The sequence below is a fragment of the Nicotiana tabacum genome, chromosome 17 (genome assembly GCF_000715075.1).
Source record: "Nicotiana tabacum cultivar K326 chromosome 17, ASM71507v2, whole genome shotgun sequence".
Lineage (NCBI taxonomy): Eukaryota > Viridiplantae > Streptophyta > Magnoliopsida > Solanales > Solanaceae > Nicotiana > Nicotiana tabacum.
Genome location: NC_134096.1, coordinates 64,393,079 through 64,465,167, shown reverse-complemented (window position 1 = coordinate 64,465,167; position 72,089 = coordinate 64,393,079). Strand labels below are relative to the sequence as shown.

The following is a 72,089-nucleotide window of genomic DNA, read 5'->3' as shown; positions in this document are numbered from 1 at the left end:
GAGGAGAATGAAGAAGGACATAGTTGCCTATGTAGCTCGGTGCCTAAATTGCCAGCAGGTAAAGTGTGAGCATCAGAGACCTGGTGGTTTACTTCAGAGGTTAGATATTCCTGAGTGGAAGTGGGAGCGTATCACTATGGATTTTGTTGTTGGACTCCCACAGACTCAGAGGAAGTTCGATGTAGTTTGGGTTATTGTGGATAGGCTGACTAAGTCAGCGCATTTCATTCCTGTGGCAGTTGCCTATTCCTTAGAGCGGTTGGCAGAGATTTACATTCGTGAGATCGTCCGTCTCCACGATGTGCCCGTGTCTATCATTTTTGATCGAGGTATGTAGTTTACCTTGCACTTTTTGAGGGCGGTACAGCGTGAGTTAGGTATGCGGGTTGAGTTGAGCACAACATTCCATCCTCAGATGGACGGACAATCAGAGTGCACCATTCAGATTGTCACGACCCAAACTAACCCTTGTCGTGATGGAGCCTATCGTGGAACTAGGAAAGCCGACTCATTTCCAAAACTAACCGATATTTTAATTTCAAAGATAATTTCAATTCTATTTAACATAAAACTTTCATAAAGGAGTTCCAATCAAAATGAAAGTGCGGAAGGAAAAGCCCGACATCGGGATGTCACTAGTCATGAGCATCTACTACAATCTGTCTAACAATATCAAGACTAACTCAGTATGGAAAATAGCTAAATACAACTAAAGAAGATAAGAGGGAGAAGAGCAGGGCTGCGATCGCCAGGAAGCTACCTTGTTATCCCCAGGAAAATCTACAATCAGAACAATCAACAATCGCTACCGTGTGCAGCTACACCTAGATCTGCACACAAGGTGCAGGGAGTAACGTGAGTACGCCAACTCAGTAAGTAACAACAATAAATAAAGGCTGAGCAGTAGTGACGAGCAATAAAGCATATCAAATTCATATCACAAAAATTCAGTAAGTACAACATGCTTTAAAAATCAGTGTTTGAATCAAATCATCTCGTTTAAACCCGGCTCCAATAAAAATCATTTAAAGATATTTTCAACAGTTTTGTTCAAACAGAGGAAAAATGCAAAGGTGAGCAAAAATGAAGAAATCATAAACAGCCCCTCGGGTAAACCTCATAATCACTCTTGCCACTCGGGCATACCTCACAATCACTCTTGCCACTCAGGCATACCTCGCAATCACTCATGCCTCCCAGTCACTCAGCAGTCGGCACTCGCACTCAGTAGGTACCTACGCTCACTGGGGGTGCGTACAGACTCCAGAGAGGCTCCTTCAGCCCAAGCGCTATAATATGCACGGACAACTCATGTGCTATAATAATAAAGTATGTTGCAGGCGCGCAGCCCCAATCCACACTCATCCTCACTATCAGGCCCTCGGCCGATATCAAACATGTTGCGGTATGCAACCCGATCCCATAAATATGCAACATACTGCGACGTGCAGCCCGATCCCATAAATATGCAACATGCTGCGGTGTGCAACCCGATCCCATAAATATCCTCACAAATCAGGCCCTTGGCCTCACTCAATCATATACTTCTCAAGCCACTCGGGCATTTCAGTAAAACAGGGCATTCGGCCCAAAACATTTATATGCATCAAAATAGAGTCATAAAACTGAGTTATGCGATAAACAAGTATAAACATGACTGAGTATAGATTTTTAATCGAAAACAGTGAGAGGATAGTAAGAAAAGGCCCCTAAGGGTCCAATCAACATTGGCACAAGGCCCAAACATGGCATTCAACCCAATTTACAGAAACCCTTTCTAAAACATATAAGTATCATATAGTTTCAACAAAGTATGCAACTTTACAGTTGCTACGGGACGGACCAAGTCACAATCCCCAACAGTGCACGCCCACAAGCTTGTCAGCTAGCATGTGCGTCACTAAAAATAGTAGAATGATACAAAATCTGGGGTTTCGTACTCTCAGGACTAGATTTACAATCGTTACTTACCTCAAACCGGTCAAATCTCTACCCCGCAATGCTTTTTCCTCTGGACTAGGACTCCAAATGCTCCAAATCTATTCACAATCAGTACAATACCATCAATATATGCTAATGGAATGAATTCCACAAGAAAAGCTACAAAATTAGACCAAAATCCGAAATTGGCTCAAACCCGCCCCCCGGGCCCACGTCTCGAAATCCGACAAAATTTATAGAACTAGAAAGCTCATTCACTCACGAGTCTAACCATACAAAATTCATCAAAGTCCGACATCGTTTGGTCCTTCAAATCCTTAAATTACTCTCCAAAAATTCCAAGCCCTAACCCCTCATTTTCACTAATTACATGATTAAACAACGGGAAATCACCATATATACGAGTATTAGGGCTCAAGCAACTTATCTCACTGATAGCCCTTGAATCATCCTTCAAAAATCACTCCAAAAGCTCCACAAAACGACTTGAAAATGGTGTAAATGAACCAAATTCGCGAAGTGTTCTATTTATGGTTTCTGCCCAGGTTTTCGCACATGCGGGCTCTTTATCCATGCCTGTGGGACCGCGCCTGCGGTCAAGGCGCTGCATCCGCGAACTCCACTTAATTCCCCAGCTTCTGCACCTACGCTCCAGGCCTCGCACATGCGGGCTCGCAGATGCAACCTCCAACTTGCACCTGCGCATCCTGCCTAGCCCAGCATTGCCCGCACTTGCGAACTCCCCACGCGCACCAGCGGTCTCGCACTTGCGACTCTTTCTTCTGCAGGTGCGAAAATAGCAGTAGCAGCAGCTTCAGTTGTATTTTCCAACTTCGATAAATTCGTTAATCACCCGGATTCACCCCGAGGCCCTCGGGACCTCAACCAAAAATACCAACAAGTCATATATCAATATACCAACTTAGTCAAGCCTTCGAATCACTCAAAACAACATCAAATCATCAAATTACCTTCGGATTCAAGCCTAAGAACTTCTAAATTTCCAAATTCGGCAATCGATGCCGAAACCAACCAAACCACATCCGAATGACCTCAAATTTTGCACACACATCACAAATGACACCACGAACCTACTCCAACTTCAGAATTCCATTCCGACTCCGGTATCAAATTTTCCACTACCGACCGAAATCGCCCAATTTTTAATTTCGCCAATTCAAGCCTAATTCTACCACGGACCTCCAAATCACATTTCGGATGCACTCCTAAGTCCAAAATCACCTAACGGAGCTAATGGAAGCATCAGAATTCAAATTCGAGATTGTTTACACATAGGTCAACATCCGGCTGACTTTTCCAACTTAAGGTTCTAAATAAGAGACTAAGTGTCTCATTTCACTCTGAAATCACTCTAGGCCCGAACCAACTAACCCGGTATATCATAATATAGCTTAAGTGCATAAAGGAAACAGAAATGGGGGAAACAGGGCTATAACTCCCGAAATGACCGGTCGGGTCGTTACATCCTCCCTCACTTAAACACACGTTCGTCCTCGAACATGCCGAGAGTTGTTCCAAAAGCCAAGAAATGGCTGTGTAAGTTTCCCATGCACATACCCGAGGGTGATCCCACGTCACCCTATCCCATATAGGCCCGATAGCACAGCATAACTGAAATTCCTCAATTCAACCTAGCCCACAAGCGTTCGAATCAAATTTTCGACATTCGAAATTTCTTATAAGATCTGAAGTTCGCATCTACATACCGTATAAGTCTGAACAAGTTGTACCAAAATCCGTAACCATAACTCAAATACTCAAATTAAAATACTGCATAGCTCGAATGCTCGAAGCAATGATTTCAAATCACAGTATCGACTCAAATCAACCCAGTCCTGGTAATAAACCTCATATCAGACAAAACCTCGTTCTAAAACCTTCGTACACTGTCGAGGATGAAAGAAACATACCGAATTCATAACCATACATTAGACCAACTGGTCATGGAGCTCTCATTCCTTCTACAAGAACTATAGCCAATTTCAAAGCCGACTTCTGATATTATCCTCCCAATTATACCACAATCAAATCTGATAGCATCCATTCTAGGCCCAATGACCTCGTCTCATCCAACACGACCACTCTAGTGACATGACACATCAATATAATCTAAAGCCACAACCTGTGTAATCCGTGCATCAAATAGAAACATTCCAAATGTACCCAATCATAACAATGACCCAAACAGGAGAACCGTTATGCAAGCTTGACGAGTACCACCCCGACGCGATGCTAAGAACCCATCACACACCGCAGAACCATAACACACAAATCTTACACAAGGGATCATATTTCCACATAACTCTGCTGCAATACACGACCCTATCCAAATACTGGTCCATATGAAACGCCTCAAGCCACCCTGCTAAAATCAATAACCATGCGCAATTCGACATCAAGTACCCAAAGTGCATTACCATAACCACAGAGAAGCAAACAACACCATGCCATATAAAACCCGAAAGAACATAACCAATACGTCATCAACCAAGCAATATCCAATACTATTCTCGCTCAAATTCCGCTATAAGGCCACAATAGAACCTCACCATATGTGCATATAACCAACGAATCACAACTCCTCGTAGCATAGAAGAGTAACTCACAGATCATTTCAGAACACGAATAAGCTTCACATCAACTGAATGGCACATCCTTCAACAATAGCAGTATAGAGCCAATCAATCCGGCTCGGTGTAGAATACACATCCTAATTGGGCCTACCAATGGGCCCCAAATCAACTATAGTCAGGCACCAATAGATAAACAACCTCTGAAAGTCCACAATGACGGAGTCATAACACCTTCTATCATCTGGCTAGCTCCGGCCAGAACTTCATAGTCCATAACCATGAAACAATCTTCTCCTGAGAACTCCCGATCTCCAATTCCATAGAACACATGAATCACCATATTTGATTCCACCTCCACCGTCTAAATGCCTAACATCTCTCTCATACACAATCATCCCACGAGAAATACTAAAAAAAAAAACTTCCGTGCCACCTGGCAAAAATTTGAATATCAACAGTCGATCAACCAGGAGAGTGCCGCAATACCAGCGAAGTACCCATAAATCAGAACACACTTCCCCTTCTTAAATGTACACTCTCATCAAGCTATACCAGATAGTAATATCATTTACCTAGTCATCAGAAACCATTCATGCTGCCTAAGAATTTATGTCTTTCCCTTCCAAACTGAACTGTGACCTTGTACATGTAAATCATATTCCCGCACAACACACCACATCTATTATGCCATCATGTGACAAGCATAAGAATTCCATGATCAACTCTGAGTCACTAGCAAATTACATACCTTATTAGTCAGAAACCTCTTTCTTGCTTCTTTCTAGGAGGAAATCATAACACACAACACATTTCGTACATCGGTAGAAAATATCCGGTTCAAACTATGGTAGAACCCATCATGGACACTTTGAAATCCATTTGCACATAACCAAGCTATCTGAACTGAATTCCTCTAACTTCACCAAGCCACACAGGTTGCCAAATTCGAGAGCATTGCTACGAAACACCTGTAGATACTAGCCACATAATAAGTACCCAAAGAACCAATCATACCCATTACTGTGCTAACCCAACCTACTACCAAGCTTTCCTATTTCTCCAAGTTCTTTCTAAATTGCCTTCAAATTGCTACTTTTTCCTTGTTAGAACACTACTATCCTTAACTAAAACTTACCCCATGAACTCTAGCATAGAATCACGCCGCCCTAAGGCTTATAAGCCGTCGAATTCCCTTTTTATGTATCCCAAAGGTTCCACAACCAAAAATGCTTACTCCGAAGAGACTTTATGTGAACCTATAACTGTTTCCTTCATCTTCTTGATACTGAAATTCATAATTCACAATGATATAAGATGCCACGAGTCTCAACACCATTCAATGCAACTCCCAGTTTTCTAGCCATATTTATAAATCTTGAATCAATTGGAACCATCCTTGAGAGTCATCCACTCTACTCAAATCTTGAATTAACCAACCAAATGGACCGAAACGACATGTGCCCCATTAGCACACCAACACCCAAGGGAATAAAGAGTAACCACACTCCTACGCAACCGAGCAAATTCCCACTCTATGTACACTACATTCTCTGTGAATAACCACTCAATTATTTTATGGTCCTCCTATAACCATGGAGTGTAATACAACTTGTGTCCAGAAATTCCTTTACATGAGTCATCCTAGATCTCGACCTCTGCAAGTCATAACTGATTCACTGGTATACCCCGATCTGAAACTAATACGACCCATAACCGTGCAATCAATTCGTCGATAGCAGACTCCCCCACTTAGCCTTAAGCTGCAATTATATAAAATTAGACCCCATAAGGATTTCTCCTTCTCAATTACCAAGGTCTCACACCGTTAACCTGCCAGACTTCTCGAAGTCTTTTATTAAGCCTTTCATGAACATTCTAAATCTCCAGCCAAAATCACACACGCGACCTCCTACCGGGTAGCAAGTAATATTCCTCGCAAAAGCTTCATCAACATCACGCCACCGCTAGCTGCACATAGGAGATAACCCACATGTGGAATTCCTTACCAACATCTTCCAATGACACTGCACTAAGTGCAACGACCACTAAATCCGTAAATTCTACTGAGTTCATGTTCGCCCATCATTTGTATAAGTCTGCACTTTCCCTATTGACATCAATTGTACGTCAACAATACCTTCCGAACTCAAGTCATATTGCACCTGACACGATAATCAGATCTTCACGCCTCTATTCATTTCAAACACACTCCTTTCTGCTATATTCAATTTTCCTTTGTACACTAACCATCACTCCAAATAGATTCTGCAGGTCGATTCACATACTACCACGATTCCAAACCATTCTACACTATCTCATGGCGCACAACTACCCTACTAGTGAATTCATATGCTAATCTGCCACTCTTACTTCGGTTAAATCATCTCCTTTAAGAAACTTCTCAACCTCTACTTCTCCTACTTGACCTGCTAGTACTTCAACCACCGCGAAACACTTCACGTCATTTCTTCCCTCATACTTTGCTACCCAACTGCTGCATCAAATCGAAATGTATCTTAGTCGCACCTGAGCCAATAAAATGTTACCGACTCTAAGTCTCTTTAAAGATCATCTTTCTCGAGCCATCAACATAAAAAATACCCATTCACAACCACAATCACTTACTCTTCTTGAGTCCAAACTCATTGACAAGACATGAGAATTTAATTTGCCCCAAAATTTAACAACGTGAAAGATCCTTCAAAACATTCACTCGAGACCGTACGTCACATCAAAATGAAAATCAAGTGCCCAATGGCCTTCCTTTACATTTCAAGAAAACACTTCTCGTCACATTCAAATCGTCTTAACACATCCCGCAGTTACATCATACTCATCACAAAACCATTCCACCGCTCATCGAGCCACGAATACCACTCGTAGGGGTATTACCGAATATATGAGTCCAAATGTACAGGTTACAACTGAAGCTACTGAGCTAAAACTACGGTTTAAACCTGGCCTCAAGTCCTCCAGACTAACCCATTACTAAAACACATAATACACATCTCAAACCTCGTTCATAGAATCACAAGCCGGCGATGCACAACTGATACCGAGCGCTCATGTGTGCATACGAATACGTGGAAGGAATTCAAAGAGTTATGTTTCAAGCTAAATAAATTTCGCACGATAGAATACAAGAAAGTGAAATTTTCCTAAGGGTTTTGCAGCCTCTCGAAGATAAATACAGACGTCTCTGTATCGATCCGCAAGACTTTACTAAACTCGCTCATGACTCATGAGACCTATGTAACCTAGGCTCTGATACCAATGTGTCATGACCCAAACTAACCCCTGTCATGATGGCAGCTATCGTGGAACTAGGCAAGCCGACTCATTTCCAAAACAAACCGATATTTTAATTTTAAAGATAATTTCAATGCAATTTAAGATAAAACCTTCATAAAGGAGTTCCAATCAAAATAAAAGTGCGGAAGGAAAAGCTCGACATCGGGTTGTCACTAGTCATGAGAATATACTACAATCTGTGTAAAAATATCAAGACTAACACAGTCTAGAAAATAGCTAAATACAACTAAAGGAAGATAAGAGGGAGAAGAGCAGGGCTGCGATCGCTAGGCATCTACCTTGCTATCCCCGAGAAAATCTACAATCAGAACAATCAACAATCGCTATCGTGTCCAGCTACACCTGGATCTTCACACAAGATGCAGGGAGTAATGTGAGTACGCCAACTCAGTAAGTAACAACAATAAATAAAGGCTGAGCAGTAGTGACGAGCAATAAAGCATATCAAATTCATATCACAAAAATTCAGTACGTACAACATGCTTTAAAAATCAGTGTTTGAATCAAATCATCTCGTTTAAACCCGGCTTCAGTAAAAATCATTTAAAGATATTTTCAATAGTTTTGTTCAAACAGAGGAAAAATGCAAAGGTTAGCAAAAATGAAGAAATCATAAATAGCCCCCGGGCGAACCTCACAATCACGCTTGCCATTCGGGCATACCTCACAATCACTCTTGCCACTCGGGCATACCTCACAATTAATCTTGACACTCGGGCATACCTCACAATCAATCTTGCCACTCGGGCATGCCTCCCAATCACTCAGCACTCGGCACTCGTCCTCAGTAGGTACCTGTGCTCACTGGGTGTGTGTATAGACTCCGGAGGGGCTCCTTCAGTCCAAGCGCTATAATCTGCACGGACAACTCATGTGTTGCACGGACAACACACGTGATATAATAATAAAGTATGTTGTAGGCACGCAGCCCTGATCCACATTCATCCTCACAATCAGGCCCTCGGCCAATATTAAACATACTGCGGCGTGTAGCCCGATCCCATAAATATGTAACATGCTGTGGCGTGCAGCCCGATCCCATAAATATGCAACATGCTGCGGCGTGCAGCTCGATCCCATAAATATGCAATATGTTGCGGCGTGCAGCCCGATCCCATAAATATCCTCACAAATCAGGCTCTCGGCCTCACTCAATCATAAACTTCTCAAGCCACTCGGGCATTTCAGTAAAACAGGGAATTCGGCCCAAAACATTTATATGCATCAAAATGGAGTCATAAAACTGCATATAAGTATCATATAGTTTCAACAAAGTATGCAACTTTACAGTTGCTACAAGACGGACCAAGTCACAATCCCCAACAGTGCACGCTCACACGCCCGTCACCTAGCATATACGTCACTAAAAATAGTAGAATGATACAAAATCCGGGGTTTCGTACCCTCATGACTAGATTTACAATCGTTACTTACCTCAAACCGATCAAATCTCTACCCTGCAATGCTCTTACCTCTGGACTCGGCCTCCAAATGCTCCAAATCTATTCACAATCAGTACAATACTATCAATATACGCTAATGGAATGAATTTCACAAGAAACGCTACACAATTAGACAAAAACCCGAAATTGGCTCAAACCTGGCCCCCGGGCCCACGATTCGAAATTCGACAAAATTTATAGAACTAGAAAGCTCATTCACTCACGAGTCTAACCATACCAAATTCATCAAAATCCGACATAGTTTAGTCCTTCAAATCCTTAAATTACTCTCCTAAACTTCCAAGCCCTAATCCCTCATTTTCACTAATTAGATGATTAAACAACGTAAAATCACCGTATATACGAGTATTAGGGATCAAGAAACTTACCTCACTGATATCCCTTGAATCACTCTTCAAATATCACTCCAAAAGCTCTACAAACCGACTTGAAAATGGTAGAAATGAACCAAATTCACGAAGTGTTCTATTTATGGTTTCTGCCCATGTTTTTGCACCTGCGGACTCTTTTTCTGCACCTGCGGTCAAGATGCCGCATCCGCGAACTCTACTTAATTCCCCAGCTTCCGCACCTGCGCTCCAGGCCTCGCACATGCAGGCTCACAGATGCGACCTCCAACTCGCACTTGTGCATCCTGCCTAGCCCAGCATTGCCCGCACCTGCGAACTCCCCACGCGCATCAGCGATCTCGCACATGTCTTCCGCAGGTGTGAAAATAGCAGTAGCAGCAGCTTCAGCTGCATTTTCCAACTTCGACAAATCCGTTAATCACCCGGAATCACCCCGAGGCCCTCGAGATCTCAAACAAAAATACCAACAACTCATATATCAACATACCAACTTAGTCGGACCTTCGAATCACTCAAAACAACATCAAATCATCAAATTACCCTCGGATTCAAGCCTAAGAACTTCTAAATTTCCAAATTCGGCAACCGATGTCGAAACCAACCAAACCACGTCCGAATGACCTCAAATTTTGCACACACATCACAAATGACATCATGAACCTACTCCAACTACCGTAATTCCATTCCGACCCCGATATAAAATTTTCCACTGCCGACCGAAATCGCCAAATTTCTAATTTCGCCAATTCAAGCCTAATTCTACCACGGACCTCCAAATCACATTACGGCTGCAATCCTAAGTCCAAAATCACCTAACGGGGCTAACAGAACCATCAGAATTCAAATTCGAGATTGTTTACATATAGGTCAATATTTGGTTGACTTTTCCAACTTAATGTTCTAAATAAAAGACTAAGTGTCTCATTCAACTCCGAAACCACTACGGGTCCGAACCAACTAACCCGGTATATCATAATATAGATTAAGAGCATAAAGGAAATAGAAATGAGGAAAATGGGGCTATAACTCCCGAAATGACCGGCCAGGTCATTACACAGATATTGGAAGATATGTTTTGCGCTTGTGTTATAGACTTTGGAGGTTCCTGGGATCAGTTCTTGCCACTTGCAGAATTTTCTTATAATAATAGCTACCAGTCAAGCATTCAGATGGTTCCATATGAGGCATTATACAGAAGGCAATGCCGTTTGCTAGTTGGCTGGTTTGAACTGGGAGGCTCGGTTATTGGGTACCGATTTGGTACAAGATGCCTTGGATAAAGTCAAGATTATTCAGGATCGACTTCGCATAGCTCAGTCTAGGAAAAAAAGTTATGCCGACCGTAAAGTTCGTGATATTGTATTCATGGTTGGTGAAAGAATATTGCTTCGAGTATCTCCCATGAAGGGTGTTATGAGGTTCGGAAAGAAGGGCAAGTTGAGCCCTAGGTATATCAGACCTTTTGAGATTCTGGAGAGAGTGGGAGAGGTGGCTTACACGCTTGCGTTGCCACCTAGTTTAGCAAATGTTCATCTGGTATTCCATGTGTCTATGCTCCGAAAATATCATGGTGATCCGTCCCATGTGTTAGATTTCAGCTCTGTCTAATTGGACAAGGATTTGACTTACGAGGAGGAGCCGGTGGCAATTCTAGACCGGCAAGTTTGCCAATTGAGATCTAAGAGTTACCCTTCAGTTCGAGTGCATTGGAGAGGTCAGCCTATTGAGGCAGCTACTTGGGTGTCTGAGTCCGATATGCAGAGTAGATATCCCCACCTTTTCACCAGCCCAAATACTTTTCTATGTCCGTTCGAGGACGAACAGTTATTTTAGAGGTGGAGAATGTGATGACCCAAAAGGTCATCTTATGTTTTAGAACTCGAATCTGCGCTCTTAAGCCTTAAAATCTCATTTTTACCCTCCTCGATTTGCATGCACAGTTCGAGCAGTTTTCCGGAAAGCTTTTATGTTGAAAACTAAAGAAAATAAGAATTTTTACCTTAAAAGTTGATTTTAGTTGATTTCGGTCAACATTTTTGGTAAACGGGACCAGATTCGTGCTTTGATGGTTCCAGTAGGTCCGTATCGAATTATGGGTCCTGGGCGTATGCCCAGAATCGAATTCTGAGGTCCCTAGCTTGAGTTATGAATTTTTGATAAAAATTAAAAGTTTGAAAATTATTTGTTTTTAAGAAATGATTGGTATTTGGCATTTGTTAGTATCGGGTCCGTATTTTAGTTTCGGAGCCCGGTACAGGTTCATTATGATATTTAAGACCTGTCTGTGAAATTTGGTGAGAAACGAAGTTGATTTGATGTGATTTGGACGTCCAGTTGAGAAAATAGAAATTTTAAAGTGTTCTTGAGAGTTTCATTTGATTTGGTACTAAATTCGTAGTTCTATGTGTTATTTTGGCGATTTGATCGCGTAAGCAAGTTCGTATGATGTTTTTAGACTAGTGTGCTTGTTAGGTTTGGAGCCCCGAGGGCTCGGGTGAGTTTCAGATAGGCTACAGAGTGAGATTTGACTTGGAAAACACTTATGGGCATTTGATATTATTGCAGGCCTATGATCTCGCATTGTCTAGATCAGGCATCGCAATTGCGACCTCTGGGAGGTTCGCATTTGTGAGCTTCTCATCGTAAATGCGAAGAGAAGCTGGGCCAATAGTTTTCGCATTTGCGAGTTTTCGTTCGCTTTTGCGAAGGGAGTCGGGGAAGGGCAGTGATCGCAAATGCGATCATTTAGTCGCATTTGCGAAGATTCAGCGGTGGCAAAAGCGACACTTTCCCCGCATTTGAGAAGGCAGTGGGACTGTGAAGGGCATCTGAATTGCGAGTGTTTCTTTGCATTTGCGAAGCTCAGGTCGCAATTGCGACACCTACAGCTGAGTAAAAGGGACTTAGACGGGATTTTTCATCCATTTTTCATACTTCCAAAACACTAAACCTTAAGAGGCGATTTTCTAAAGACCAAATCTTCCCCAAATCGTAGGTAAGTGATTCCTAACTGTTTTCTTTCAATCTTTTACATCTTATAACAAGATTTCAACCTAGAATCTAGAATTTTTATGGTGAAATTAGGATTTTTGGGTAGAACTTAGGAATTTCGAAATTTGAGGATTTAGACCTCAATTTTAGGTCAGATTCCAAAACTAATTACATATATGGGCTCGAGGGTAAATGGGTAAAATAATTTTTGTCCGAACTTCGGGTTTTGACCAAGCGGGGCTCGGGGTCAATTTTTCAACCTTTTGGAGGAAAATATGGGAAATTTAATTTATGAAATATAATTGATTCCTTTAGCAATATTTGATGTTATTGAGTCATTTTTGAATAGATACGAGTGGTTTGGAGGTGAATTCCAAAGGAAAAGTTGTGATTGAGAATTAAGTGGCCTTCGGAGCAAGGTAAGTGTCGTGTCTAACTTTAGCTTGAGGGAATAGGTATTATATGTTCATTTACTACGTGTTTGGTTATTAATTACGACGTATAGGTGAGGTGACGAGCATCTATGCGTCGTTGTCGAGTCATAGCATGCGAGTAAAATTCTATTCTTGTCTATTTTGTAGCCTTAAATTCTACTATCCATGCTTAGCGGGTTATTTGAAATGTTGGGTGACTCACATCTGGTTTCACTAAAATTTGGTAACTTTCGAATATTGATTCAAGATTGAGATTACATTGTGCTATTGATTATGAGTACAATACTGGTTTATTTGTGATACTCTTATCTATCCGTTGTTATTGATTTTGTGATTAGTGAGGAGAAGTGTAAAGCACGAAGGATGATGCCATGCATGCATTATTTATATTGTGAGGAAGAGTGTAAAGCACGAAGGGTGATGTCGTGCATGCATTATTTATATTGTGAGGAAGAGTGTAAAGCACGAAGGGTGATGCAGTGCCGTTCTATTTATTTATTTGGTGAGGTTGAGAGTAAAAGCACGAAGGGTGATGCCGTACGGTTTTCCTTGCTGTCTTAATTGCTCAATTCATTTAAGGACTTCCGATTTAATTTTGTCTTTTTATTATTCTCACTCTTTATGTTGTATTCCCCCACTGTACGTTCCCCTCCCATTATTTCTTTATTGACCGTTATTTCCACTAGCATGATTATACTGTTCAGGTTATATGTGGGTGTCTTGTCCTAGCCTCGTCACTGGTTAGGCTCGACACTTACCAGTACATGGGGTCGGTTGTACTGATGCTACACTCTATACTTTCTATGCAGAATTTGATACCGGCTCAGGTTGATCGAGATTTGCTATTGGTCCGCTGTCCGGAGACTCAAGGTAGATCTGTCGGCGTTCACAGACCTTGAAGTCCCCGTCTACCTTTTATGTCCTACTGTTTTCTTTCATTCAGACAGTTGTATTTCTTTCAGGCTATTACTTGTAGTAAATTCTAGAATGCTCATGAATTGTGACTCCAGATATGGGTGGTAGTAATTAATACAGTTTTATAATATTCCGTACTTATTATATTTCATCTTAGTTAAGTATTGTTAGTTACTGAATGGAAATAAGGAATTGGTTTAACGATTTTCTAACGTTGGCTTGCCTAGCAAGTGAAATATTAGGCGGCATCACGGTCCTGTCGGTGGAAAATTTTGGGTCGTGACAGATAGCCTACGGACCATTTGAACTTTGAGAAAAATCTGGTTTTTAACTTCTACTGTCATCTGGTGTTTTGTGCTTCACGATCGCGAAGAGGAAAGTTGGACTCGCACAATTGTGCTTCGCGTTCGTGACCGAGGGCACGCGTTCACGAAGGGTAGAAGTGCAAAGCTTCGCGTTAGCGGTCGAACCCTCACGTTCGCGAAGAGGAAATAAGGCAAAAGCTGGGGTACTCAAATTTGTTCTTCGCGTTCGCATGAAACGGTCCGCGATCGCGTAGTGCAAATGGGCAGCCTGTGCAAATTGTGCTTCGCGATCGCAAAGCTATTTCCACGATCACGAAGGGTAAAATGAACCTGGGCAAAAGTGTTCTACGCGATCGCGAATGAATTTCCGCGATTGCGATTTATAAAAATTTGAAAACCAGAACTTAAGTTTTGGAAATGAGATTTCGACCCATTTTCAACCATTTTCAATTTTTGAGCTCGGGTAAGGCGATTTTCACGGGAAAACATTAGGGTAAGTGTTCCTTATCCTATATTGATTATATTTCATGATTCCATACTCATTTACATCATGAATCCGTGAATTTAATGGAGAAAAATCAGATTTTTATAAAATCTTCCAAAAACGAAAATTTAAGATTTGAATGTCCATTTGACATCGGAATCGGATAATTTTTGTATGGTTGAACTCGTAGCGGAATGAATGGGTGTTCGAATTTTATGAGGTTTTTTTTTTAGATTTGAGACGTGGGCCCCACTGTCGATTTTTAAAATGAATTTCAAATTTTTATTCGAAAAATTAGTAAATTCATATGGAATTAATTCCTATGATCGTATTGAGTATATCGAATTATTTGTGAATAGATTCTATGCTTTTGGAGATAAATTCAAAGGGAAAAGTTGTGGTCGAGTAATTGATTGAAAATTTGCAAAGCAAGATAAGTGTCGTGGTTAACCTTGACTTGAGGGAATAGAACCCTTAAATTATTTGTTATGTGAAATGCATGTGAATGACGTATAGGCGAGGTGACGAGTGTCTATACGTCGTCAAATTAATTGTTTGCATAATTATTTGAAAATCCTAAATTTATTTTAATACACGAACTAATTATTATGATAATTGTTTCTCTCATATTCTTTGTCAAATATTAATTCTTGAATTCTTGCAATGATTGCTACATGCTAATTTGATTTATGTGCATTAATTGCTACTTGACATTTAATATATTAAGTAGTAAACTGCCTATTTTCTCCCTGATTTCCATAATAAATTGTTATTTGTTATTGTTTGTTTTATAATTAAATCATAATTATTGTATGTTTGTTGTCTTAAAATTTTATATTAATTGTTGCATTTATTGGGGCAATTTCTTCTATAAGAATTGGTAAATGGATATATTGGAAGAGTGGGTTGCACGCCGCAACAGAATTGATTGAAATGAACATATTGGGGGATCGGGTTGCACGCCGCAACATACTTATTAAAAGTACATATCGGGGATCGGGTTGCATGCCGCAACAGACTTATTAAAATCCATATTGGGGATCGGGTTGCACGCCGCAATAAACTTGTTTAAAAGTCTATATTGGGGCATCGGGTTGCTCGCCGCAACAGACTTATTTAAAAGTCTCTCTCTCTCTCTATATATCTAAACATACTTATTTAAAAGTGTATATATACTTGATTAAAATAAATCTATGGGAGGATTGAAAATGAATATGTTGTGTGAGCGGGTTGCACGCTGCAACGGAAATTGATGGAAATAATAATTGGTTATGACTGCTGAATTGGCTTCAACTGTTAAAAATGAGAGTTACCTGATTTATTTCTATTGTTGTTGTTATTACTATTGTTGCGTACAGGTTATTGTAAGTGACCTGCCTTAGCCTCGTCACTACTTCGTCGAGGTTAGGCTTGGCACTTATCAGTACATGGGGTCGGTTGTACTGATACTACACTCTGCACTTCTTGTGCAGATTTCGGAGTTGGTTCTAGCGGCGTACCATAAACTTGCTCGGATTTCAGCTACCAGAGGAGACTTGAGGTATAACTGCACGGCATCCGCAGTTCTGAAGTCCCCGTCTACTTTACTTTAGTTGTGTGTTTGTTTCCAGGCAGCTTAACTTTATTCAGACCTTTATTTGTATTATTCTAGAAGCTCGTGCACTTGTGACACCAATTTTGGGATGGTATTTAGACACCGCTATTTTATGGATTATTCACTACATTTCAGACTTTACTTCCGCATTTAATTCTTTGTTATTAATAAATTTAAAATTTGTTTTAAAATGGATAATATTATTATAACGTTGGCTTGCCTAGAAAGTAAAATGTTAGGCACCATCACGATCCGAAGGTGGGAATTTCGGGTCGTGACACATGCGTGTTGACTATATATCAGTCCCAATCCATTCTCGAATTATCTTTCCATTTGAAAACATTTGACACTTTCGGGCTATTAGCCCAAACATCTTGTATTATTACTTGAACCTTGAGCTTTATTCTCATCACTTGTATATCTTCCACAACAGGTAATTAATACGATCGAGAATCCGCACTCTCACTTCATGCACAAACGCACAATCTGGAGTATGAAGAAAGTGAAACACCCTAGATGTCATTGTAGCCTCCCCGATATAAGTGTGGCCGGCAACATACCGATAAGAGGGACTCTACTTGACACGGCTCCATAGACTTTCTAGGACTCGACTTAGAAGCTAGTGCTCTGATACTAAGTTTGTCACGACCCAAATCTGCGTGACCGCCACACGGCACACTACCCGACCCGAGTGAACCAACCCATATGTCAAGAATAAGTATAATTGCGGAAGCCAATTGAAAATCTTATACATTTTCAAATCAAGTCACAACATATTTTTCATTTCCAAAATCATACATGAAACTTTTCATAAAAATGATATAATCAAATTAAATGATTATTCCTTTATGCATGACGTCCACAATCCTATTTTTTACAATCTAACATAATTATCTATGGAGCCTCTATACCAAAAAATAGAACCAACACTTCGAGTAATTCCAACAAAAGAAAATAAGAATATACATGATAGCTACCACGAAATAAAACCGGTGCTTCATAATACCTTGGAAAGAGAGTCATCCTATCCTTTGCCGCATGCCACGTATCATACCTCATCCTGAAACATATAAAATAAGAGGGACCCTAGAGGGGAGTCCCTAAGGGGTGAGCACACCACAGCGGCACTCAATAAGTGGCATAGACTCTCTCTAACTTAAGTTCTTGAGACAAACTTTATAAAAAAAACTAATGCATCAATATTTTATATAAAACGATAAGAAGTTTTATCAATTTATGATCCTTGTCATTTTAAATAAAAGACAAGTAAAATATAAACCACAATATAAACTTTTAAAATGTTTACATCAATCCAAGATTTTGGATAAAATCATACAAAATCATTCCATTTGTTTTAGGTCATTGAAATCACTTTTGGCTCCTTAGGCCTAAACATAAGAAACCATCCTTACCTTTCACTGGGAGTACTATATCATCACCGACATAAGAAAGTCAACTAGGTTATGTACCTAGCAGCAAGTAATATATACCCTACTTGCTCAGGTCGTCACATGCTAGTGTCGTACGAATTGACTCAGCCATGCTAATAATAGCACAAAATAGTACTCTCTCGAGGGAGAGCACTATGTCGTAGTCTATACCACAAAGTGGCCATCTACACCTACACCGGCACATGTAGTTTCATGACAACGAACACAATATATCCGAAGTCAATCTCAGTGAACACAAGTAACTCCCAAAATATTTGATACTTCAATAATAGATTCATAGCATAGTAGCTTCAAATGATCTATTTTTATCAACTCATAGCATTAATAGAAAGTCTAAATCGTTTGAACAAAATTTAAATAAATAACCTTTTACATGCTAAAGCCTTTAGCAATTTAACATCAATCTTTAAAAGATACCACAAGTGCTATTCTGTTCGTCAATTTCCAAAAGAAATACTTTCCATGAAAACTTATCTTTAGCACTCAAATATGTATACTCTTGTCAATACGTAAGTTTTGATAAAAACTTATAACATTTACCTTGAGTGACATTCTGCCAATAAGGTTTAAAATAAAATTTTATAAAACGGCATGACACTACATATGCAACATAATATTCTAGTACATGGAGACATCCGTACTTGTTTGTCCCCACAAGCACGAAAGTACATTTGCAAACAACTTAAGTATTAACTTGAAACATGCTTTTAGAGAAAGTCCCTCAAAAAGAGTAAGTTTTAATCAACTTACCTCGCTTTCGCTTTATTAACATTCACAAGCTTTCAATCCTCTTCCATCATTCCAATGTTGATTAAAATGCTCAAACATCACCAACAAGTCGATATCTACAATTAGATATCCTAATTACATCAAAATATGACATACGATATTGATCAATATCCATATATGGATCATAATTTGGCTACAAGCCTCCAACAACTCAAATCGCCAAATTAAATAGATTTACAAGCTACACCATTCAAGTTCATTCTTATATTTTAATACCTATTCGAAATCATTAATGATACTATATCAATTGTCCAATGCCACCAAGTTACTATTCATCACCTTTCATAATCAACACTTGCAAAATATAGGAATTCAGGTGATTACTTAGTTGATCACTTCCAACTTTTGCTAACAAATAACTCCATAGGTTCATTGTATTCATCAATTTCATCGCTAAGATTAATACTCATCTTCTCTCTTATTTTCTCAAAAGTACTATTCATGCCATGAACTAGAGTTTTATATAATCCAATCTTTCAACCATTAAAACTTGTAAAACATGCTTCAAATACTTCTAACTACTCATAATAAATGAGTTTGAATCATTGAAATTACCTCTAGTAGCTCAATCTTGAAAAATTACAACTTTGGTGATTTTAATGTTCTTGAGGATTTGATGATGAAATCTAGCATTTGGATGCAATAATGATGTTAGAACTCATGTATATTGAGTAAGAATCAACCCAAAACATCATTAACAACTTACCTTAGTTGATTGGACTTGATTTGAGCTTAAAATCGCCCATTCACCTCAAGAACCCTAACCCCCAATACTCAAAATACTCCCCTCCCCCGACTTTGTATTTATAGGCCCATATTTCTAGGTTTCGGACACGGTCTCGGATGCTTCGCAACCCCAGTTCACTTCTTGAAGCTCGGACGCGGACCTGGATGCTATGGCAACACTTCACTGCCAACCTTTCTTTCAGACGTGGCCCCGGATGCTTCGCATCCGCACTTCACTCCTCTGCCAGCCTTTGGTAATTTGGTCATAACGTCTTGTAGGAATGTCCAAATGATAAATAGTTTGAAGTATTAGAAACTATACTCGAATATCTTTCATTTGATAAGTTTTCCATTACATAACTACTTATTTATATGTAGATATTCTTGTCAAAAGTTAGATCTTGTGCGTACTCATTTGAAACTTTAGTCTATCATGTAATGTCCAACTTAATTTGTCCCAAAGGCTCTCCTTATTACCTATATCACTTCAAATACGCCTCGTACACTTATTATCACATCCATTTAATATCCATCATATTAATAGTCCTTGTATGTACACAAAATAATATAATTAGCACACATCAACTTTCTTAAATGCGCTTAAGTATTTGCAAAATTGGGCAAAGCAATAGTTAAGAAGACATCAAGTAGCCAATATGGACGAGGCCATAGCGGTAGCCGAGTCGCTTGTTGACTTCACGATGGAGCCTTCCAAGTCCAAAGAAGGCAACGCCGGAAGGGGTGAGGGAGATCATGACGAGGACAATGGGAAAGGCATAGACGAGGTATATAAGGGTAATGGCAAGGGGCCATCCCATAACGGATAGGGATCCAAGAGAAACGGCAAGGGGCCAGAAAACGGTAGTGAGTACGTGCCTAAGAGAGGGTGCTACGTCTGTAAAGGATCACATCGAGCAAGTGAATGCCCAGACTTGGGGAGCCTTGCATCAATGATCGGGAACTTTGCTCAAGCACACAAGGGTGACACATGAGGGACCACCTGTATTGGGGAGATGCACTTGGAATCTAAGCCGAAAGTAGAGATTCCAAAGCAGATCTTAGCACCATGAAAATGGAGCATGGTGGTAGCAAGAAACGTTGGGCGGACATAGTTGAAGAGGATAGCAAGTTACAAAGTGATGGCACGCTATCGGACTTAGACGAGGCAACAACGAGAGGGGTCAAGTTTGCAAGCAAGGCTGGGACCACAGAGGGCAGCCAAATAGGGAATGAAAGCAGTGACTTGATGCTTGAGAAGCTTCTGGACTTAGTCGAGTCATGGGGAGAGTCAGGCCAAGAGCAAGGAGAGGCATCCGATGGGCGGAGGATCGAGTCCATTATTGCTAGTCGTCCAAAGTACAAACAGGGCAAGAAGAAAGGTGACCAATACCTTGTGACATGGGAAGGCAAACCGCTCCATAGAGCATCATGGCTAATGGACAAAGATCTTCGGCGACGTCAAGGCGAGGTGCGCACGTACGTGTCGATGCTTTGTGCCGAGGGTGGCACAAAATTGTTTGAGGGAGAGTGTCATGACCCGCCACATCATCATGCCATGTAAGTGCCATTTGGCATATATTTTTGTCATGTGGAAGCTTACATATGAAATAGACTAGCACATGTGGGAAGGTTCTAGAGAAATATGGAGATTTCTCATGGAAGACCTTAGAACCCTATGGAATTGCTAGGAAAGTCCTTAGAAGATTCTAGTTATGTAGAATATTCTAGAGAAGAGACTTACTTTTAAATAATAAGGGCCTTGTGTAATAATTATTATTTACCCACTAGCCCTATGAAGCTAGTATATAAAGGAGGTTGTTATTTTGTAACTCATTAAGCAAACAATTCAAGTTCTTTCTAATACAAATCTTCCTTTAACAATTCTCTTGTGTTCTTTCTACTATTCTCTTAGCGATCTTGAGTGTAGTAAGGCTGACTTGACATAGCAAGAATGTGAGCAAGTTGTGCAAGATCGTGAGCAAATTATCAAGTGTCGCACGTGTACTTAGTTAACGACTAAGGACGTGACATTATGCTTTTAGTCTGATGTTCTTAGAGGCATTAGTGTCAATTAATAGTTCTCCAGAAAGGTTATCATTTTGGGTAAATTTCACAAATGGTCATATAACTATGACTTTTATTCATCAGTCATGTAACTATGTTTTCTCATACAAAAATCATAACACTTTTATTAACTCACACAAAAATCATAGTGACCGAAAAATATAAATTTTCAGTAGTATTTTCTTATTCCATGACTTTTATTTTTTTTATTTTCAGTCTAGTAAGTAATATAATCCAATTAAAATACAAATGATGCAACCCGACCAGACCCACCCGACCCAATAGTCATATATATAAATTAAAATAATACTAAAAGTGAATCCTTCAAAAAATAATACTTCTATCTTTTATTTTTCTTTTTAGAATATTCATTCAAACTGATAGTATTTTTATTTGAAGTGCTCTCTAATTATAATTGTTTTTTGTCAGAATCTCATGCATTCCAAGCTAAGGATTCACTTTTAGTATTATTTTAATTTATGTAAATGGGCATTGGGCCATGTTGGATTGGATTGAGATATTTCTATTTTAAGGGAAAATTTGAAATTGACCGGTCGACCGAAACCAATTTCATTCGCTAGCCAAAAAATATATAGAATATGTATAATACACACACACACACACACAACGAGAGGGGTCAAAAGAATGAATGTGTATGTGTGTGTGTGTATTATAAAAGAATGAATAAAATATCGGTTTACAAAAATAACCTTATAATATTAAGCGTAATAACTCATAATAAAAGGACATAACCGAAATTCTAGATGTTAGCCTTATAATCATATTGGTTTTAGGACATAATACTACACATTAGGAATCCTATTAGTATAATTACTTTCCGACCGTCTAATTCATATAAAATTGAAGAAGTAAATATCTTTAGTCATGCAATCCTATTGCTTTTAGGATATACTTCTTAAAAATTTCTATTAATAATTTAATTTGAAAACGTATTAAATGTCCTATTACTAATTTAATTTGATAATGTATTATATTGTCCAAATCCATTTAGAAAAAGGAGAACATATATTATTATACAAGCATAAATACAATATTAATATACCAGAATAGCCCTAAAATATTAAATGGAAGAATTCATTGTGAAAAGACATAATTGCAATAACTTATTTTTTGGACTACAATACCTTCTATGCTAATTTTTAATATTTATTTTAAAATTAATAAAATTTTGTCTATTAAATTCTTATTAAAAATATGTATGAAGATTCAATAAAATCAATTTCATAAGAATCCTCTGTATTGGCAATACATTGTCACTCCATAATGTCCAATACCAAAAAAAAGTAAAAGTAATATTGAATGGACCGCATAAAGAGTTGAAATTGAGAAGAAAAAAATACACCAACAATAATATATTTTTATATTATATTTGAACTATTTTCCTACTCAAATAATATTTTTAATTAATTTTTCGTGTAATATTAAAAAATACACAATTATTAACAACAACTAAGAAAATATTTAAGAATATAAATATGTGAAAAAGAGAAAAAAATGTTTGGTAAGAGTCAATACCACTAATGATTCTACAGACATGAAAATCTAAAAGTGAAATGTCATGTCAATCTTTTACTCTTTAAAAATATAATTTATGGTGGATAAAGTTATATTTAAGATTAAATATTCAAAACAAGATATGAACTAATATTAAGATCTGAATCAGCATAGAATAAATTATTTTTTATCATAAAATCAAATAATTAAATCTTTTAATTAATTATTTAGTAAGAGAATTCAATTCAATTATTTTTTAAATTCATCATATAAGTAAAATTCTTATTCAAATTTAAAAACAAAATTTAGGGTACACCAATTTATTCCATAAAAAAAGCGTTAGAACACAAAGTAAAAATGTTAGTATATTATTAAGAATCAAAATGCTATACAAGTGACCCAACCTGTCGTTTTGAGCATATGCATTTCGCTCGGTAGCTTATGGGCATGAGTAGCTCTGTATGATGCATTATGACTTATGTGAATCGTCGGTTTTGATTTTCAGGTTATTCGGAATTGAATTGGAAGAATGGGTTTCATTGTCGAAGCTTTAAATTGAGAGAGTTGACCAAGTTTGATCTTTTTGTGAATTTGAACCCGGAATAGAGTTTTGATGGTTCTTTTAGCTCCGTTGGGTGATTTTGGACTTAGGAGCGTGTCCGGATTGTGATTCGGAGGTCTGTAGTGGAATTTGGCTTGAAATGGCAAAATATGATTTTTGGAAAGTTTGACCGGGGGTGGACTTTTGATAGCGGATTTGGATTGTGATTCCGGAAATTAGAATAGCTTCATTATGTTATTTTGGACTTATGCGCAAAATTTGAAGTCATTCCGGATTGATTTGCTATGTTTCAACACGAGTTATTGAATTTGAAAGTTCAAAGTTCATAGATTTCGATTTGAGGTGCGATTTGTTGTTTTGATGTTGTTATGCGTAATTGGAGGCCTCGAGTAGGTCCGTGTTTTATTATGGGACTTATCGGTATATTTGGACGGGGTCCCGAGTGGCACGGCTGAGTTTCAGACGAGGTTTGGATCATTTTCATTTCATGTTGCACTGCTGAAGATTTCTGGTTCTGGTGTGATCGCACCTGCGGAAATGGGCTCGCAAGTGCGACAAGGCAGCTGGAGAGGAACAAGTCAGAGGTCGTAGGTGCGATGCTATTTTTCCGCACTTGCGGGATCGCAAATGCGACGATTTAAACGCAGAAGCGAGATGGGTGGAAGCTGAGGATTTTCGCATCTGCGATGTCTTTCCCGCAGATGCGGCCTCGCAAATGCGATGGTGTCCTCGTAGATGCGCAAAATGGGTAGGCAAGTAAAGTCTGCAAATGCGACGTTTTGCTCGCACAAGCGGAGGCGCAGGTGCGCAAATACTGTCTACAGATGCGGATTGACTGGACAGAACCCTTTAAGTTCGAGAGTTCGCAATTTTTCACCCATTTTTGGATTTTGGAGCACGTTTTATGTGGCGTTTGGAGTAATTTTCATCCCAAGTATTGGGTTAAGTGTTCTACACTTGGTTTTGATCTTATTTCATGAATCTACCTTCGTTTTAGTAATTGGATTGTGAATTTAAAGAGGAAATTGGGGGGGGGGGGGGGTTGGCCTAAAGTTTCATAATATGAATTTTTGAGTTTTGAATATCGAATTGGAGTCAGATTTGAGTGAAACTAGTATGGTTAGACTCATAATTGAATGGGTTGTTGGATTTTATAAATTTTATCCAGTTTTGAGGTGCGGGTCCGGGTTGGGCTTTTGGTCGATTTTGGGCTTTTGATTCAAGATTTGATCTTTTCGATCGGGATTTGTTCCTTTAGCATTGTCTGTGTTTTCACCATGTGATAAAGTAGTTAAGCTATCAATCATGCTAGATATTATGTTTGGGCATTATGTCGATATTGTTTGGACCCATAGTGGTCGTTTCTTAATGACATCTCACTTATTTCATTGATATTTCGTAATCAGTCATATTCATGCATTCATATCATATCTCGGTCTCAGTTATTTATTGATACATCATATCATTTTTTAGGGCTAATTTTATGACATTGTGAGCCCGTGAGTGAGACTGGAGAGATTGATGACTGAGTGAGGCCGGGGACCTATTTGTGAGGATGTTGTCACTATAGCACGTGAGTTGTCTGTGCGATTTCAAATGTTGATATTATGGCACGTGAGTTGTCAGTTGATATTATGGCACGACTAGTTATATTTTGGGTCGTGATAAGGTGGTATCAGAGCTTTAGGTTCATAGGTTCTACAAGTCATGAGCAAGTGTCAAGTAGAGTCTTGCGGATCGGTATGATGACATCCATACCTATCTTCGAGAGGCTACAGGACATTTAGGTTATACTTTCCATCTTTCTTTCCTTATCGTGTGGCATTGATTCAGCTTGAAGCATAACTCTTTGAATTTCGTCCACGCATTCGTATGCGCACATGAGCGCTCAGTATCAGCTGTGCATCGCCAGCTTGTGATTCTATGAATGAGGTTCGAGATGTGATTTTTGTGTGCTGATAAAGGGTCAGTCCGGAGGACTTGAGGTCGGGTTTTGACTGTAGCTTGAGCACGGAGATTTCGATTATGTGAGTACATGCTTTTGGGACTTATATGTCTCGTAGTGTCCCTATTAGTGGAATTTGTGATTGGATGACTATGAGGTGAGTATGATGTGACTGCGAGATGTGTTCAGATTGTTCGAATGTGACAAGAAGTGTTTACTTGAGATGTAGAAAGGACTATGGGGTGTTTGATTTCTGTCTTGATATGGTGTATGGTCTCGAGTTATAGGTGTGTTGAGGGATATCTCATGTTGTTTAGTTGTGGAGTGAAGTAGATTATCATGTCTGGTTGATGAGTTCAGAATCAAGAAGATTAAGTGAATGTGTAGTAGTCGTGACTGTGGAAGGGTATAGAGAGATGTCAGTTTAAGGCAGAGCAGGTGGGTCATTTCCTGTGAGGTGTCATGTTATTATGTGGTCCTTATGATGTTTTGTAAAGGGTTCTCTTTTACCAGTGAATGATATATGTTGCAATTTGAGTTTGGATCGCTTGTGGAAGTTGGCTTGACTATTACAAGGATGAATGCGAGATTTGCAGATAATGTGAAGTACTAGATGGTTTGCGTTACAGGAGCTCAAGAAGGATTTGGTTGAATCTCACTGCAGTATTATGGAAGTAATAGAGTATGGGCATTTTGAGTTGTGTGTTTTGATATATGGCTTTGAGCCAAGTGGGGGAGTCTGCTATCGATAAGCTGATTGCACAATTATGTGTTGTGTTGGGTTCGGTTTGAGGTATACCGGTAAATCAGCTATGACTGCAGGGGTTGAGATTTAGGATGACTCGAGTAAGGGGATTTTTGGATACAGGTTGTATTACACTCTATAGGTTTATGGGAATTATGGAATGATTGAGTGGTTAGCGGTGAAAGATGTAGTGTGCATAGAGTAGGAATTTGCTTGGTCGCATTAAGGTGGGGTTACTCCTTTAGGCGTCGTCATGCCGATGGGGCACCAGTCGTTTGGCCCGTTTGGGGTGGTACAATTGAGATTTGAGTAGAGTGGATGACTCTCGAGAATGGTTCTAATTGATTCAAGAATTATATGTAGAAATTGAGAATTTCGGATTGGTATATGGCTAGGATCTGATATTTGCAAGGGATGGTGTCGAGACTTGTGGCATTTTTATATCATTGTGGATTATGCATTTCAGTATCAAGAAGGTGAAGAAATAGTTTTAGGTTCACATAGGGTCTCTAGAGTGTGTATCTCAGTTGTGGTGCTTTGGGCTACTTAAGAGGGAAGTCAACGGCTTATGGGCCTTAGGGCGTTGTGGTTTTATACCAGGGTCTCTTGTGTGGTGAATTTTGGTTAAGGATCGTGGTGTTCCATCAAGGAGAAGTATCAATTTGAAGGCAATTTGGAAGGGACTTGGAGAAATAAGACAGCGTGGTAGTAGGTTGGACCAGCACAGTAATGGATATAATTGGTTCTTTAGGTACCTATGATGTGGCTGGTCTCCACAGGTGTTTTGTAGCAATGCTATTGGGTTTTGGCGACCTGCGTGACTGGGTTGAGTTAGAGAGATTCAGTTCTGATAGTTTGGTGTTGTGCAAAGGGGGTTCAAAGAGTTCTCAATAGTTTTTACCACGGTTCGAGGAGTATATTTCCTACCGGCGTGAGGGATATGTATCGTATTGGGATTTTCTCCGGGATAAGATCATGGAAGGTTTCTGACTGATCGGGTATGTATTCCGCTTGGGACTCAGATTTGATTATGAGATTCTTGTACTCTTCACAGGATGACATGGTAGATGTGGTATTGTGTGTGATTGAGATTTGCATATGCAAGGTCACATGTCAGTTTGGAAGGGAAGGACATAGATTCGTAGGCAGCATGGACAGTTTCAAATGATTAGGTAACTGATATTACTAATCGATATGACTTGATGAGAGTATACATTTCAGAATGGGCAATGTGTTTTGATTTATGGGTACTTCACGGCAACTGCAGCTCTCTTCTGGTTGATTGACTGCTGATATTTAAATTTTTCTAGGTGGCACGGAAGAATTTTAGAAGTATTCCTCGTAGAATGATCATGTATGAGAGATGTGTTAGACATTCAGGCGGTGGAGATGGAATCAGATATGGTGATTCGTGTGTTTTATGAATTTGGAGGCTAGGAGTTCTCATGAGTAGATTGTTTCATGGTTCTGGACTGTGAGGTTGTAGCCAAAGCTAGCCAGATGATAGTATTTGTTATGATTAAGTTATTATGGACTTTCGGAGGGTTATTTATCTAATTGTGGGTGCCCGGAGTTGGTTTGGGGGTCCATTGTTAGGCCGAATTAGGATGTGTATTCTACACCAAGCCAGATTGGTTGGCTCTATAGTGTTATTGTTGAGGGATGTACCATTCGGTTGGTGTTGAGCTTATTCGTGTTCTGATAGGTTCTGTGAGTTACTCTGCTATGCTACGAGGGGTTGTGATTCGTGGTTGTATGCACACATGGTGCGGTTCTATTGTGGTCTTATAGCAGAATTTGAGCGAGAAGAGTAATGGGTATTGCTTGGTTGATGGCGTATTGGTTATATTCTTTCGGGTTTTGTGGGACATGGTGTCATTTGCTTCTCCGTGGTTATGGTAATGCACTTTGAGTAATTGATGTAGAATTACGCATGGTTATTGATTTTTAGCAGGGTGGCTTAAGGTATTTCATATGGACCAGTATTTGGATAGGGTCGCGCATTGCAGCAGAGTTATGTGGAAATATGATCCTTTGTGTTAGATTTGTGTATTATGGTTCTATGATGTGTGATGGGTTTAAGCATTTCGTTGTGGTGGAACTTGTTGATCTTGCGGGACGATTCTCTCGTTTGAGTCATTTTCCATGATTGAGTACATTTGGAATGTTGCTTATTGGTGCACGAATTGCACTGGTTGTGGCTTTAGATTGTATGGGTGTGTCATGTCACTAGAGTGGTCGTATTGGATGAGATGAGGTCATTGGACCTAGAATGGATGCTATCAGATTTGATTGTGGTTTATTTGGAAGGATAATATCGGAAGTCGGCTTAGAAATTGGCTATAGTTCTTGTAGAATGAGAGAAAACTCCATGACTTGTTGGTATGATGAATGGTTATGAGTTTCCGCGTGTTTCTTTCATCATCAGTGGTGTACGAAGTTTTTAGGATGAGGTTTGGTTTGACATGAGGTTTATTACCGGAATTGGGTTGTTTGAGCAGCTACTGTGATTAGAAATCATTGCTTCGAGTATCTATGTTATGTGATATATCATGCGATTGTATCTTGAGTTATGGTTGCGTCTTGGTACAGCTTGTTCATACTTATACAGGGTGTAGGTTACGAGATTCTTATCTTATAAGAAATTTTGGATGTTGGAAATTGGATTCTAAGGCTTGTGAGCTTGGTTGAATTAAGAAATTTCAGTTATGTGGTGTTATCAGACCTATATGGGATAGGGTGACGTGGGGTCACCCCCGGGTACGTGCGTGGTAAGATGGAATATTGATTTGGTGGCTTGGAAACAACTCTTGGCACGTTCGAGGACGAACGTATGTTTAAGTGGGGGAGGATATAACGACTCGACCTGTCGTTTTGAGCATATGCACTTCGCTCGGTAGCTTACGGGCATGAGTAGCTCCGTATGATGCATTATGACTTATATGAATCGTCGGTTTTGATTTTCAGGTTATTCGGAATCGAATTGGAAGAATGGATTTCATTGTCGAAACTTTAAACTGGGAGAGTTGACCAAGTTTGACTTTTTGTGAATTGAATCCGGAACGAAGTTTGATGGTTCTGTTAGCTCCGTTAGGTGATTTTGGACTTAGGAACGCGCCCGGATTGTGATTCGGAGGTCCGTAGTGGAATTTGGCTTGAAATGGCAAAATAGGATTTTTGAAAAGTTTGACCGAGAGTGGACTTTTGATAGCGGATTCGGATTGTGATTCCAGGAATTGGAATAGCTTCGTTATCTTATTTGGGACTTGTGTGCAAAATTTGAAGTCATTCTGGATTGATTTGCTATGTTTCAGCATGAGTTATTGAATTTGAAAGTTCAAAGTTCATAGATTTTGATTTGAGGTGCGATTCATCGTTTCGATGTTGTTATGCGTGATTAGAGGCCTCGAGTAGGTCCGTGTTATGTTATGGGACTTGTCGGTATATTTGGACGGGGTCCCGAGTGGCACATGTGAGTTTCAGACGAGGTTCAGATCATTTTCATTTCATGTTGCACTGCTGAAGATTTCTGGTTCTAGTGTGATCTCACCTGCGGAAATGCTGGAGAGGAACAAGGCAGAGGTCACAGGTGCGATGCTATTTTTCCGCACTTGCGTGATCACAAATGCAACGATTTAAATGCAGAAGCGAGATGGCCGGAAGTTAAGGATTTTTGCATCTGTGATGTCTTTCCCGCAGATGCGGCCTCCGAAATGCGATGGTGTCCTCGTAGATGCGCAAATTGGGCAGGCAAGTGAAGTCCGCAAATACGACATTTTGCTCGCACAAGCGGAGGCGCAGGTGCGCAAATACTGTCCGCAGATGCGGATTGGCTGGACAGAACCCTTTAAGTTAGAGGGTTCGCGATTTTTCACCCATTTTCGGATTTTGGAGCACGGTTTAGGCGACGTTTAGAGAAATTTATATCACAGGGATTGGGGTAAGTGTTCTACACTTGGTTTTGATCTTATTTCATGAATCTACCTTCGTTTTGGTAATTGGATTGTGAATTTAAAGAGGAAATTCGGGGGGTTTGGTCTAAAGTTTCATAATATGAATTTTTGAGCTTTGAACATCGAATTGGAGTCGGATTTGAGTGAAACAAGTATGGTTGGACTCATAATTGAATAGGTTATTGGATTTTATAAATTTTGTTGGGTTTTGAGGTGCGGGCCCGAGTTGGGTTTTTGACCGATTTTGGGCTTTTGATTCAAGATTTGATCTTTTTCGATCAGGATTGATTCCTTTAGCATTGTTTGATGTATTTGAGTTGTTTTTGGTTAGTTTCGAGCTGTTCGAAGGACGGAACGCGCGGGATGGCATTTTGGAGCATCTCTTGGCTTGCTCGGTGTTAGAATTGGCTTATTCGAGGTAAGTAACTATTCTAATCTTAGTGTTAAGGTTATGAAACCCCAAAATACATGTTATGTGATTAGTATTGAGGTGATGCACATGCTAGGTGACGGGCGTGTGGGTGTGCACCATGTGAATTGGGACTCTGTTCTTTCCATGGCATTGTATAGTAGTCATACTTTGTTGATATCAGTGTTTTCCCCATGTGATAAAGTAGTTAAGTTGTCAATCATGCTAGATATCATGTTTAGGCATTACATCGATATTGTTTACACCATAGTGGTTGTTTCTTAATGCCATCTCACTGATTTCATTGATATTTCGTACTCAGTCATATTCATGCATACATATCATATCTCATTCTCAGTTATTAATTAATACATCATATCGTTGTTGTCGGGCTAATTTCATGACACTGTGAGCCCGTGAGTAAGACTAGAGAGATTGATGACTGAGTGAGGCCGGGGGCCTATTTGTGAGGATGTTATCACTACAACACGTGAGTTGTCCGTGCAACACGTGAGTTGTCCGTACGATTTTAGATGTTGATATTATGTCACATGAGTTGTCCGTGCAACACATGAGTTGTACGTGCTATTTATAGCGCTTGGGCTGAAGGAGCCCCTCCAGAGTCTGCACACCCCCAGTGAGCGCGATTGTTATTATTGAGGGATGGATCTTCCCTGGACATGGATCTTGAAGCATTATATACCTGAAGATGGATCTTTTCCACGGGCTAGATTGGCCTTACTCGGTACTGAGTAATTGATGATCAGTTGATGTGTATATTCCGGGATGGATCTTCCCTGGGCCGGATTGGCCATATACAGTACCGAGTGATTGAGCATTATGAGTGGAATGTGTGAGAAAGTGAGATTGAGTACTCTGAGAGTGTGAGTACATGAGTTCATCTATGAGATACATTGCATTGACATGCACACATGACATACATGCATCGAGATGTATTTTCCTCATGTTGTACGGTATTACATCATTCATGACTTCTCACACATGTTGACAGATGGGCATAGTGATGCATTTGTTTTACATTGGTAATCTGGAAAGAAAATGAAACATCTTATTTATTATTATTGAAAGGATTTTTGGGAAAATTATTATTTTCAAACTTATTCATATTTTTGGCAACTTCGGTAAATGATTTGGGTTTCACTGATGTACTTGAAAGGCAGAACTATTTTTGGAAATCGTGATTTTGCTGAGCATATTATCTCTAAGTTACTTCTTGTATTATTTGCTTTACGTTGTTATGAATTATTGTTGGTAATTAGTGGTGGACCCGACCTTGGAACAAGCTCGTCACTACTTTCAACCTAAGCTTGGATTTGTTACTTATTGAGTATATGGGGTCGGTTGTACTCATACTACACTTCTGCACCTTGCATGCAGATGTTGGCTGCTGATGTTGTTGTGTTCGATGGGATCTGGATTTGAAGATGTACTTGCGTACCGGTTGTAGCTGCCTCTTATTTGTGGTAGCCTTAGATCTATAAAACTGTGTTTATGTACTTTTCAAATAGATGATGTATTTATTTTATTTCCGCTTTATAAACTCTATTCTTAGAAGCTCGTGATTTGTACTACCAGTTCTTGGAAAATGTATCAAATCCAGATAATTTCTTTACTTAATTGCTTTATTGATTGTTATTGGAATTGGTTAGTGGTTAACTGGCTTACCTAGTGGGTTGAGTTAGGTGCCATCACAACTAGTTGGATTTTGGGTCGTGACATATACAAGTGTCTGAGTAAGCACAATCTAAGCTAAATCCTAAACAAGAACAAGCTTTCAAGACTATATTATAAAGAGTCGGCTCTGCTTAAACGGGATTATTCTTTGTAAATGCCTCCGGCGAAATCGAAATAATATTTCTATGTCATGCATTACTTGAGAATATTTGTTTAAGAAGGGAAGGATGTAACGACCCGGCCGGTCGTTTTGAGAATTTAAGTCCCGTCCGGCGGCATAAGGCCCTGAGCAGCTTCATATTATGTGTGTTGACTTGCGTGCGTGGTTGAATTTGGTTACTGGATGTTTCAGAGTGATTGGGACACTTAGTCCCTAAAACGGAAGCTTAACTCTTAGAATTTTGACCGTAGTTAGAACTATGTCAAGACGACTCTGGAATGGAGTTCTCTTGGTTCCATTAGCTCCGTTGGGTGATTTTGGACTTAAGAGCGTGCCCGGACGGTAAACCCGAGGTCCGTAGCTGATTTAGGCTTGAAATGGTGAAAGTCGAATTTTTGGAGATTTGGACCGGAAGTGGACTTTTTGATATCGGGGTTGGAATGTAATTCTGAGAGTGGGAACAGCTCTGTTATGTTAATTAGGACTTGCCTGCAAAATTTGACGTCATTCCGGGTTGATTTGATAGGTTTCGGCACGGGTTTTAGAAGTTGAAAGATTTGAGAATTTATAAGTTCGATTCATGGTGCAATTCATAATTTCAATGTTAGTTGATGTAATTTGAGTGCTCGACTAAGTTCGTATGGTGTTTTAGGATTGGGTGGTATGTTTGGTTAATGACTCGTGAGTAAATGGGTGTTCGTATTTTGTGATTCTTACCCGATTTCGAGATGTGGGCCCCGGTGGACTTTTTAAGGCGAATTTTGGATTTTTTGTTAAAATATTGGTTTCATTGATTAGATGAGTCTATCGTTGTTGTATTCATGTTATGCAATTGTGTTTGGATAGATTTGGGCCATTCGGAGCCAGATATTCGTGGAAAGGCATTGTGACCGATTGTTTGAGCTTGGTTCGAGGTAAGTATCTTGCCTAACCTTGTGTGAGGGACTTCCCCTTAGGATTTGAGTCTTCTATGTTGATTGTAGTCCGTGTACATGAGATGACGAGTGCGTGCACGGACTTATTTGTGGAAAGTTGGCCTTTTTGGGTTCTTAGATCCTTATATTCATTGAATGTGTAGTTGTTCTTGTTATGATTATATATTTTAATTACTATATTCACATCTACCTGCTTAATTAGAATCAATTGCTTCATGATCTACTATTATTGTTACTTGATTCATATGTGCCTTAATTGAAACTGTTATCTCTTTTATAGCCATGCTATCTTTTCATAACTGCTTATCTTTATTTGGAATTTATATTATTTCATCCTATAATTGTTCAGTCTTAATTTAGGTTATGATTATTTTTCCGCTGCTTATCCTTAATTGAGTTGTTGAATATCCTTTGTAATTTTCTCAACCTTAAAAGAAGTTTAGATATCCTATATCTTAGTCAACTTGTTTTATTTGGCATTATTTGATTCGTGTTAGCTTCCCTATTGTTGAAGTGTATATTGTGTGATCGTTGCTACACATTAGTTTTCCCTTTGTTGAGCTGTTCTCTTTACGCCTAGCATTCTTTACTGTGGTTATTCCTTGTGAATTGGTTCTACCGTTTCTTTGTGAATTAAAGTTCTTGAGTTGATTTACTTGTCGTACTTTTGTATTATTGTCATTGTTGCTGTTGTACTTGTTGTGGTGATGCACGAGGTTTCTATCGTGCGATTGTTATTATGTGATGCACGAGGTTTCTGTCGTGCGGTTGTTATTATGGGGTTGCACGAAGTTTTCGCCGTGCTATTGTTACCATTGATATCTGCACATGCGGCGTGATAAGGCGGGATATGTATATATATGTCTACAAGAGTGGCTATTTCGTGCAATGCATGCCATGTAAGTTTGAAAAAATAATTTGTTAAATGCATGTCTACAAGAGTGGCTATTTCGTGCAATGCATGCCATGTAAGATCTGACATGGAGCCCTCCATATATATATATATCACGCAAATCAAACTCAAATTTTCACTCTTTAAGTTGCCGATTGCAAAGGGGACACTAATCTGGGCGGCCGATTCTCCAAGCTCAAATTCAAACGCCGTCCACTATCTTTCAAATTATATTGCCGCTTTTGCTCTCAGGTAAATCGATCTTCCCCTTACCTATGCTTTTCTGCATCAATTCACGTGATTGATTTTTGGGCTGTGCGTTTTTCACATCAACCCTAGTGAATCGATAATTTTTACTTATTGCATTACTCCTTAGTTATTGCTTGGGATTGAGGTGTAGTAGTTGTTGTTGTTGCAATCCTCTGTTTTGCCTTGATTTAATTTTGTAGCATTTGGTTGCCTCATATATAGGCCCATATAGCTTTGTGGCAGATTGGCAGCTCGTGCGGGGTCGTTCTGTTACTTTTACTCTAACTATATAGTTGGGTTTTTTCAATACACACACAATAATAAGTTTACTGCCTCCAGGGATTTGGTTAAGTGGTAAGAGCGAGCATGTGCAGTGTGCATTGGGCGCACATCACAGATTCGAAGCTTGCCTCAGACAGAAGCCTAGTGTATACTGCCTCCAGGGCTTTGGTCTAAAGTTCGATATGTTTTAGCTGCCTTAGTAATCATGGACAATAAGGCTCTTTATTGAGTTTTGTGTTTACTTGAATTGTGATTTCTTAATTAGGCAGTGAGGATGTCAACACCAGCGAGGAAAAGATTGATGACGGATTTCAAGCGGTTAGTGCACGATCCTCCTCTAGGCATCAATGGTGCACCTTATGGCAACAATATAATGCTATGGAATGCTGTTATATTCGGGTATGACATTTGGAATTGATTGAAAATCATGGTACCATAACTAATTGGAATTTGAAACTGATTGCTCCCTGCCCAAACAGCAGTATATTTGTACTTATAGCTTTTCTTTCCTTGAAATGCAGCCCCGATGACACTCCCTGGGATGGAGGTGAGGCAATGTTGCTCATGAATACCTTTTGTTTGGATATCACTCCGTCGTACCTATGCCTCATGAGACTTATTTATGCCTTGGCAATTGTATGAACAAATATGGTGCCCCTATATGTTTTATATCAGAAAGTTAGTTGCATCAGTGAAGATTTCTTGTGTCGATATGGTCCAGTTTGAGTTGCAGAATTGTAATTCAGGAGTCTTTGTAGGCAATTTGCTTTGTGCCTTCAATGCTGAAATTTTCTTGTTTTATCCTCCCAGTGAAGAAGGTTTTCTAGAATTGGTAGTGGGTGCATAACCAGTGTCCTTTCCTAAGTTAAATATCCTTCTTCCCTAACTTTGATTGTTTGGTGATATTGTTTGCTTACAGGCACGTTTAAGCTGACACTTCAATTTACTGAGGATTATCCTAACAGGCCACCAAAAGTGTACTTTATGTCCAGGATGTTCCATCCAAATAGTAAGTAGCTGAAGTATATCTCACCCCTCCTTTTCTACTCCTCTTTATCTCTTAGCAGAGTTGTAATCCTTTGAGAGGATAAGAACGTTCATTGTACTATAAATTGTCGAACGATAAGTCTGATTGCATTTTCTCTTTTGCGTTCACATATGTGGGTGTTTGTATGCGTGTATTGTTATGCAAGGAGGGCAAGGTAGGTTTGGTTTTATATCGTAACATTGTCAAGTCTTTTGCAAAAACAATCACAACTAATCATCAATGCCAAATTAGTTGGGGCTGGCTAGTGGCTATATGAATCATCACTATCTATTTTACGCCATTTGACCCAGATCATTCCAATGTTCAATAAATTAGGTTCTCAAATCCTAGAAGTTCTCTCTACATTTTCTATTGATATACAATCCTCCAACAAGATTAAAAAAGCCCCTAACGGATATTGAGCTGAGCGAGCATACCAATAAAACTAAGCCTTAATCATAACTAATTCATATCGCTTGTATAGATCTATTTCTTCCATTGTACTTTACTTTTTGCCAAGTTTGCATGAATTTGAATAGATTGTTAGCCTGTCAAAACCACTTTCCTTCACGTGATTTTAGGTCCACCTTGTCTCCCTTTAACACTTCCAACCACCATGGTTTTTCACCTACACGCTGGTGCATTTGGAGGTCTAGATAGAACTTGACAAAACCATTTCAAATGATCTTCTTTTATTTTATCTTGATATCCTGTGTGCTACTTGCACTTGTATCCAATGTGTTCATGTCTAAACTTTTTGTTGAAAGAGTAAAATCACTTTGTTTGAAATGTAGACATTTTCCTCTTGCATCCTACTTTTGCTTCTTTTTTCATTTCATATTAGCTTATCTTATGCTTTTTCATATTGTCATGTTTAGTATAGTTTTCCTGATCTCTTATGCTTTTGCTTATTGTTGCTCAGTTTATGCTGATGGAAGTATTTCTTTGGACATCTTGCAAAATGAGTGGAGACCTATATATGATGTAGCTGCTATACTTATCTCAATACAGGTATTATGAGACGTTCTAAATGCAACACCATGCTTCGTTTCCATAAATAATTTTGAGGAATTAAAATGATTATTATTTTGGTTTTGGGGGGGGGGGGTGGTGTGGATGCGTGGATGCATTTCCCGTATGGACAACCTATGACCTGTTCTGCTTTATAGCTGTGAATTCCAGTTTCTTACTTTAGATATTGAACTAGTAGTCCATCACTGTTGAGGATCATCGGTCAGTAGTTTGGTTGAACATATGAATAGAGGAAGAAAAGAAGCATCATGCACAAGTTTGTAGCCTGAAGATAACATGGATGTGTCTCAGAGTGACACTATTCTCCATGCTGATTCACAAGTTTTCACTTCTCTCTTGAGATTACTAGTAGGTTAAGATTTACAATTTTGAATATCCGTGTTTAGTTTTGATAATTTAATCCACAGAAGCAAGTCTTTCTTCATTTCTCTAACTTAATTGTTTCAAGCAAATTTTTACATAAGTTTAATTCCCATGTAAAAAATGCTCTCATTAGTTGCACATACCTAGTACTATTTAGTGAGTCAGCAGCTTTTCTTGGCACTGGTATTTTAGTTATTTTTGTCATTGTTAATTCAAAAATTGGCGGTTAGCATTGTCTCGTGTACTTTGATAAATTTCCAAATTTTATTTTCAAAAAGTAGGTAGATAAATCTCTGATGATGGACATATAAACAACTCATTTTTTACACCACTTGGTGTTTACTAATGAAACTTTTTGTATTATCAAAAAAAAAAAAAAAAAAAATCAAGTCAATTTTTATAATCGTAACTGGGTCAAAAGTTAGCATTTTTCAGCATCTTCCTGAGCTAAAGAAAATGATCTGTATAAGTATAACCTATAACCATTAACATCTATGCTGGATTGCTGGTAAGTAGCTCCCTGATATGCGTTTTTTCCTACTGCAGTCGTTGCTCTGTGATCCAAACACTAACTCAGCAGCTAATGCAGAAGCAGCACAGCTGTTTAGCGAGAACAAGTGCGAATACAACAGGAGGGTGCATGAAATAGTTGAGCAAAGCTGGACAGCAGACTGTCTCTGTTGCTGAATCTGTTACATAGTATTCTCCTCGTCAGGTTGTCTGCATCAAAGTGAGATGTTTTAAGTGTTTTTCTACATTTATAATAATGTAGTGCGATAATGTCCTTTTATGTGCTGTTAGGAGCTCCGATTTTCTTTATCTTCATTTTTTGGTGCTCGACTATGAGACTTTGTACATATGATCTATTATATCCAATTATGTGAAATTGAAGGAAGCTCTTATTCCATAAATTATAAGGAAACCTCAATGAGTAAAAGGAAACATATCGCGTAGCGGTTTTGTTATCAATTGAAGTCCCTCTGAAGGTACATCAGTTGCGACTGCTTATGCATCTGTCGTGGTGACTTCAACCAAGTAGATTCTAGGTAGAAGTGGTCCTTCAACAGACTTATTGAGGAAATTACAAATCAGTGATCAATCAATTTTACATCATTCTGATTGGAGAATATTTCTCTTCCTGTCTGAGCTTTAAGATTTACATGCACATTTTCATGGATCCCGTGTTGACACTTACTATGATAAACTTCATGGAGGTCCATCCATGGTAATCGACATCCCAGGAGATGCTTCATCTTTATAAAATTGTAAATGTTGCAAGAACCAGTTCGTAGTTTGTGCTCAGGAGATGGCTGAGTGGTTGAGACAATGGTATAGTAACCTGAAGATTTCCAGGTTAGAATCGCAGCTATTAATATTTTAATGTGGCCTAAGTTGGTTCTATATAATTATATCTTATCTACGAGCACGAGAATTGATTTTTCTTGTTTGAAAACGAATGCTCTTATCAAAGGATGTATGCTAAAATTTTCTATTTTTTCGTAATAAATTGAGCCAAGTTTTTGCACATACTTTCTCCTTTTTCATTTCCTTTTATGGCGACCATCAAATTATACGCCCGATTTAGCTTGACATGTGACAGACTATTCTGACTGCCTAATTCATTATATAATCTTCATAAGAGTATAGGTATAAATTGTGATTACGCGCTTGTGTGCAATATACAAGTTCCTCATTTTTTGCATATATAGTTATAATCATATGACGTACCAGACTCTCCCCTCATTGTTTTGATGGAACACAATGTTGTGTTTTCTCATTTCGTATCCTTTTGGTTTCTTTTGTTAGTCCTTTTGCCATACTTAAATTTCAGCATCTCAGAAAAGGAGTCGCAAGATTTTTTTTCTTTAAACAGAGACTGACATACAGGTCACAACAGTAGGCAGAAAGAGTTACTAATATAGAAAAATGACTCATTCCCCAGTAAACAACATTGTTCTGTTTTCTTCTTTATCCCTATCTCTTTGGTCTTTCCCCTCGTAATTTTGTGGTTGGATTCCTGGCCTGACTCTGATCTTTGACACTCGTTAAAAATCATACTAGTAATTCTTCTCATTGCTCATATATTATTGTTTTAGCAGCAAAGCAATCTGTAAATCATCCTTAAATCATCAGAATCTGCAACTTTATTAGTAGTACTGCACAGTCAAAAGAAGCTTCTCTACAATGATGTTCATACCATTTCTTTTTACTAGACAGTAAATGATATATATTTCTCGCAAAAATGATATCTCTATTTTACGTGACACTTTCATTTTTAGTATGTCACAGAAAGATTCTCACGTTTCTATATTTAGAAACTATTTAATCATATCATCTTCACTTTACAAGAAATAACATGACTTGTTAGGACCCTTTGATCTAAAAGTCACCTTATTATGTGGAGACAAAATATAAAGGACATACAAAACTCCCATACATCTTAATTGTTGGTAGTAAGGATCACTTTGATATTTTGTAGTATATTTTTAGCTTCTGTCAGAAGTTTTTTTTTAAAATTTCTTACCCTCTGTTTAATCAAACACCGTCATATAAAATGAGATCATATAAAATGAGATGATAAAATATGGGAAGGAAGTATAATAATATTCAGGTATTAACCAACAAAACATTTAAAGAAAAGAAAGTAACAAGAAGGCTCCATATCTGAAGCAACAACAAATACTAGTGAAAGGAGAGAATCTTCCTTTTTTGCCCTTCTCTTTCGAATTGTATAGGTTATGGCCCATAGCCAGAAAAGGTGACCCTGCACCACAGTCTCTCCTGATAATGCTCAGAACATGAATCTTTTTTATTATTTTAATCTGTCCTCCCAAGTGGTCCAACCTTGCAAAAACAACACCTCTGTCTCTCACAAGAATTGAAAAATCAAATACTACTTATATCAATTACCAATTTGTTGCATCGTCACTTTCAAGTCTTTAATAACAATCCTGGTACAATAACATATGTGCATTTTACTATACACACAGTAAATTTAACTGTCGGCATAAGACCCAAAAAAATGGTTTAATTTGAATAACTTGAAAGAAATTAAAATTAGTAAAAGTGTTGCTGCACTGGCAATGGCCAAAAATTGGTCTGATCTTCCACATTGGTGAACATGTTGCAAAATCCTTCTTCATTGACAGTTTGCTCTACTTTATAAGCTGTTGGAAAAACATCATGGCTGTTGAGTGGGCTGTTTGTTGATGATGTTCTTGTTGTTGTGGTTCCAAGATTTACATCTATAGTACTGTTGTTCTCATCACCACTTCCATTGTTGTTCCAATTACACCCTTCGTTTTCCTTGTTCAGATTAAATAATATTGGTGGTGTATCTCTAGCTGATTCTCTGTTTCCCAGACTCAATAACTGCAACTGCCACCAGAATGATCAATGCGAAAATGAACAATTAAAACTACTTCCTTCGGTCTTTTTCGGTTATCGTTTATGGTTTTGGCTAACTCATTAAAAAATCATTTAATAGTATTAATAATAAGAATTACAGTATTTGACTAAATAGTCCTTTGCCTATCCATAAAATGAGTAATAATTGTTGAGAGACTTCCATAAAATTAACAGATCATTTATTAAAACAAGGGTAGATTTGAAAGAAACATAATCAATGTACTTAAATACTGGGTTCTACCAAACTGCAAACCCGTCTACTAGCGTTTGTGAGTGATGGTGGTTTAATTTCTAAAACGCACTAGAAATCAAATTAAACCTAAACTGATTTCAGCTAAAAGAATCTTGGAAAATCATCTAGTAAATGCAATACGGAGTGAGTTTCCCAATAGCATGATCCAAAGACGTTTAAGTCAAATTCTAGTCTGAATATAAAAGTCAAGTTCAATTGTGTTACGTACCTCAGAGTGAAGTTTTTTGTTTTGAGTCTTGAGTGCATCATTATCAATCTTAAGTTTATCACATTGTCGCTTCAAGATTTCGTAATCTTTCTCCAATTGCTTAGTCTTACACCTAGCTCTTCTGTTCTGGAACCATATTGCAATCTGCCTGGGTTTCAATCCTAGAGCTCTAGCCAGTTGCATTTTCCTCTCAGGCTCAAGCTTGTTCCCCATCTCAAAACTTCTCTCAAGTGCCTTCACTTGCTCCAAATTCAGCCTCCTCTTCTTCTCCCCAAGTAAGTGTGAAGAGCCATCGTCATCAGACATGTCGTCGTCCACTCTCAATTCTTGATTATGATCAAATGACATGGCTCTCCTCATTAACAACGGTGAAATTCCTGCATCCGCCATCACAATAAATATGTCATATTCCTACTATTTTGCTAGCTCACATAGTGGTAGATCTAGACTAGACACCGTGATGCAATATGAAATGAATGGGTCATTTTTTATACGAAGCATAGATATGGATGCAATATCAAGTTTAAAACTCATAATTTAGAATTCACTGCATTTAGCTCACACTATATATGTGTAATGTGTGTGGAAAAGATATAACACATATAAAGAGCAGAATTCACTAACTCATCTCTAAATCTTGAATTCATCAAGTTATTTACAAAATACATAGAGATAGAGTGTTGTGAGAGAGAGAGAGAGAACCTTGAAATTCTTGTTGAGGAGCACAAGAAGAGTGAAATACATGACTAGGGAAGGAGGAAGGGAGATCATCATTAGCTGTTTCATGGTTTCGAAAATTAACAGAACTAGTTTCTTGTGCTGTAGAAGGAACAAAAGCCATGGTACTACTAAAAAGCATGTTATCTTATGCACAAAGTAAACCAATTAAAGTCATATATCAACTATATATATCTTCTTTTTTCTTTTTGAGGTGTTAATTAATAAGTCAAGAGGTGTAATGGGAAGGAGAGGTTTTGAAGTGGGAACATGGAAGGTGCTAAGAGGGGAACATTAACATGGGGTGGCAAGATGGCAAGACTGGAAGCCAGCGAAGTTTATATATTATTTTTGTTAAGAATTAACAACACATAACGTAAAATGTTATTATAAAATTTATTATCAGCACAAATATTCTCCTTACTTGCAATGTGATGCCCTTGTATTTTTCCTATGACTTGCGCTTTAGGTATCTAGTAGATAACAAGTCCAACTTTTTTACTATTTTTTTAAAGCGCTACGTACTATGTATGTCTATTATTTCAAATGTAAAGTCTCTCAGTTTAAACAGGCTAGAGCTATGTACTCCACAAAGTCAATCTGATTCAATGTTCAAGATTGCTAGATTTAACAACGTTATTAATTACTGTCATTCTTTTAATGAGAGAAATATATATAAGTTACCCTCCATGAATTCAACCTCAACTTTCAAAAGGAAAATTACTGAATTTGAGGTCATGCATGTTTGGTGTGAAGTAAAATGTTTTTTCGTAAATGATGTTCTTTGATACAATTAGGTGACTTGAATCGAAAAATAAGATGATAATCTGCCGCAAAATCTGAAGAAGGCATGTGACTGGGCCATCTATATATATGTACGTACCATTTTAAAAACAAAGTTATTTATATGTGTATACTACTTGCAACTCCCAAATTACTCGCAATTGGCATTCCATGAAAAATAGGAACAGCTAAGGGCCGCCATTACCAAAATTTGGATTTTCCTTTTTTTTTTTTTTTTTTGCTTTTGAATCTCTAAATATCAGATTAGTTATTTTTCTTGATTAATTAATTATAAGCAAGGGTTGATATTTTATATGTAACAAAAAATATAATTTAAGAGAGAGAGAGAGTACAACCTCAGATTTCTTCTCTGTAAAACTGTATATGACAATTAAACTTTAATTTGCTGCTTGTAATATGGAGTAATACTTGTACAAAAGCACATAGCATACAATTAAAAATGAAGCTCCGACTAGTCTAAATTTGTACCACGTTATCAAGTTTTTTTCCCATTTGCAGGACTCGAACGTTACAAAGTGAGAAATAAAGAAGGTAGGGAAAGGAAGGAATGTGGAATCTTGTGATGTGGAGTTGTTGAGGGGGAAAAAGAGTGCGATGAGCAGTGGGAGTGTGGTGGCCAAGTACGACGACCTATCACCTGATATAACACAGGGAAAGTTGAGGTGCCTCTTTCTCGCACAATTCCCTATCAATTTTTAGCACTGAAAGAAAGGCTATTTTGTCTTCAAAATTTTTAGTCTTTTTGCTGTGACATTTTAACTCTAGGACCCAATAAGGCGTCGAGTCCGGAACCAAAGTAACATTATTTTGGTTCCGGAGATCAAAATAAATGCAAAAAAGAACTAAGAACTATTTTATATATAGCACACGTAAAACATGCGTTATACGTTAAAGAAAAAATTTGAATAAAATTGTTCTAACCGCACCACGCAAACGAATGTGTGACCGAGATAAATTTTATTGATTTTGTCATAACTGCGCTACGCAAGCGAATCCGCAGTCATGACGAGGATTATTAGTACGTTGTTACTTTTGGAAAAAATTACTACATTCGAAGAAAATAATTTTGAAATTTATTAAAAGTTAACTATCGCGCTACGCAAACAAATCCGCGATTTTAGCAATGAATTTATTAAATTAAAAATTAACTAAAACTAACGAGTACGGTATGCCATTATTAAATTAAATTATTGAATGTTAAACATCACGTTATGCAAGCGATTCCATGAAGTTAAAGCATGCCTACTAATTGCTTAGCGTCTAAATTAATTAAAAAACGCTTCTTTTTTATTTATTACTTGTTCGACTGGAGAAAAAAATATTATTATTAAAAACAATTTCTCACTAATGCAAGACATTAAATCCGGGTAAGCTTATGTTAAACTTTCATGGTATTGGGCCACTTATTTTATTAAACAAAAGATAATATATTGGTTTTAAAGAAAATGCCCATCTTACTACTTTCTATTGTCATTGGGCCTACAAATTTTAGCTTATTTGGCCCATGTTGCTTAAGAGTCTCGATGACCAAGACAACACAAAATAACAAGTATTCTTCTAAGCCCAAATTGCTTCTTACATTGATGTCCAAACTAAAAATTGTTTTTCATAAAAGAAACTTACATGCTAATTATTATCTTTTATCTTCTTAACCAACTATTTCTTAAGGACTAACATAATATTTCTACTCATCTACGCCAACATGGCACTAATCAAACTACACCCATTAACAACATAAAAACCACGACTAAATATAAAAACTACAAAAAATACGGTAATACTTCAATGCTAAAGAGAAGAACTATATTAAGTATAATATTATGTTGACTATAATTCAAAGTATCAAAACATTTGAAGCTAGAAGTCTTTCTTATATAATTATACATGAACCATGAAAGCAACTCACGGAAAAGAGCCCAAACTAAACAAACATGGTTAAAAGTGAGGTCTTTATCTTTTCCTTAAACTAAGTAATCTTAACAGAATGCAATTTTAATCACATATATAAAGAAGAAAATGATAATTTAACTAATTTTTAACAGATTTACATGATGATAACACTAATATAACATTCATCTTGAAACAAAATCAGATCTAATATGTTCCATCAACCAAACCGGGATCAAATCCTTCTTATTATCATCAAGAATCTGCAATATAAGAATTTGAAAGTTACCTGATTTGTAGAATAATAAAATACAACAGTGCAACAACAAAAAATTCAGCAGCAAATACAGTAGAAACAACAGCAACTCAAGTGTTAAGACAACCCAGAAAACTCAACAAAGATGCTTGAAACTGGTAGCTATCAACTTCACAAATTGCCTAAGGGATCTTTCTATTTTTCTCAAAGTTTTTGCACTCAAATAATCCTCATAAAACTCTGAAATTTCAACTTGTTATATATATTAAGCTGCTGATTTTTCTAAAAAATATATGTCTTTAAGCAACTCTCCAAGATGTGTTTTCGTGTAAGATAGAGTGTGTGTGTGTGCCTTTTTTAGTGAGTAAGGATCCCCATTCTAAGTGTAAGAGAATCCCTTTTATAGGAGAAAAGCAGCCCTTTCAATAGGCAAATAAAGTTAGATTTTTGGACAGATTTTGGTTCACCAAAATATTTGTCCAAAAGACTAACTTTGTTTGCTAAACACTGTTCAAGGTCTGTCCCAAAGGTGAAAGGACAGCCTGAAAATCTGTTGTGTCAGAAGCAAGGAGAAAAAATATCCTTTCAGCCACCCTACTAGTAAAAGTAAGCTACGATTACCCTATTTTGTGATAAAATAAACTAACTTCAGATTTTAACCATCAACAACAAACTACTTGCTCAACACAAATCAAACTTGGACAACTATGAATTGACAAAGCATAGACGAGACTAAAAACGTAATTGAACTAAGTATTCAAACCAACTTGATGGGAATGAATTCAATTTGTGCAAACTAATTACTAAACAAATAACTAAATTCACAAACTAATGCTTAAAACAGAACGAGCATCGTTAACAATCAAACAACGACTAACAATAACTAAATAATTGACTAACTAAGTGAACAATTTAACTAATACACTAAAGATCATGTTTAAATCAATAACGAATCTAACAAACCACTAAACTAAATAGAGATAACTAATTAAATAAACCTAACTTGAAACTCTAATTAATAAGAAATAACCAAAATAGAAAAATCAAAAAATCAAACACTAATCTACTAATATAAAAAAAATTAAAAATTAATTAAAGAGATGACGATTATACCTAACAAGTATGCTTGAAGCCGTTCGAGCCACGAGAAGACGCCGGAGATGCTAAAAGGCGACTACTCGACTCCGAAACGCACGTTTCTTTCGGGTAGATGCTAGAACAAAATGTGTTTCAGCATCTCGCCAAAAGAAACGAGTGTCTTTGAGTCGAAAAATAGCTAAGATGGGGGTTCGGGGCATTTTGGCGGTGGTGAGGCAGTGGAGCCGTGGCGGCAGTGAGGAGCGGGCCGGCGGCGACGGGGGTTTTGGGGGTGAAATGGGTAGGAAAATATAGGTCTCGTGGAGCTCTATCCATTCATGTATGTGTTGTAGGGTGGTGTTGGCCGGAGCTTCAAGAATTTGGATCAAAAAGTGGCGACTAAAGTTTCTTAGATCTAAAATTCAAGGAGTTTGAGGGTTTTTTGAAGGAATTGGTTTGGAGATATGGGAAGAGGAGGTTGTGGAGATTATATGGTGTTAATTTAGAGGTGTTTGTAGGTGGTCCGCCGCCGGTGGGTGATTTTCGGCGGCAGCGGCGGCGGCGGAGAGAAGAGAGAGAGAGAGAGAGAGAGAAGAGAGAAAGAGTTATGGGGGGGGAAATGAGGGAATTTTTCAGATTTTTGAGGCTTTAAATACCTCTTGAGAGATCAAATATGGACCATTAGATCAAGGGGTGATCAATGGGTGAGATTTGATCTTGGGTCACTTAATGAAACGATGTAGTTTTGAGGCAAAACTACGTCGTTCCGGACCCTTTCAAAGGCAGCCCCTTATCTTGCACTTTTGGCCACTTTCTCTTTCAAATTTGGCCCAATTTCTTTCTTAATCCTACTTGTTAAACTAAATTAACACAAACAAATAAATTAATTAAGTAACTTATTCAAATGATCAATTAACTAGATTAATTCACCAATTGAATAGTTAGTTAATTCCTAAAATGCAAAAATAAAGAAAGAACTATTTTTTGGTATTTTTATGATAGGAAATATGCAATCAAAGACACAAAAATTGGTAAATATAATTAAAGCAACAAAATACTAATGACTTTAGGAGGTGTTAAAATAGTACAAAAATTAGGTATTCACAGCTGCCCCTCTTTGCTCGAGAATATGAATAGTTTTCGTGCAAAGAAAAGTGAATGCCATGGCTAATATTTGCTCACATATCACTCTAATGAAAGTATTTTTTTTAAATGGTGACCGAACCCTGCTTCCGAGGTTGCCTACATATCCTTGTTTAAAGGAACCAGGTCAATGTAGTTCTGGGAAAAATTTAGTAGCTGGGACTACCAGACACTAGATTTAAGACTGTTGTTGCTGTTACTGTTACTTACTGCTTACATCAAAAGGAAAAGAGAAAGAACTACATATGTCTGCAAACTAAGAGTTACAAAATTCCTAATCTATGTGTCTTGATGAGTCAAATCTTGATTCTTGACCTGCTCGCTTGTGTTGACCTTAGATTGGATCTTGATGCTTTTTGAGGAAAAGATCATGGCTCATTCTCGATTGCTTGCTTTCCGGATCAGAATTCGAGAAAATGAAACTCGAGAAGCTGGGCTGATGACATATTATCCATGCTAACTCCAACTATCTTGTGACCGAAAAACTTCTTTATTCTGATGAGAAAGCTAAAACTACAAGCTTTAATCATCACTTGTGCTATCCGGCGGAGCCTGCAAAGCCATCAAAGACGAACAAAACAAACAAATTTTTTCTGCCCTAGTTTGGCACTAGGAAACTTTTGTGAGTTAGAGAAAGCTATAAAGAATCTAATTTGTTAAAATGAAAACAACAGGAGTAGTATAAATTATGTGAGGATATGCAACCATGAGGGGAAGTAAGTTATGTTACCAAAGGAAATGGAATTAGAGGATGGTACCCTATATTACCGAAAGGGAATGTAACCAGGGGTTAGTACCCTGTATTACCGAAAGAAAATATGTCCAGGGGTTGGTACCCTATATTACCGAAATGAGTGTAACCAGGGGTTGGTACCCTATATTACCGAAAAAAATATAACCAGGGATTGGTACCCTGTATTACCGAAAGGAATGTAACCAGGGGTTGGTACCCTGTATTACCTAAATGAGTATAACCAGTGGTTCGTACCCTGTATTACAGAAATGAGTGTAACTAGGGGTTGACACCCTGTATTACTGAAAAGAGTATAACCAAGGGCTGGCACCCTGTATTACTAAAAGAAGTGTAACCAGGGATTGGCACCCTGTATTACTGAGAAGCGTAACCAGGGGTTGGCATCCTGTATTACTGAGAATGAATATAACCAGGGGTTGGTACCCTGTATTACCGAAATGAGTGTAACCAGGGGTTGGTACCCTGTTTTACATAAAGGAGTGTAACTAGAGGTTGGCACCCTGTATTACTGAAAGGTGTATAACTAGGGGTTAACACCCTGTATTATTGAGAAGGAATGTAACCAGGGGTTGGTACTCTGTATTACCGAAATGAATGTAACCAGGGGTTGGTACATTGTTTTACATAAATGAGTGTAACCAGGGATTGGCACCCTGTATTACTAAAAGGTGTGTAACCAGGGGTTGGTACCCTGTATTACTGAAAGGTGTGTAACCAGGGGTTGGTACCTTGTATTACTGAAAGAAGTGTAACTAGGGGCTGACACCATGTATTACTGAAAGGAGTGTAACCAGGGGTTGGTACTCTGTATTGCAGAAAGGAGGGTAACCAGGGGCTGGCACCCTGCATTACTGAAAGGATGTTGAATCCCCTGGGCGAAAAGGTTCTACCTAGGTTAAACTACGAAAAGCAAACCTGGGCGAAGAGTACTTCTACCCGGAAATATGAGCTAGAACCCCCTAGGTAAAAAAGTTCTACCTGGGTTAAGCTACGTATAACAGCCTGAGCGAAGAGTACTTCTACACGAAAATATGAGTTGGATCTCCCTAGGCGAAAATGTTTTACCTCGGTTAAGCTATGAAAAACGAGCATGGGCAAAGAGTACTTCTATCCGAAAATATGAGCTGGATCCCCCTAGGCGAAAAAGGTTCTACCTGGGTTAAGCTACTGTAAAACATATGAGTGAAAAGTACTTCTACCCGAAACTAGGAGCTGAATCCCCCTAGGCGAGAAGGTTCTACCTGGGTTAAGCTACGAAAAACAGTCTGAGCGAAAAGTACTTCTATCCGGAACTAGGAGCTGGATCTCCATAGGCGAAAATGTTCTACCTGGGTTAAGCTACGTAAAACAGACTGAGCGAAGAGTACTTCTACCCGGAAATATAAGCTGGATCACCCTAGGTGAAAAAGGTTCTACCTGGGTTAAGCTACTGTAAAACATATGAGCGAAAAGTACTTCTACCCGGAACTAGGAGCTGAATCCCCCTAGGCGAGAAGGTTCTACTTGGTTTAAGCTACGAAAATGGGAGGTGTGGACAGTAATGATGCATGCTGCAAATAAAGGAAAGTGGAGATTTTGAGGAAACTTACCTTTGATGACATTCGCCCTTTGAGAATCGCCATTCTGCACTACTTTGATCTTGCTTCAAACAAAGAAAAATTTGTGAGTTTTTAAAGTGGTGGTCGGTTTGTGGCCTTGATGCCCTGAGTAGTTTGAATTCACCACTCCGCTGCCGAAGAACTGATTTTGTCAGTATGGTACCGAGGTTCCCGGATACTCTGTATCACTTCTAGAGACATTGTCTTTCTGACGTTGGCCCTGCCTGTTTCATACTCGGATGTCCATGGTACCGCTAATCCTTGTCCCTAAGGCAAGGCAATTTTCCTTCAAAATCAAATTTAGTTGTCTTGCACCCGGAACCAATTTCTGTCTGTAGTGCTTATCAACTTTTCCCATGAAGCAAGTCTTGCCTAGGTGACCTTTTCAGTTTCTTTGAGACACTTTGTCCGCCTTATCAAAAGAGATCACCGATGGATTTCTCCCTTTGTCAATGCCGTATATGCTCCAAATTGTGCTCGGTATTACGGGAAAACTGTAGACAGTTTTGCAGCCATTTTAGCTTTGCTTTTGATGCAAGATTAGACCGAAAGGAAATCTAAGAAAAATTATGGAAAAGAATAGAAGAGCAATTGGAAGTGAAAAAGGAATTGTGTCTAAATAAAAGGTGTCCCTTTCGGGGAGAGAAATAACAAGACTTATCTGGAGATATGTGCCAACTTCAATGAATCATGACATGCATTTTGGGCTGGATGCCTGATCTGTCTGAGCTATCTAATTCTCAAAATACGTCACAAATGTTCATCTTGAAACTGTCTTAGTTGTGCTCATGCCGGAGCATCGAAGACCCTCATTCAGCTAGTAGCGCTTTGCGGGTTTTCGCTAATTGACCTCGCTCATTTCTCTAATCATTGTCGCCTTATAGTGCCCATACGGGTTTTCACCGATAAGACTCTCTCATTTCTTCTTTACTTTTTATTTTACTAAGATACGACATGCGGAAGGTTGGCCAATGCCCCTGGCATGAGGACTTCAAGTATTCTCAAAGATCGATCAGAAGTTCTTAATAGGAAAAGGCGAAAGGAACCTTAAACTGAATTACAACTTTTGGAACTGTTTCTATAGGAAAAACCATAAGATAAAAACAAACTTCTGCCCCAGTTTTGGAGTATTGGGAATATAATTTTTTGTTGTGATGGGACCGAACCCAGGGTAAGGCTTCCTACGTATCCTTTCGGAATCAGGTCGGACGTAGTTCAATGACTCATAAAATTTGTTGTTTGATATTTTGTTTTGTTTTGTTTTGTAAGTACACATGTTCCAAAAAGTGGAAAACAAGGAAGAAGAAAAATACAACTTAAAAGGGGTAACAGAAGGGTGACACTTGCTTGGAATAGCGAGCAATGGTAGCCTTCATCATCTCGATCTAAGAAAATCATGCGTGAAAGTTCCACAATGGGTATATATCAGACATAATATCTTTTGACTGCATCTGCATTAAAAGTCATGTCTGGTACCCATCCTTCTTCATCTACCAAGTGCAAGGCCCCTTTTGGTAGCACTTTCTTGATGATGTAGGGTCCTTTCCAGTTTGGGACAAACTTTCCTTTAGCTTCTACTTGGTGTGGAAGAACGCATTTCAGAATGAGTTGGCCTACCTCGAAGTGCCTTGGACACACTTTCTTGTTGTAAGAGCATGCCATTCTTTGCTGGTATAACTGGTCAAAGCACACTGCTGCTAGCCGTTTTTCATTAATCAACATTAGTTGTTCTAATCGGGTCTTTACCCATTCTGCATCTTCAATCTCTGACTCCACAATGATCTGAAGAGAGGGAATTTCGACTTCAGCCGGTATTACAGCTTTCGTCCCATATACCAACAGACAAGGAGTTGCGCCAACAGATGTGCGAGCAGTCGTGCGGTATCCCAAAAGAGCAAAAGGTAACTTTTCATGCCATTGTCGAACCTTGGATCATTTTCCTAAGAATCTTCTTGATGTTCTTGTTCGCCGCTTCAACGGCTCCATTGGCTTTTGGCCGGTAAGGGGTAGAATGGCGATGCATAATTTTAAATTACTCGCATATCCTTCATCAAATGACTATTGAGATTGGATGCATTGTGAGTGATAATGGTATTTGGGATACCAAAGCGGCAGATGATGTTGGAATGAACAAAGTTTACCACTGCTTTCTTGGTGACTGCTTTGAAAGTGACGGCCTCCACCCACTTGGTGAAGTAATCAATTGCAACCAAAATGAATCTATGCCAATTTGAAGCCTTTGGCTCAATTAGCCCAATAACATCCATTTCCCAAGCAACGAAAGGCCAAGGAGAGGACATGTGATACAACTCCGAAGGTGGCGAGTGAATCAGGTCACCATGAATCTGGCATTGGTGACACTTGCGAACAAAACTGAAGCAATCTCGCTTCATTGTAAGCCAATAATACCCTGCCCGCAGAATCTTCGTCGCCAAAATATATCCATTCATGTGAGGTCCGCATACCCCCGAATACACTTCACTCATGATCCGCTCAGCTTCTGTGGCATCTACACATCTCAACACGTTCAAATCTGGGGTCCTTTTGTACAAAATTTCCCCATTCAGGAAGAAACCGCTGGCGAGACGCCTTATAGTTCTTTTTTGATCTCCCTTGGCATGCTCTGGCGAGCCGCCTCAGATTCTTAGTAATTGGAATTCATGAGTTTTGTCAGGTGAAATTGGCGACGAAAATGGAGAAGACATCAGTAATGGAGGAAATCGGATAAGGAAGAAAGAAAAAGAAAAAAAAAGAGAAGACAAGAAAAAAGAAAAAAGAAAAGAGAAAGGTAAAGAAAAATAAATACTAATAAAAAGGAAATAGTGTTTGTAATACACTTTAATACAATTAGCGAAAGAGCTAATTAATTTGAGTGGATTCCGTTTCGAAAAGAGCATATATGTGCCAACTGTATAACTCTAAGGGCATATATGGACCAACTATGTGGCGGTAAGGGCATATTTGAGCTAAAGTATTAACGAAAGGCAAATGTGCTCAATTTCGTATAGTACAAGGGCATATTTGGACTTTTTCCGTTAATTATTTATACATTATGTGTATTACATGTGTATTAACTATTGCACACTTTAGTTCGGATCTTTTGTGCAACTTGTTTTTTTTTTTTTTTTGTAAGTTGTAGTAATTGTAAAATAGATTTCGGCTTTAGTTGTTTTAATTCCATAAAAAAAATTAGGAATAGTTATAATTTTCATATGGAAATTACGATATTTGTTGGTATTTGTCAATTTTGCCGATCGATTATTTGAAATTTAGCTAGTTTTTTTGTTATTATTTTGTTGAATATTGTTTAATTGGAGAATTTTGTGAATTTTGTTGTTTATTAATAGTATTGAATGTATTTATGCAATAGTATGTAAATATTAATTGTTTGTTAAATGTTGACTACTTTATTTATTTGTCCGTCATAAAAGTAGTATTTTGATTCCTACTTTGGTTGTTAGATTCCGACATTGCCCGCCATATAAGTTAAACCAATAACCTACTTTAGGATTCTTTGACTGTTGAATAAATATTAAATAGTTGGCAATACGGAGGATACTCTGCCGATTGTTTGTCATGAAATACAATAAACAAACGTACAAATTTATGAATTAATTAAATGATAAATAATACTTCGTATCGAATTAAGTAATTAGCTATTTAAAGAAATCTCCATAAGTTCAACAATTAAAATAATGTAGAGTTATATAACTAACGAATTAAAATTTGTATAGTTGTCACTACAAAGGATACTCTGCCGAATTTTTATTGTTAAATCTAAAAAATAACTTATAAATCATTATGAATTAATTAAATACAAATTAATAATTTTTATCAAATTAATTAATAAAATATTTTGACATATTTCGAGAATTAAAAGTAGAATAATATTGTAGGTACTTCTGACTGATGAATAAAATATTTATTAGTTGTTAGTACAAAGGAGAATCTGCTGATTTTTTATTGTTAAATCTAAAACGCTAATATATAAATTGGTATGAATTAACTAAACGAAAAATAAAATATACTTAATATAGTTAGATAATACTCCTTACAATCTCAAACAACGGTAATAAATAAATCTTTCGTTATGAAAAGTAAGATAACATATGTTTAATTATCATTATTCAATGTACATAGATTATTATGGATCGTCGGACTGTTCATCTTGGACCTGTTTCACGTGAGCTACTTATGCTCCAAGTGCGCCATAGGTCATCACGTATATAGGATGGAGAGTTGCTTAGCCAGAACTTCCACCCGTGACGCATTGAGGATCACCCACTACATCAGCACATTGTCGCGTGCCTCACTTGGATTGGTTTTTACCGAGTCATCGAGGTCGGCTAGTTACAGTTCGACTGGCCATTAACCACAACTCTGATCGAGTGTTGGAGGCCAGAGACTCACGCATTCCATTTGCCTACCGCCGAGGCGACTATCACATTACAACACGTAGAGGTATTGTTTGGATAGCCCATTGACGGTCTTGCTATCCACTACCCACCGTGGATTAGAGAGTATAAGAGGCTTGACTATCTACAAATGATGGATATGCTCATTGGATTCCTTATGGTTGAGGAGTCTATGATTAATCGAATTAGATTACAATTATTGCCTATTAGGCAGCACCTAGAGGCGCTACATGAGCAGATAACGGATCAGACACTGATGGAGGTTATTGAGCGACAGTCTAGGCTGTTGCTGTTGATGATATTTGGCGGCATTCTTTTTCCATACACCTCGGGGAACCTTATGATCCTATGTTTCTTGGCTCATCTAGAGCGGTTATATGATTTACCCATGTACAGTTGGGGCGGTGTCGTTCTAGCGTACATGTATAGGCAGCTATGTAGGGTGTCGATGGGTAGCTTGAGGGATATTGCTGGATTTATTCCGCTTCTATAGGTGATAATATTATTAATTCTTATCATGAATATAATATATATAGTAAAAATACTCAGTTTTACGTCCACAATCAATATTAGGTTTGGGCTTGGGAGAGATTCTTGCAGATGCAACCCCCTCCTCGACCACTAGCTTTAGATTCCCCACCACCGTCGCTGCTACCTCGTGCTAGGAGGTGGGTAGATAGGAGAGGTTGCGCCTGCAACATCGAGGCTCGACTTCATCTACTACTATACATGAATATTATTACCGGAACCTTGATGCAAACTAGTTCTAACTTCAAAAATATCTCGGTCACTGCAATATTATAAATATGTATACCACTGTGATCGTTTCCTATAACCCTCAAACTATTGCATCGGTTTTGAAATACTTTAAACACCCCTTTCAACTAAGGATAATGCATTGCGGAATCGATCAATGAACCTCTCTGCCAGTTGCTTGAATAACATTTGTACCATGGCAGTGACTGGCTGTTCACGAGCTGACTTCAACAACCCATTGAGAGACTCTGAGACATTTGTAGTCAAAATTCTCCATCTTCTGCCACCATCCTTATGCAGAGCTATTTCTCAATCTTAAAATCCCCCAACCAAATATAAGCTCATTTATCTTTGATAAGTGGGGATTTTGACTATTTATTAGCGCCTTTTAGCTTCTGTTTTAGTATAAAAGCATTGAATTGTATTCCCGAAACTAATGAAATTGTGCAAAACTACAGGGATACTGGAAGTTGGGCTTCCGAGATGAAATCCGACTAAAAAGGAGTATTTCAAGCACAAGGCAATAAAGGGCACAGAAGCACACAATGTGCGGTCCGCAGAAGGAATTCTGCGGTTGCATAAGAAATTACGGACCACAGAATTCCATCTGCGACCGCAAACAAAGAAGGAAAAATTAGCAGACATTTGTACAAATCTGCGGACCGTACATGAATTGTGTGGCCGCAAAGCTGGGCTAAGGGTCGAAGATCAGAGAGTATGTAAAAAAGACCAAGTCCATAGCCTTAGTGAATTGCGGATCACACAAGATTTGTGCATCCACAAAGCTGAGCTAAGGGTCGAAGATCAGAGAGTATGTAAAAAGACCAAGTCCAGAGCCTCAGTAAATTGCGGATCACATAAGATTTGTGCGTCTGCAGAAGATTGCCTTGCGGCCGCAATCCTAATATTGTGGACCGCAGAAAAATGCCTTGCGGCCACAGTTCTAAATCTGCGAACCGCAGAAAAGTTGCCTTGCGGCCACAGTTCAAAAATGTGCAACCGCAACACTCCAGCTCATGCCATATGAAGAAATCTATGCACCGCACATAGAATTATATGGCCGCAGAACCTCCCGAGGAGTATTTTGTTCAAGATTTTTAGCCTTATATTATAGATGAGTTTCACAAAATTATGTCAAGTTTGAACTTTTGAAGTTGTTGTAATTGTTTTTCTTTACTATTTTAGGACGTTTTACCTTGCTTTGGTGTATTTACAATAGATTTAATAATTTTTAGCTTCCATTATGGATTTAATTAGTTTCTCTTCCTTATTTTCTTCAAAACCCGTTATGAGTAGCTAGACTTTTACTAGGGTTGTGACCCAACCCTAGTGTGTAAACCTTATGGGTATCTAATTTAGTGCTTGTTTATGATTGGGTGTTTATTATTTAGTTTAGTTCATGCTTTAATTGTGGAATTAATGGTTGCAAATATTAGTTCATGCCTATTTGACTTAGTCTCTACTTGAGAAAGAGAGACTTGGTCTAGGATAATTTAACTAACAAGGAATTGGGTGAATTGAGAGATTGATTAACCCAATTAAAGGGTTCAACCGAGAGATAGTAATAACCCGACTTGAGCTCTTATCAACTATTTTGGGTGATACCCATTTGGTCTTGAGAAAGCCAAATTGGGCAAAACCACTCTCTGACCGAAAGGTATTGAGTGGGTAAATTAGAGTTGATAGCTATAATACACTCCAATTAGCGAAATAAGCATTAAGGTCTTTATCCCATTATACAAACACCTAGGTCATGGTCATGGTCATGGTCACAGCCCTAGGCTTTTTATCCATTCAGAAAAACCTTAAAAATAATTTTATCTAGTCTTCTTCCTTCATTTTGCAATCAATAGAATAAAATTAGAAATAGAAAATAAATCTTTGTGTGGAAGTACAATCTAGATAATTCAATCACTCACAGTGAAATATATACCCCTAACCTTATCTTAGCTCCCTGTGGATTCGACCCCGACTCTTAGGTAGGTTTCTATTATTGAAAATGGCCGTTTCATATCTCTTTTGCAGTGTGTTTTGGACATGATCAATTTTTGGCGCCGTTGCCGGGGAGTTAAAATAGTGTTAGCTATATATTTGGGTGTGTTTTGGCAGTATCTTCTTTTCCTTTCGTATTACTAACTTGTTTGAGAAATCGTAGGTATAACCATGACAAACACTGAGCTCAGAAATGTTGCTTTGGGGGATGTGAACATCGAGGATGAAAAAGTTTGATGAGGTTTCTCTTGAACCTCAATCCAATAGAAGAGGCCAAGTGCCTCATGACAATGTCCCCGTTCCACCCCCACCTCCACCAACCCAATGAAGGATATGCAAGTGCAATAGTCCATCCCAGTATTAGGGCAGCCAATATTCAAATCACCATTGTGATGCTCACTTTTCTAGAGCAACAATATTTTTTCACTGGTGCTCCAAGTCAAAATGCAGACAAACATTTGAAGGGGTTTGTGGACACTTGTTGAGGGAGCAAACAAATAAGTGTCTCCGAGGATGCATTGAGGCTAAGTCTTTTTCCTTTCTCTCTATGGGGGAAATCTTTAGATTGGTTGGAACGTTTGCCGAACCATTCCATTCACACTTGGGATGAGTTGGCGGAAAAGTTTATTTCTAAGTTCTTTTCTTCGAGGCACATGGCTACACTTCGGGATGAGATTTTGGCATTCAAGCAAGACCCAAATGAACCACTACATGAGATATGGGAATGCTATTGAACAATGGTTAATGAATGTCCCAACAACGATATGATGGAGAATATGATTCAACAAACTTTCTATAGTGGGATCAACACAACCAACAAATGTGTAGTGAATCAACTTGCCGATGGGAACTTCATGACTACGCCTTATGTGGAGGCGTCTGAGATTGTAGATGAAATGGCAGAAACGTCATCGGCATGGAAATCCCGGGCTAATGTTCCACAAGGTGATCCCAACGTGATCCACCTTTACAAAGAGTTGCATGACCATGGGCAAGCCAATCCCGAATTGACTACCGCCATGAATCAATTAGCAAAGGCTCAACTTCAATAAGTGCAAATCCTAAGCAAGTCAATGCCATGGAGGGGGTGAACATGATGGTGAACAAAAGGAGAACCAAGGGTCCACAAGTGCAACATCGAGTGGACAATTTTGTGCAAGAGGATAGTGGTTTTGATCAAGATGATTCTTACAATGACCAAGAAGAGGAGGTGCAATATGTGAACAACTTTCAAGGGCAACGAAATAACTTCCAAGGCCCAAACCAACAATAATGACGACCTCAAAACAATCAAGGCAATTGGAATTCTAACAACCAAGGAAATTGGAGTGGCGGAAACAATTAAGAGAATTGGCATAACAATAACAATCACGGAAATTGGAGTGGCAATAATCAAGGAAATTGGGGGGGGGGTAACAATCAAGGAAGATGGAACCATAATCAAGGCAATCCGGGGTCAGGTTTTCAAAGGCCCTCGATGCATCAACAATCGAACAACCCCCCTCCCTATCCTTCCCATGGTCCTAGTTCTTCAAATAATGAGATGGGGTGTATTGAGAACATGTTCAAGCAAATGATGGAAAAGACTGTCGATTCAGATGCCCAACTTGCCTCATACAACACATCGATCCACAACTTCTCGTCCTAAGGGGGCACTACCAAGTGACACGATGGTAAACCCAAAGGGTGAAAACAACACGGGGCATGTCATGGCTGTTCCCACCCACCTCAAGACAAAAGCAACTTATGGATGATGAGCAAGTTGTACAAGAAGAAAAGGTCCCGAACAATGTGGTGCAATCAAATGATGAAGTTCGAATTGATATTGATGATAATATGGAAGAGACTCAAGAGGATGTGAATCTATCTAGGGATCACATTATTGACATACTGAACCCGATAGTGCAAAAGGCTAAGGCACCATTGCCTAAGCCTCCACCTCCATAGACTCAAAGACTTGCAAAACAATGGCTAGAATCAATTCTAAAAGTTCATTCAAATGATGAAGAGTCTCTCAATCAATGTGCCATTAGTTGAAGTGTTAGAACAAGTGCCCGGTTATGCAAAGTTTATGAAGGATCTTGTGACAAAGAAGCAATCAATGAATTTTGAAACTATCAAAGTCACTCATCAAGTAAGTGTAGTTGTGCATTCAATGGCTCCTAAGTTGGAAGATCCCGGTGCTTTCACGATTCCTTGTACATTTGGAAGTGCCGAGTTTGCTAAAGCTCTTTGTGATCTTGGGGCAAGTATCAACTTGGTGCCCTATTTGGTTTCAATACCTTGGGAATTGGGCAACCAAGACCCACCTCTATGAGTTTGCAAATGGCCGATCGTACCATGAAGAGACCTTTGGGAGTGATTGAAAGATGTCTTGGTTCGTGTTGATAAATTCATTCTTCCGACATATTTTGTCATTTTAGATTGTAAAGTTGATTATGAGGTGCCGATTATTCTTGGAAGACATTTCCTTGCTATAGGAAAGTCTCTTTGTGATGTTGAAGCCAGAGAACTCACTTTCCGGGTGGGTGTTGAAAAAGTGGTATTCCATGTGTGCAAGTCCATGCGACAGCCAAATAGCAATGAGCTGTATTCTTTTGTGGACTTAGTGACCGATGTTATTGTTGATGATACAAGTGCCACGATCAATGTTGGTGATATGTTGGAGGCCGTATTGCTCAACTTTGATGATGACAAGGTGGATGACTTCATGGAATGTGTGAACCTTTGCAAGGAATAGGGTCGTACAATTATGCATCCTGGAAACTATCTTTGGATCTTTAAAATAGGACAACTCCTCCTACAAAGCCTTCCTTTGAAGAGCCTCCTACCTTGGAGTTGAAGCCATTACCTCCACATCTTCGGCAAGAATTTCTTGGCCCTTGTTCTACTTTACAAGTTATTATTTCCTCTTGTTTGACTAATGTGTAGGTATATTCTACATTATCGGTGCTACATAAGAGAAAGAAGGCTATTGGGTGGACATTGGCGGATATTCGGGGGATAAACCCCGCATCTTGCATGTATAAGATCAACATGGAGGAAGGCTCCAAACCATCTATTGAACATCAAAGGACACTCAATGAGGCTATGCAAAAATTTGTCAAAAAGAAGATTATCAAGTGGTTGGATGCCAAGGTTGTCTACCCCATTTTCGATAGTTCGTGAACTTCTCCGGTTCAATGTGTCCCGAAGAAGGGGGGCATGTCGGTGGTCACCAATGATAAGAATGATTTGATTCTTACAAGAACGGTGACCGATTGAAAAGGGTGTATGGACTATCACATGTTCAACAAAGTCGCAAGGAAGGATCATTTCGCATTTCCTTTCTTAGATCAAATGCTTGATAGATTGGACGGTCGTACTTTATATTGATTTCTTGATGGGTATTCGAGCTACAACCAAATATTTATTGCTCTAGAGGACCAAAAGAAAACAACCTTTACATGTCCCTATGGTACTTTTGCCTTCAAGCGGATGCCATTTGGTTTGTGCAATGCACCAACGACTTTTCGAAGGAGTATAATGGCTATATTCATAGACATGGTGGAGGACTACCTTGAAGTTTTCATGGATGACTTCTTGGTGGTTGGGGATTCTTTTGATGATTGTCTTGCAAATTTAGATAAAGTGTTGGCAAGATGTGAAGAAACGAATTTGGTGCTCAATTGGGAGACGTGTCATTTCATGGCCGAGGAAGGCATTGTCCTTAGCCACAAAAACTCAAAGAATGGAATTGAAGTTGACAAGGCAAAGATTGAGGTCATTTCTAAACTTTCACCTCCTACTTCAGTGAAGGGTGTGCGCAGTTTCTTAGGCCACGTGGGGTTTTATCGGCGTTTCATCAAAGATTTCTCTAAGGTGGTGAACCCGTTGTGCAAGCTCCTTGAGAAATATGTTAATTCTAACTTCAATGATTATTTCATGAGAGCTTTTGAATTGTTGAAGTTCAAGTTGACAACTACTCCCATCATCACCGCTCCAAATTGGATTGTCCCTTTTGAACTTATGTGTGATGCAAGTGACGTAGCGGTTGGGGATGTTTTGGGGTAACCCATCAAAAAGAGTTTTCATCGGTATACTATGCTAGTAAGACTATGAATGGTGCCCAAGTCAACTAAACCGTTATGGATAAAGAGCTCCTTGTCATTGTGTTTGCAATTGAGAAGTTCCCCCCGTACTTGATAGGTTCGAAAGTTATTGTCCACACGGATCATGCAGCACTTCATTATCTTTTGAGAAAGAAATATTCCAAAGCTTGGTTGATGAGATATGTGCTTTTGTTGCAAGAGTTTGATATTAACATCCAAGATAGAAAAGAGAGTGAAAATGAAGTGGCAGGCCACTTGTCTCGTTTGATGGAGGAGGGGAGGCCACATGATGGCCTTGAAATCAATGACTCCTTCCCTGATGAGCAACTCTTGGCCATATCAATGAAGGAGGTTCCATGGTTCGCGGATCTAGCAAATTTCCTTGTGTGTGGTATCATCTCGGATGAGTTCTCTTCAAACCAAAGGAATAAGCTCAAACGGGATTGTCAAGATTATTATTGGGATGAACAATACATTTTCTGGATTTGTACGGATGGGGTGATTAGAAGATGTGTACCGGAAGAAGAACAATGTGAAATTCTTGGGGCTTGTCATTCTTCGCCATATGGTGGTTATCATGGTGGTGCAAGAACATCGGCAAAAGTGCTAAGTTGCGGTTTCTATTTGACCACTCTTTACAAGGATGCTAGTGAGCTATTGAAAAGATGTGATGAATGTCAACAGGCCAATGGAATCTCGAAGAAAAATGAAATGCCTCTCACTACCATTTTGGAGATTGATATTTTTGATGTGTGGGGTATTGACTTCATGGGTCCTTTTGTGAGTTTTTATGGAAACACCTACATCTTGGTCATGGTGGATTATGTGTCCAAATAGGTGGAGGCCGTTACTCTACCCAACAATGAAGCGAGAAGTGTGGTGGAATTCTTGAAAAAAAATATTTTCACAAGGTTTGGTACTCTGCAGGCTATTATAAGCAATGAGGGATCACATTTTTGCAACAAGTCTTTCGACACTTTACTTAACAAGTATGGTGTTACTCATAAAGTGACGGTTCCCTATCATCCACAAGCTAGCAGTCAAGTGGAAGTCTTCAACCGGGAGATAAAGAGTATTTTGTCCAAAACAGTGAATGTTAACCGGATGGATTGGTCCAAGAAGCTTGATGATGCATTATGGGCTTATCGGATGTCTTACAAAACACTTATTGGAATGTCACCATACCGGTTGGTGTTCAGCAAAGCATGTCATATTCCGGTAGAACTAGAGCACAAGGCCATGTGGGCTCTAAAGAAGTTGAATCTTGATTGGAATGTAGCCGCTAACTTGAGGGTTGCACATTTGAATGAATTGGATGAGTTTCATTACCATGCTTATGCAAGTTCGTCCTTGTACAAAGAAAAGATAAAATATCTTCATAACAAATACATTTAGAACAAAGAGTTCAAGATGGGCAATCTTGTGTTGCTGTTTAGCTCAAGGTTGAGAATGTTTACCGGGAAGTTAAAGTCTAAATGGAGTGGTCCTTTTGAAATAGTGGGTGTGACGCCTTTTGGTGCATTGAACTTGAAGAACAAAAACAATGAGGTCTTCCGAGTCAATGGTCACCGGGTAAAGCACTATTTGCAAAAAGTTGGAGATGGCCACGTCGTGGCGGTCATACATTTCAATTGATGGTATTCTACGTCGTGCCGCGACGTTAAATCAGGTGCTTCTTAGGAGGCAACCCATGTTTTCTTTTATTTTCTTTTCTTCCTTTGTAGTTAGTTGTTATTTTTATGATAACTTGATTTGAAGTGTACTATAGGGATGAGTGTGTCTTAAAGGAATGGTGGACAGAAATCTGGCTAAGTGTTGCAAGATTTACAGACCGCAGTTGAATTGTGCGGACCGCACATTTACAATTGCTGCAGCAAAAGTGCTCTGCGTCTGCACAATTATATTGCGGACCGCACAAGTGAAAGGTGGAATATACTAACTCTATGAAGTTGATTTGTCAGAAAAAGAGTCGATCTACGGCCGCACCAGTAAATCTGCGGCCGCAACAAGGAATCAACGGCCGCACACATAATTCTGCGGACCGCAAACAAAAAGGCGACTTAAGCTCCCAAGTAACAGAGTGAGGACCGCAACTCAAATTGGGCGGCCGCACTCACCCCACTTTCCCTTAAAAACATCAATAATATAAATAGAGGGCTAGGGCTACTATTATATTTTTCCCTCTTTTAGCACAAAAACTTGCACTATATTGAAATCTCTTGGTAAGTCATCTGCCCACACACCTAACAATTTTTATCACTCATCCCTTACACTCATTCACATCTAATATGCTTAAATTGCTTGTTAGAAATTTTCATTTTTTAGTTTAAATTGTAGTTTTTAAAGTATTTTTAGGCCATTTATCAGTATAACTCAATTGTACAACCATGTGGGGTAAATCTGTAGTGGGTTAACTAATACTTTCTTATTGCGGACTGGGTCAATGTATTTCCATGCTTTTATGTTGTTGCCACGTCAAAATTTTCACAAAAATTGCAAAACCTAGTTAATCATACTAGACTGTTCGTATTCTTTGAATTCTGCAGCCGCAAAAAAATTGTGCGGTCCGCAGAAGTTGATCTAGGGCAACACTAGTGAGAAAGAATCAACGACTGCAAGAAAATTGTGCAGATCGTAAAATTCCTACTGCGGCTGCAAAACAATCATTGTACTGTCATCAGAGAGTCCACAAATTTGTGACTCAAATATGCGGCCACAAGACACATTGTGTGGATCGCAGCAAATATACTGCGGCCGCACAACAACAAATTCTCTTTCATCAGAGAGTTGGCACAGTTTGAGTCTTTGAGTTATGGCCGCAAGTGAATTTGTTCGGACCGCACTTCACTTCTGCGGCCGCAATCCTAAATTATGCGGTCTGCTCTTCATCTGCGGCCGAAAGAAAATTGTACGGACTACAGATCCTTCCCTTCAATCACACTGTGTCTGTGACCCTTACTGTGTTTTTTGGTGTTTTCTTGCATATCTCCTATGCCTGATTGAACATTGAATTGCAACTAACAATTGCATCTATTTGATACAGATAATGGTTCAATCTAGAGGTAGAGGTGACACTTATAAAGGAAGGGGTGAACCTTCTCAGGACGAGGCAAGAGAGCCTTACCTAGTACCAAACATCAGAAAATAAATAAAAAGATAACAACCGGGAGAGGGAGAGGTGCAGATCTCTCCAATACAAGTTCATACACCCCGTCTAGGGACGTATCAGAGGGCAAATTAGCTTCTGTTCGGGAACAACTGGCAGTACAATCCACTATGTCAGGGAGATTTCAACTGAGGGATAAGCCGTCCTCATCTCACAGCACTTCCGAGGGTTCGAAAAGTGCTAGTCAGGCTTCTGAGCCATCCACTACACATGTCCCTAAGGCACTAGATACATCGGTTTAGGACATACCCGATGATGGTAGAGGGGGAGATGCCACAACTGCTGGGATTGAAAGAACAAAGAAGAAAGAGGTTTGGGAGGACCGATTCGTTAGCCTAGCAGCTTTCACTAGTTTCCGCACATGGTGGCCGGCGAGGTGGATAATACTTGAGTTATAGTTCTTATTGACAGATTTAGAGAGATACAACCCGGTCATACCGAGGAAGTTTAGGGAGTGCAAGGTGTGGATGTAGTTTACCCAGAGTGTGGTGGATGCTAAGGAATACCTTGTTCAGAAATTCTACGCCAATGTGGTGCATATAAAAAAGGGGACAAAGGTGACGAAAAGTGAGAAACCTCAAAGTGCGATTTGACCAGCACACACTGAACACATACTTGGGCTTTGATGATGTCGAGACAAAAGAATACTTGGAATAGTGTGCACTTGGGGGTGCAGTTCGTCCTTGGTTAGCGGAAATTCTAGTTGCACCAAGACCACCACCACCATGGATCACCATTGGAGTTCCTATCCACCGGAGCACACTGAGCTTCGAAGCAAAAGGATGGCAATCATTTGTTTGCAGCAGACTAGACCCGAGTCAAAATGAGACTCACTTGACGATTCCTCGGGTAGTCTTAGTTGCCTCCGTTATGGTCGGGTACCCTATCAATGTGGGTGGCTTGATGTCGGCCAACATCTCTGTGATTGTCCTGCAGGATGATTCTTCCTACCCGTACCCCAACACCAATACAGAGTATCTTACGGATGCGGAGGTGGAACCAATGGATTATGATACAAAGGTGAGGCCGAAGAAGCCTTTCTCATGGTACTCACTTATGGATGCAAACAACCTGAAGAGAAAAGGTCAGTCGTCTAACACCACATGCCAGTGTGACCATCATCCACAACCCCTTTTGCAGCTCCTGCCACAGTTTCTACTTCGACTTTTAAGTCGGTGTCTATGTCTACTACTCCACTTTCTGTGCTGCGAGTCTCCCAGACATTGGCGAGCCTCAGTACTGGATACAGACAACAACTGCAAATCTGTCTAACTTATCCAGTGTTGTTGCAGCACAATTTACTGTTCATGCACCTCATTTTCCCCCTACAGTTGAGAAGACATTGAAGAAGATCCTAGAAAACCAAAACACCATCATGGCTACCTTGGCACAACACGGGTCATTGATCGAAGAGTTGGGCAAAGAAGTAAAGAAGATGAGAAAGTCCCAGGCCAGTAAGAAGTCAGTGGACAAGCTCAGGAGGTAGGTGACCAAGCTTGTTGCAACCGGAGATATCCTATTTGATATGATGATCGACCCACACCCTTCAGACCTAGATCCTGCAGCACCATCAGCACCGGTGGCACCAGCTGGACAGTCTGAAGAACCAGACTCTGCTGGCGAGGCAGTGCGTTAGATGTTCACCAACCCAGTCACACCTAGAGTTGAGGATGATGAGATTCAGTTAGATGATACTGAGGGCGGTGGCATTGCTGGGGACACAGATATGTCCAAGGAGCCATGGGGAGTTTTCTTAACTCTTTCCCCTCTTTTATTCTTATTTTGTTAAGCATTGGGGATAATGCTTATTTATATTTGGGGGTGGAGTTTATTTTATCTTATTTGGTACATTCTGAGACAATTGACTTGTAATAGCTTGAAATTATTTTCTTTCTCTTTTGTATTCTGTATATATTCTCTTTTTTTCTCCCATTATGTATATTCAGTAGTTTTTGCTTATTAGCTTCTTCATTTTTGTTTCTTTGTGGGTTCTTAGTTTGAGTTATTAGCTTCTTTGTTTGATTTAGTAGCCTCTTTATATGTTCTAGTAGATAATAAGACTTTAGTCTTTTTAAAGCCATGGTTCTTTCCAAAGGTAGTTATTGTGTGAACCGGGTGACTCGTCCCAACGATGGATGGCGTGACAACCTTCTTAAGGGAATGAGTCCATTTTTGGTGTTTAGGTAATAATAGTAGTAGTAATGAATAAAAACACCTAATTAAGTCATGCTCAAAGAGTCAAACATGCTTCAATTAGTACCAACACACTTAACTATGTGCTTATGGTTAGAAACAAGGCTTTTGAAAGAAATAGCTCTAGTTAGTGACTTTGTGACTCTTATGTTGACTTTGGCAACCATCTACTAGTTTAATTGAACTATAGTGATTTTCAATCTTGAATGTGGTTGTTGTGGGCCCTCGACTCTATCCTTTTTAACAATCGAGTTGCGTGAGGGGTGAAATGCTTTGTTGCTAGTCCAAGTACCCATGTGAAAGGTCTAGAACTTGCCCTGAATGTGTTTCCAGATGAAATCTTAAGTTTTGCTTGGCCTGAGAAGTGATTATAGGCTTTCCTTGGCTCGTTTGGGTTTTCTATTACCTACCAATGTTGTGATCCCTAGTCAACTCCTTTGAGCCTTGAGCCTTTCTCATTTTATAACCATGTTACACGCTTTTACCCGTTTAGTCGTGACCCTCTCTAGGCACCCGAGCTTTTCTTAACACTCTTATGAAATAATTAGCTAAAAATGTAAGTTTGGGGAGAGACGAGGAAACTGAAAAAGTTATCAAGGCACAAAAAGAGAAAATAAATGATGAGAAGGAAAGGCAAGAAAAGAAAAGAGTAAAAATAAAAAATAAAATAGTGAATAAGTGGAAGAGTTAAAGGGATTCCAAGAGAGGTAATGATCCCAAACATGATGAAATCAAAGAGGGAGAAAATGAATGTAAAGATCAAGAAAGAGTGATGTTAAGTCTCTCTAGTTCCCCAAGGAAAAGAAAGTGCCTCAAAGAATTGGCAAAATATGAGCCGCGAAATGAAAAATGGAGTGCTTAAGGAAAGGTTTAACCACTTACCCATATTGTATCCAACCCTAATCCAAAAGCCTTCATTTCATCTCGAAAGAAGTCATATTTGATTTCAAGCCAAGTGAGCTTACATTAGTGGCGATTTACATGAGGGGAAAGCCTATGGTACCTAAATTCGTACTTGCGACATTCTCTTGAGAGAGATGAGTGAACATTTCATAAATCTTTGGATTGAGTGGTAAATTTCTTAAGTGAGCCAAGCAAATGGAAAGTAGGGGAGGAGGAGTTTGGAGTCCACTATGACCTACATGATAGATAAAGAGTCCTTAATGGGTGAAGTCAATTCTTGAAGCTCAAATGTCACATTAGAACTATAAATGCATAAATATTTAATGTGTCACCTTGTTGATAATACATGAGTAGTGTGGGTAATTGTTGATCCCAACTGATGTGTGGATGGCTCATTTCAACTCGCTGATATGCCCCTTAACTTTTGGAGGTGGGAACTAGATTATTTTCTTGAGGACAAGCAAAGACTTAAGTTTGGAGGAGTTAATAAGTGGAGATTTTGACTACTTATTAGCGCCTTTTAGCTTTTGTTTTAGTCTTAAAGCATTGAATTATATTTCTGAAACTAATGAAATTGTGCAAAATTACAGGGATGCTTGAAGTTAGGCTCCCGATATGCAATCCGGCTCAAAAAGGATATGTCTAAGCACAAGGCAATAAAGGACACAGAATCACACAATGTGCGGTCCACAGAAGGAATTCTGCGGCCGTGGAAGAAATTACGGACCGTAGAATTCCATTTGCGGCCGCAAACAAAGAAGAAAATATTAGCAGACATTTGTACAAATCTGCGGACTGCACAAGAATTATGCGGCCGCAAAGTTGGGCTAAGGGTCGAGGATCAGAGAGTATAAAGACCAAGTCCACAGCCTTAGTGAATTGCGGACAACACAATATTTGTGCTGCCGAAGAAGATTTCCTTGCGGCCGCAATCCTCATATTGCGGACCACAAAAGAATGCCTTGCAGCCGCAGTTCTAAATCTGTGGACCATAGAAAAGATGCCTTGCGGCCGCAGTTCAAAAATGTGCGCCCGAAGAACTCCAGATCCTGCCAGATAAAGAAATCTGCTGACCGCACATGGAATTCTGCGGCCGTACAACATCCCGAGGGTTATTTGTGTCCTAGATTTTCAGCCTTGTATAAATAGACGAGTTTCACAAAATTAGGTCAAGTTTGAACCTCTGAAGTTGTTGTAGCCGTTTTTCTTTACTATTTTAGAAAGTTTTACTTTGCTTTGGTGTATTTACAATAGATTTAATCATTTTTAGCTTCCATTATGAATTTAATTAGTTTCTCTTCCTTATTTTCTTCAAAACCCATTATGAGTAGCTAGACTTCTACTAGGGTTGTGACCCAACCCTAGTGTGTAAACCTTATGGGTATCTAATTTAGTGCTTGTTTATCATTGGGTATTTATTATTTAGCTTAGTTCATGCTTTAATTTTGGAATTAATGATTGCAAACATTAGTTCATGCCTATTTGACTTAGTCTCTACTTGAGAAAGAGAGACTTAGTCTAGGATAACTTAGCTAACAAGGAATTGGATGTCACCACCCAAAATCTAACTGTCGTGATGGCGCCTATCGTGGAACTAGGCAAGCCACAAGTCAACATCTCAACACAGAAAAATCTTTGAACATAAAGATGGAAGCAATTTAATAATTTAGGAAAGCCTTTTTAAAAAGAGAAATATCTAAAATACGATACAATCCATCCAAAAATTGGGGTGTCACAGAGTACATGAGCGTCTAAATCAGAATACAGTCCACTACAGTGTCTAGAGAAATAAACTGAAAATACAACTAGTGATAAAGAAGGAGAGTCAAGGCCTGCGAACGACGAGTAGCTATCTTGGTAGTCTCCGAACTTTGAAGCCGCAATCAGTAACCGCCGTCATGATAAAAAAACGCCTGGATCTACGCACGAGGTGTAGGGAGTAATGTGAGTACATCCAACTCAGTAAGTAACAAGTCCAAACTTTGGACTGAAAGGTAGTGACGAACTCATCCGATATAGGTAAAATAGAAATAACTGAACAGAAATGTAGGCATGCTTTCAAATTAAATAGGCAACTCAAAATAGTAAAGTGAAGCAGATACGAATAGTGTAAAGAATATAACTCTGCTATATCTATATGCCAATGGACATACTGTATGTGATGCACCATGCTATCAGCCTCATGTGCTCACACTCTCAAATGCTCAACCATTCGGTACTGTATATGGCCCATACGACCCAGGGAAGATCCATCCCGGAACATATACATCACTGACTATAAGTCACCCAGTACCGAGGAAGGCCAATCCAGCTCTGTGGAGAAGATCCATCTCCAAGTATCAAGTACTTCAGACAAGATCAATGTCCGGGGAAGATCCATCCCTCAATAATATCAACCGCGCTCACTGGGGGTGTGTATAACTGCTGCAGCATGCAGCCTGATCCCATAACTGTCACTCATAATCAGGCTCTCAACCTCACTCGGTCATCAATCTCTCTAGTCTCACTCATGAGCTCACAATATCATGATAACTAGCCCGAACAATGATATGATGTATCAATAAATAACAACTGAGACGGAGACATGATATAAAATGCATGAACCTGACTGAGTACATAATATCAATAACATCAGTGAGATGACAGTAAGAAACGACCACTAGGGGTCCCAACAGTACCGGCATAAAGCCTAAACATGATATCTAGCATGATTAACAACTCAATTACTTTATCACAAGATGAAAACATGGATATCAACAAAATAGAGTCATTATACAGTGCCATGGAATCAACCAGGCCATAATTCTCATGGTGCACGCTCGCACGCACGTCACTTCGCATGTGCGTCACCTCAATACCAATCGTATAACACATAGTTCGGTGTTTCAAACCCTCAGAACCAATTTTGAAAGCGTTACTTACCTCAAATCGAGCAAATCCTACTCCGAAATGCCTTTGACCCTCGAATCAGTCTCCAAACGTCCCGAAACTAGCCACAAGCAATACAATATAATTAATATAGGCTCAAGGAATCAATTCCACAAGAAAGACATGAAATTATAAGCCAAAATCCGAAATAGGCTCGACCCGGCCCCCGGGCCCATGCCTCGAAATCCGACAAAATTCACAAAACCCAATAGCCCATTCACTGACGAGTTTAACCATACCAAATTTATCAAAATCCGACACCATTCGGTCATCCAAATTCCCAAAATCCACTCTCAAATTCTCAATCCCTAAACCCCCAAATTCCACTTCAAAATCTCACTAATTAGGTGGGGAAATCAATGGGGAAACAAGTTTTATGATCCAAAACGAGTAGAAGAAGCTTAACTCAATAATCACCTCGAAAATATTCTCCAAAACCGCCTAAGTCCGAGTCCAAAATATTTAAATAAGACTAAAATCGCGAACCCTTAGTTTTAAACCTTCTTCCTAGACTTTTCGCATCTGCAGACCTATTGTCGCACCTGCGATGCCGCATCTACGGTGAAAATGCCGCTTCTGTAGAAGTCACTTTCACCTCCAAGGCCCGCACCTGCGCTCCAGGTTCCGCACCTGCGAACGCGCATCTGCGGCCCTGGCCTCGCTTCTGCAGAGTCGATCTCTCCTAGCTGCCTCCGCACCTGCGTCCACTTGTCCGCATCTGCGCTACCGCAGGTGCGGGAAATTCTTTGCACCTGTGACCCCTGTCCTTCATGGACTTTCTCGCATCTGCGATTCATGATACGCTTCTACGTGCTCGCACATGTGGTGCCCACTCCGCAGGTGCGGTTACACTAGTAGCAACAGCTCTTCAGCTGCTTCATCAACTCAAAACATCAAGTCCGTTAATCACCTGAAAACTACCCGAGGCCCTCGGGGCCTTAACTAAACATGCCAACAAGTCATATAACCCAATACAAACTTAGTCGAACCTTCGAATCACTCAAAACGACACTAAAACACCGATTACACCCTAATTCAAGCCTAAAGAACTTCTAAACTTTTGAATTTTACAAACGATGCCGAATCATACCAAACCACACCTGATTGACCTCAAATTGTGCACACAAGTCATATTCAACATTACGAACCTACTCCAACTTCCAAAATCAAAATTCGACCCCGATATCAAGAAGTCACCCCCCGGTCAAACTTTCGAAAATTTGACTTTCGCCATTTCAAGCCTAAATCAGCTACAAACCTCAAATTTACAATCCAGACACGCTTCTAAGTCCAAAATCACCCAACGGAGCTAACGGAACCGACATAACTCTATTCCGGAGTCGTCTTCATACCATTCCGACTATGGTCAAAATCCTAAGACTTAAGCTTCCGTTTTAGGGACTAAGTGTCTCAAAACACTCTGAAACCAAAACAAGACCTCCCGACAAGTCACATAAGCAGAAACAGATACGGGGAATGCAGTAAATTTGGGATCGGTGCTAATACGCTCAAAACGACATGTCGGGTCATTACATCCTCCTCCACTTAAACATACGTTCGTTCTCGAACGTGCCAAAAGTTGTTTCCAAGCCACCAAATCACTATTCCATCTTACCACGTACGTACCCAGGGGTGATCCTACGTTACCCTATCCCATATAGGTCTGATAACATCACATAACTGAAATTTCTTAATTCTACCTAGCCCACAAGCCTTAGAATCCAATTTCCAACATCCGGAAATTCTTATAATTTCAGAATCCCGCAACCTACACACTATATAAGTCTGAACAAGCCGTATCAAAAGACATAACCATAACTCAAATACTCAAAACTCAAATACCACATAGCTCAAATGCTCGAAGCAATGATTTCTAATCACCGTAGCTGCTCGAAACAACCACATGCCGGTAATAAACCTCATATCAAACAAGACTTCATTCTAAAACCTTCGTACACCACCGATGATGAAAGAAACACGCAGAGACTCATATCCATTCATCATATCTACCAGTCGTGGAGCTCCATCTCCTTCAACAAGAACCATAGCAAATTCCTAAGCCGACTTTCGATATTATCCTTCTAAATATGCCACAATCAAATCTGATAGCACCCATCCTAGATCCGACGATTTCATCTTATCAAATACAAGCTACTCTACTGATATACCACACCAATACTATCTAAAGCCACAGCCCGTGCAATCCGTGCACCAATAAGCAACATTCCAAATGTACTCAATCACGAAAATGACTCAAATAAGAGAATCGTCCCGTAAGCTCGACGGGTACCACAAAGACGTAATGCTAAAAATCCATCACACACCATAGAACCATAACACACGAATCTAACACAAAGATCATA

General features: G+C 39.0%; 2 protein-coding genes across 5 annotated transcripts; one reads left to right on the top strand and one right to left on the bottom strand.

Annotated features, from left to right (window-relative positions):
- The first annotated feature begins 34,317 nt into the window (after window positions 1-34,317).
- Window positions 34,318-38,099, top strand: LOC107775817 (ubiquitin-conjugating enzyme E2 2-like). 3 transcript variants are annotated; one of them, XM_016595618.2, is made up of 6 exons: window positions 34,318-34,476; window positions 35,021-35,154; window positions 35,277-35,302; window positions 35,675-35,764; window positions 36,705-36,793; window positions 37,767-38,099. In XM_016595618.2, exons 2-6 carry the CDS (start codon window positions 35,030-35,032, stop codon window positions 37,824-37,826), a joined length of 390 nt encoding a protein of 129 aa, XP_016451104.2. In that variant the 5' UTR covers window positions 34,318-34,476; window positions 35,021-35,029; the 3' UTR covers window positions 37,827-38,099. The 3 variants fall into 3 exon arrangements, with proteins under 3 accessions (XP_016451104.2, XP_016451089.2, XP_016451097.2); XM_016595603.2 differs by having other exon boundaries at window positions 37,724-38,099; XM_016595611.2 differs by having other exon boundaries at window positions 34,323-34,476; window positions 35,025-35,154; window positions 37,724-38,099.
- Window positions 38,100-40,056: 1,957 nt separating this feature from the next.
- LOC107775838 (homeobox-leucine zipper protein HAT7) lies at window positions 40,057-42,074 on the bottom strand. 2 transcript variants are annotated; one of them, XM_016595629.2, is made up of 3 exons: window positions 41,749-42,074; window positions 41,047-41,423; window positions 40,057-40,555 (listed from the first exon to the last, which is right to left on the bottom strand). In XM_016595629.2, the coding sequence occupies exons 1-3, from the start codon at window positions 41,903-41,905 to the stop codon at window positions 40,235-40,237; spliced, it is 855 nt and encodes a 284-aa protein (XP_016451115.2). In that variant the 5' UTR covers window positions 41,906-42,074; the 3' UTR covers window positions 40,057-40,234. The 2 variants fall into 2 exon arrangements, with proteins under 2 accessions (XP_016451115.2, XP_016451121.2); XM_016595635.2 differs by having other exon boundaries at window positions 40,057-40,549; window positions 41,749-42,039.
- Between the last annotated feature and the right edge of the window lie 30,015 nt (window positions 42,075-72,089).

Excerpts from the sequence above, each read along its gene's own strand:
- LOC107775817 (XM_016595603.2), top strand. The coding sequence starts at position 35,030 with ATGTCAACACCAGCGAGGAAAAGATTGATGACGGATTTCAAGCGGTTA. Across the intron at positions 35,155-35,276 it reads TGGAATGCTGTTATATTCGG|CCCCGATGACACTCCCTGGG; the intron begins GTATGACATTTG and ends CTTGAAATGCAG. Across the intron at positions 35,765-36,704 it reads CAGGATGTTCCATCCAAATA|TTTATGCTGATGGAAGTATT; the intron begins GTAAGTAGCTGA and ends ATTGTTGCTCAG.
- LOC107775838 (XM_016595629.2), bottom strand. The coding sequence starts at position 41,905 with ATGCTTTTTAGTAGTACCATGGCTTTTGTTCCTTCTACAGCACAAGAA. Across the intron at positions 41,424-41,748 it reads TCCTCAACAAGAATTTCAAG|GAATTTCACCGTTGTTAATG; the intron begins GTTCTCTCTCTC and ends TGGCGGATGCAG. Across the intron at positions 40,556-41,046 it reads ACAAAAAACTTCACTCTGAG|TTGCAGTTATTGAGTCTGGG; the intron begins GTACGTAACACA and ends TTCTGGTGGCAG.